At 42.7% G+C, this 56,862-nt stretch overlaps 1 long non-coding RNA gene across 1 annotated transcript; it reads right to left on the bottom strand.

Moving 5' to 3' along the window:
- Positions 1-15,583: 15,583 nt before the first annotated feature.
- LOC128641167 (uncharacterized) lies at positions 15,584-50,873 on the bottom strand. Its single transcript, XR_008399448.1, has 3 exons — positions 50,803-50,873; positions 45,587-45,780; positions 15,584-16,012 (listed from the first exon to the last, which is right to left on the bottom strand). It is a non-coding gene; the product is annotated as an uncharacterized LOC128641167 (long non-coding RNA).
- Positions 50,874-56,862: the final 5,989 nt, after the last annotated feature.

Raw genomic sequence — 56,862 nt, 5'->3', positions numbered from 1 at the left:
CCTTTACACAAACAGGAGCAAGCTGGAGTAGGTATCTGACGGTATTCTCATAAAACTTTGGGGCTTGGTTAGGGACTACAGGCCACACTGTTATACCCTGCCAGATTAAAGATAACGCAAAACACAGGGACCGTGTTTATTAGCTCTGTGGAAGAGGCCAAACAATTTTTAGATAATATTAAAAAGGGGTAATAGTTATCATTATCTTGGTTTTCTGGAGGCAATTTTTTTTCTTTATGTTATGATCAAATGGGCTGTTCTTTTCTTTTATTTAATTCCCCCCCCCCTTCTCTGCCAGGGACCCTCTCTCCCCTCCCGCTTTTCCAGATTTTCATGGTCTGTAATATATTATTTTTTTTGTATTAATTAGACTTTAATAAATTACACATTAAGAATTCACTTCTTGAAACGTAGGTGGGATAACCTCTCCATTTAAGAGAAAAATTATACTGAATCACTTAAAAACTCTAAACACCAATATTGCTTTGTTGCAGGAAACACGTATGTCATCTGTAATATTTATGGCCCAAATATAAAAGACGTGACATTTTGGGATAATATCCAACAACGACTATTAATTGTTACAAGTAATAATCTGAAATTAGGAGGAGATTTTAATTTAGCCCCCAAAGCCCTCTTGGATAGATTCTACGCTAGAGGTGGCTCTTCAAATAAGGACATTTATGCTTACCTGATAAATTTATTGCTGTTTTGACACAATGAGTCCACAGATCATCTAATTACAATTGGGAATATCACTCCTGCCCAGCAGGAGGCGGCAAAGAGCACCACAGCAAAGCTGTTAAATATCACCTCCCTTCCCTCCCACTCCAGTCATTCGACCGAAGTAAAGGAGAGAAAAGAAGCAACAAGGTGCAAAAATGTCTGAAGTTTATAATAAACCAACAACCTGTCTATCAAAATAGGGCGGGCCGTGGACTCATTGTGTCAAAAAAGAAAAACATTTATCAGGTAAGCATACATTTTCTTTTATTTTTAATGACACGATGAGTCCATGGATCATCTAATTACTATTGGGAATCAATACCCAAGCTAGAGTACACAGATGATACGGGAGGGACAAGACAGGGAACATAAACGGAAGGCACCACTGCTTGAAGAACCTTTCTTCCAAAAGCGGACTCAGCCGAGGCGAAAGTGTCAAATTTGTAGAACTTTGAAAAAGTGTGTAGAGAGGACCAAGTTGCAGCCTTGCAAATCTGTTCCACAGAAGCTTCATTCTTGAATGCCCATGAGGAAGCAACAGCCCTCGTGGAATGAGCCGTAACTCTCCCTGGAGGTTGCTGTCCAGCAGTTTCATATGCAAAACGTATGATACTCTTCAGTCAAAAAGAAAGAGAAGTCACTGTAGCTTTCTGTCCCTTACGTTTTCCTGAGAAAACCACAAACAAGGCAGAAGACTAACACAATTCCTTAGTCGCCTGCAGGTAAAAGGCATTAAGGCACGAACCATGTCCAAATTGTGCAGAAGCCGTTCCTTCTGAGAGATAGGATTAGGACACAAGGAAGATACAACAATCTCCTGATTAATGTTCCGGTCAGAAACTACTTTAGGAAGAAATCCTAATTTAGTACGTAAAACTACCTTATCCGAATGAAAAATAAGGTGAGGAGACTCATACTGCAATGCCGAGAGCTCTGACACTCTACGAGCAGAAGAAATAGCAACAAGAAACAAAACTTTCCAAGATCACAACTTAATATCTAAGGAATGCATAGCCTCAAACGAAGCCCCTTGAAGAACTTTAGTAACTAAATTAAGACTCCATGGAGAAGTAACTGGTTTGAACACAGGCCTGATCCTGACCAAGGCCTGACAAAATGATTGCACATCTGGAACATCTGGCAGACGTTTATGTAAAAAAATAGACAAGGCAGAAATTTGACCCTTTAGGGAATCTGTCGATAATTCTTTCTCCAAACCCTCTTGGAGAAATGACAAAATTCTAGGAATCCTAACTCTACTCCAAGAGTAGCCATTGGATTCACACCAATAGAGATATCTATGACATATCTTGTAGTAAATCCTTCTAGTTACAGGTTTACGAGCCTGAATTATGGTCTCTATGACCAATTCTGAAAAGCCCCACTTCAATCTCCAAGCAGTCAGCTTCAGATTAACTAAATTTGGGTGAAGGAAGGGCCCTTGAATTAAAAGGTCCGTCCTCAACGGAAGTCTCCAAGGTGGAAGACACCACATATGCATACCAAATCCTCCGAGGCCAAGTCGGTGCAATGAGGATCACAAGGCCCTCTCCTGCTTGATTCAAACAATGACCTGAGGAAGAAGAGCAAATGGAGGAAATAGGTATGCTAGACTGAAGGTCCAAGGTATCGCCAGGGCGTCTATCAGTACCGCCTGAGGGTCCCTGGACCTCGACCCGTACCTCAGAAGCTTGGCATTCTGCCGAGATGCCATGAGATCCAATTCCGGCTGACCCCATTCAAGAATCAGACTGGAAAACACTTCCGGATGGAGTTCCCACTCCCCCGGATGAAAGGTCAGCAAGAGTGGGTTTCCGCCCACTGAATTATTTTGGTTACCTCTGTCATCGCTATGGAACTCCTCGTTCCTCCCTGATGATTGATGTAAGCCACTGAAGTTATGTTGTCCAACTGGAACCTAATAAACTGGACCGAGGCTAACTGGGGCCAGGCCAGAAGAGCATTGAACATCGCTCTCAGCTCCAGAATGTTTATAGGTAGAACAGACTCTGACTGAGTCCAAACTCCCTGAGCCTTTAGGGAGCCCCAGACTGCTGCCCATTCTAGAAGGCTGGCGTCTGTTGTCACAATCACCCAAGATGGTCTGCGAAAGCAGGTTCCCTGGGAGAGATGATCCAGAGACAACCACCATTGAAGAGAATCCCTTGTCTCCTGCTCCAGTAGTATTCAAGGAGACAAATCCGCATAATCTCCGTTCTATTGCCTGAGCATGTTTAACTTCAGAGGTCTGAGGTGGAACTGAGCAAACGGGATGATGTCTATTGTCGCCACCATCAGCCCGATTACCTCCATGCACCGAGTCACTGATGGCCGAGGAGTGGACTGAAGAGCTAGACAAGTATCGAAAATCTTTGATTTCCTGACTTCTGTCAGAAAAATCTTCATTGATAGGGAATCTATTATGGTTCCCAAGAAATTTACCCTTGCGTTTGGAACTAAGAAGCTCTTTTCCAAATTTACCTTCCATCCGTGAGATCGCAGGAAGGATAACAACATTTCCATGTGGGATCTTGCTTGTTGTAAGGATGGCGCCTGGACTAGGATGTCGTCCAGATAGGGCGCCACTGCAATGCCCCGTAACCGAAGCACTGCCAACAGCGATCGCAGAACTTTTGAGAAAATTCTGGGAGCTGTGGCAAGACCGAAGGGAAGAGCCATGAATTGGAAGTGTTTGTCTAGAAAGGCAAACCTTAGAAATTTGTGATGATCCCTGTGAATGGGAACATGCAAGTACGCGTCCTTTAAATCCACTGTTGTCATAAATTGACCCTCTTGGACCAAAGGGAGAATGGAACGAATAGTTTCCATCTTGAAGGACGGTAGTCTGAGGAATTTGTTTAGACTCTTGAGATCTAAAATTGGCCTGAAGGTTCCCTCTTTTATGGGAACCACGAACAGATTGGAATAAAATCCCAGATCCTGTTCCTGGATCGTAACAGGAACTATCACTCCCAGGTCAGAGAGGTCTCTGACACAGTGTAAGAACGTCTCTCTTTTTGTCTGGTCAACAGATAATCTTGAAAGCAGAAACCTGCCTCTGGAAGGAAAACTTTTGAACTCTAGTTTGTATCCCTGGGACACTATGTCTACTGCCCAGGGATCCTGAACATCTCGAACCCAAACCTGAGTGAAGAAGGAAACTCTGCCCCAAACAAGATCCAGTCCCGGATCGGGGGCAGGCCCTTCATGCTGTCTTTGATTCAATAGAAGGCTTCTTGGATTGTTTACTCTAATTCCAAGACTGATTGGTTCTCCATGAAGGTTTAGACTGTTCCTGCTTGGAAGCGGAAGAATTTCCCTTGAAATTTGGAAAGGAACGAAAATTACTCTGATGTCCCTTTTGCTTGTTTCTCTTATCCTGAGGGATGAGAGATTATTTCCGTCAAGCTCGGTCCAAACAAAGTCTTCCCTTTGTAAGGAATCTCTAAAAGTTTAGACTTAGAGGATACATCCGCAGACCAAGGTTTTAACCATAAGGCTCTGCGAGCTACAACAGAGAAAACTGAAATTTTTGCTCCCAGTTTTATAACTTGAAGGGAAGCATTCGTAATAAAGGAATTAGTCAATTTAAGAGCTTTTATCCTATCCTGGATCTCATCCAGGGGAGTGTCTGTCCTAATAGCATCAGACAACGCATCAAACCAATATGCCGCCGCCCTAGTGACGGTAGCAATGCACACAGCTAGTTGCCATTGTAAACCCTGGTGTACATACATCTTTTTGAGTAACCCCTCTAATTTCCATAGGATCTTTAAAAGCACAACTATCCTCTATGTGTATAGTAGTTCTCTTAGCCAGAGTGGAAACCGCTCCTTCCACCCTGGGGACTGTCTGCCAAGCCTCCTTGACAGAGTCGGCTATGGGGAACATTTTTTTAAATATAGGAGATGGAGAAAAAAGGGATACCCAGTCTCTCCTACTCCTTAGTAATGATCTCAGAAGCTCCCTCTGGTACCGGAAAAACTTCTATCGAGGAAGGTACCTAAAAATATTTGTTTAGCTTACTGGATTTCTTAGGATTAATAACGACCGTGGAGTCGCTGTCGTCCAATGTAGCTAAAACCTCCTTAAGTAACAGACGAAGGTGTTATAGCTTAAACCTGAAAGATACTACTTCAGTATCAGTAAGAGGGATTACACTGTCAGAATCTGAAATTTCACCTTTAGATGCTACTACGGTATCCTCCTCCTCAGGCTTCTGGGAGGGGGCATCCGCAATAGCAATAACTGTGTCAGAAACCTCGCTTACTGAATGTCTGATTTTCCTCTTACGCTTTCCCTGCAACATTGGAAAAGCAGAAAACGCATCTCAAACTGCAGAAGACATGAGAGAAGCGATGTCTTGTAAAGTAACTCCAGCAGGAGCTAGAGAGGAAACGCAGGGCACTGCATGTGAGGGCGGTAAAATTTGGGATGCTTGAGGAGAAAGCTGCGGCATATATTGAGCATTGTCATTAGACTCCTGAACAGCATCCTCTTTTGGAAAAAGATGGCTCAGCAAAAAGTCTATCCCTATAGTTTAAAGTCCTCTCAATACATGAGGAACAGAAAGGAATTGGTGGTTCCACATTGGCATCAAAACATAAAAAATATAGAATTTTTAAGTAAAAATTAAAACTGAACAAAAAATGTTACTGTCTCTTTAAATTTGAAAACGGTAACTTTTTTATTTTATAATGTATGTGAATACAGCAATACAAATCAACCCTGCAGATCACCTCTACACCTCAGCAGTACTTTGCTGAGGTGCCTACCTGTCTGAAGTAACCGACCCTCTCTGCTAAATAGGAGCCGTTCCCACTAACAGATCCGGATGCAGTCGATACAAGGCGTCAGTTTCTGATCCTAAACACGCATCCAATTCACTAGAGATGCGAAGTAGGAAATATGCTGACTAGCTTCTTCTTCCGACTACCAGGAAGAAAGGGCGCGCAATGCGATTATCACCTCCTCGAGTACCGCCCATCATGGGCGTCGCCAATTCTTGTCATCTCCCGGTCGTGCATATTGTAAAGAAACGTTGGGAGATGTGAACTACCACAATGCCTTGCTTTCTATATCCAGCCCCAGTGCCTGCGCTAATACTGTCCACATATGCCTCCTGGTAGGAGCTTTGTGTAATAAAATAAAGTGCCCCATATCCGATGAGCCTCTTTATTGTCCCTTCTATGAATAGAGTCCTGATGTAAACCCCCAGATAATAAGTCAGCACTTACCTCATAGTTTGCCCGACAGTAAGGCAGCTCCCAGGTTTGAGAGGTCCTCTCCCTCACATGGACCTGTGAAACAAAATTAAAAGACTGAGTAAAATCCCTCAGACTTTACAGAAGTAGGGCAGCATCAGTATATGGGAGGCGCAGTGAGAATTATGTCCCACCAGTTCCCATTGCTCTAAAGCCACCACTGCTCTACTAAAGAGACTGACATGGACTACGGCTACACCCTAGGACAAAGCAGCACAATCTTATACTACTTTAAAAATTAATAAACTCTTGATTGAAGAATCTTTGCTAACACCTAACTTTACCACCTCCTTGCTTTTAACATAGGCAAAAAATGACTTGGTTGGGAGGGAAGGGAGGTGATATTTAACAGCTTTGCTGCCTCCTGCTGGGCAGGAGTGATATTCCTAATAGTAATTAGATGATCCGTGGACTCATCATGTCATTAAAAAGAAAACAAAAATTCAAGATGGGAAACTAAGATTATTAAATCTCTCAGTTATAATCTTAATGTGGTAGATATCTGGCGCTCGTTAAATCCTGATGTTCAAAATTATACATGTTTATCTAAATCCCATCAATCTCAATCTAGGATAGATTACTTTTTGATTTCAGATCATTTAACCTCTTTCATTGAAAGGACAGATATCACACAGATAACTATTTCTGATCATGCACCTATAGTTCTGCAATTTCTAGAGCCCAAAAAAACAATCAAATAATTCATTAAGATTTCCCACTTTTTTGTACTCGGATTTGCATTTTAAAAACTTTCTGAAAATAAAATGGTCTGAATATATGGAAAATAATAAAAATGACAATGACGATAAGAAAGAAGTCTCCTGGGAAACCTCTATGGCGGTAATGAGAGGGGAAATTCTTGCTTACAATATAAAAATCAATAAAACAAAAGAGAAGGGGAAAAACAATTGTCGAATGAGCTGGAATAAATATCTAGATTGTAAAATAGAAAAAAAACACTTTTTTGCTTCAGAAAACTGCAATGCAAAACTTAAAAATTAGATCCTCTTTCCTACAACTTGGCAATAAAAACTAGTCAATGTTTAGCCAGGCTAAATAAACATCACTTTAGCCATAAGAACATCAAAGCTATCCAATTAGACACGTCATTACTTACTCAGACTCCTCATATTAAAAAAGCGTTTCATAAATACTATCAGCAAATTTATACACAGCCTCAAACCGATGTCTTTCAGAAAGAAAGATTTTGGAAAGACATTTCGCTTCCTCAAAATAATTTTGATCATATAGAACTATTAAATAATAAAATTTCTCAAGAAGAAATATGTGAGGTTATTATCTTTAAATAAAGCGACAGGCCCGGATCAACTACCCAATGAATACTATAAATTGCTTGTAGAGTTCTTAACAACGCTTTATACTAATAACTCTCAAAAAATATCCAGATCTTTTTCAGAATCTTATATTACTCTTATTTTGAAACCTAATAAAACACCGGACAAAATGGAATCATATCGCCCGATTTCCCTCTTAAACTCCGACTACAAGATTTTAACTTCTATTTTAGCAAATCTGGTTAAAAAAAATATTCATAAGTTCATACATCAAGATCAAACAGGGTTTATTAAGGGTCAAACATCTTTTATTAATTTAAGAAAAGTATTTTTGACGGTCTCCCATGTAGCAAATCTAACAGACTCTGCAGATCCCATGTTGAAAAAAACGGATAATGCTATCCTCTCTCTAGATGCTGAAAAAGCTTTCCTGGGACCATATCTTAACTACACTATTAAAATTTGGTTGATAAGGTGATATTTTTAATTTACTTCAGAATTTATATGATTTCCCTAGGGCAGCACTCATTATTAATAGAGAGATTTCAGACTTTTTCTTACTAAGTAGAGGGACCAGACAGGGATGTCCTCTTTCCCCACTCATCTTTGATTTGGCTATTGAATCTCTTGCAATTCATATTCGTAACAATATAGATGGTATTCAAATTGGGTCCAAAGCAGTAAAATTATCCGTATACGCAGATGATTTGCTCTTATACACTAATAATACGCATTCTACCTTCCCTAGAATAGTGAATCTGATTCAAAATTTTAGTAAATTCTCCGGCTATAAATTAAATCTGAATAAATCTGAGGTAATATGGTTGAATAAAAATGAAATTTCCTGCTCAAATCACCCATTTAAAGAAGCAAATGATTAAAATGTCAAACTCACCCAAATTATGGTATGATTTAAATTATAAGGTAACAATCCAAAAAGTATTACATGATCTAATAAGGTGGGCAGCTTTACCTTTAAATCTCTTTGGTAAAATTAATCTATATAAAATGATCTCCTTTCCAAAACTACTTTATATTATGCAAAACTTACCAATGATGATGCATAAACAAGACCTCAAGCTATTAAATACTTTCATAACAAAGTATCTTTGGGGTAATAAAACTCCCCAAATTGCCTTAAGAAAGTTACATTTAGATAAGAATTCAGGTGGTTGGTCCTTACCCAACATAGAGGCTTATTTTATTGTCTTTCTAAAACAGCCTTAGATTGGCTAACAAAAAAGGCCACTTTGCCATATTAAACATAGAATCAGAAATGGTAAAAACCTTTTACTCTCCGATCTTTATTAAAGATAGAATCACACAAACCTCCAAACCCGATCCAAAACTTACATATCTTAAAGAGCAGGTTCTTGCTTGGCACAAGCTGTGTGGTCGCTGTTCGATTAACCCAAAGGTTTCAGCTTTTTTACTTATATTAGGCAATCCAGACTTTACTCCTGGATTACAAGATTATCCCTTTGCAATATTGAAAGATAAAGGGTTAGAGTTTATACATCAACCCATAGATCCTGGCAATTTGACAGTTAAAACTTTTCAGAAAATAAAGAATGGATTTCAAATTTCTAATCTAAATTATTTTGCTTTTCTTCAGGTCCGATATTATTGCGCAGAATTAATTCATTCTAATTCCATCCACACATTGGAGCTGGAAAGATATTGATAACCTTCTCAACATGTATTGAATGGGGAACCATAACATTTCTTATCTCTATGCTAGTTTACTTAAAGAAGATAATATGAAGAATCTCTTCCTACTATCATTAAAATGGGCTAAATCAGACCTACCTGAAACTTCCCCAATTTTAATCAAGAAAAGCTTAACCAGAGTGGAAAAAGCAACAACCTCAATGGATAGAAGAGAATCTCACTTAGAATTATTGAATCAAATTTATGTAACCCCTTATTTGTTAAATACGTGGAGCAAAGAAAAAAGTTATAGGGTGTGCAAAATGTTGTTTGCTTGATGCAAATTGAATTCACTATATTTTTGAGTGTCCCACAATAAACCAATTTTGGATTAAATTACAATTCTGGCTGAGTAAGATCTGTAAAGTAGAAATAAAGCTTTCTATTTATGATATTATTTTTTTATGTAATGGCAAACTATGGGGATCTAAAACCAGATTTCTCAACCTAACTATAATTTTGGGACGCAATCTGATTTTCAGGGTTTGGAAAAATTCAAAACCTCCTACATTAACTATGTTTATTGAATCACTGAAACATCGATTTATTTTGGAGCAGTATTCTCCGTGCAGTGCTGGAGAGAAGTACGTTGGGAAAATAATTTCAAAATGGGAGTGTTTTAGTAAAAATGTACCATTACCTGTTAGAAATCAAATCCTCTCCCCCTTTGTATCCTCTGTTCTTAGAACAAGGGGAGATTGCTAATCTGTAATGTAGGTATTATGAGGTCTATTCAGCGGATGCTGCTTCCGACCCACTCCGCTTCAGTTCCACCCGAAGCGAAAGTTAAGAAGCAACGGTCCTAAGACCGCTGCTCCTTAACTCGTCCGCCACCTCTGAGGTGGCGGACAGCAATCAGCCCGATCGAATACGATCGGGTTGATTGACACCCCCTGCTAGCGGCCGCAAATCTGCAGGGGGCGGTATTGCACCAGCGGTTCACCAGAACTTCTGGTGCAATGATGTCAGCATTTATCGATGTGCGGCGGACATGATTCGCTATAGCGGATCATGTCTGTCCGCACCTACATAAATAGACCCCTATAAATCATGAGGAAAGTTGTTGTTTTTTTTTTTTTCCTTCTCTCCTCTCCTGTTTTTTCCCTTTCTTCCATTCTCTGGCTCAATCTTGAGTCGGTTATGTGCTCATTTTTATTGTGTTAATTTTTTTATTCATTATAATCGGAAATTGCAATATATTGAATGTGGGCTTTGTAATTGATACAGCTTTTTTTCTTTTGTAGACAATATTGTAATTGATCATTTTGCCCTGCGTGGTGACATTTTGTTTTAGCTCTAAGCATATTTTGTCTTTGTGATGAATTTGAAAATAAAAAAAAAGAAAACAAAAAACATATAAGGGTTTTAAAGATAACACACACATTGTTTTTTATCATTTAACCCTTAGGGGCTATTGTCTTCAGCAGATACAGCCAACGAGTTTCATGTTAGAGTAATGTTTTATCCAAGTTTCCACCTCTTCTATTAGGCTTTAAATGCTCTATTCCCATAATCCTCAGTCCTGAGTGATCTCTAAAATGCCTTGCTACAGGACTGTCACAGTCTTTATTTTTAATGTCATTTCTGTGTTCACGTGCCCCCTTTTTCATTTCCTTGACAGTCTTACCGACGTAAAAGGTCGGACATGAGCATGATAGAAGGTAAATGACTCACAGGTAATCCATGGTTTTATTTTGAAGGTCTTACTTGGATAAGCACAGAAAGTTTTGGTTTTCACAATATTACAACAGTAAGTACATTTACCACAAGGGTGACAACCAACCCTCTCCTGCCTCTGTGTTAACCAATTTTGTCCTGGCTTTCGAATTCTGAGCGCACCAACTTATCCTTTAAGCTGGGTGCTCTCTTTGCTGTTATTAATGGAGTTTCAGACACAGTCATGCAGATTACGAGTTTTGCAATATGGCTTTTAACGCTGAAAAAAATGGCAATTTCAGCGTAATGGAAGTAACGCAGCTATTGCGAGTCGTGTCGGTATAGCTATACTGCAAGCATTTTAGTCTGTGACGCAACGTCCATTCCGCACTCGAAAAAAATTACGTTTTTGAGTGGAATTTTCATAGCGCCAGTATTACAGGTTGTGCGGTGAGGCTAAAAAGCTTACGTTACAGCCTATACCGACATGATCTATACCGCCATCTGAAAGCAGCAGTTATGAGTTTTGCGCCACAAAAATGTTTCACAAAACTCATAACTAAAGTGTTACAAAGTACACTAGCACCCATAAACTACCTATTAACCCCTAAACCTCCACTCTCCCGCATCACAAACACTATATTAAACTTATTAACCCCAATCTGCCTCCCACCCACATCGCGACTATTAAATAAACCTATTAACCCCTAATCTGCCGCTCCCGACATCGCCAACACTAATAAAAATTATTAACCCCTTTTCCGCCACTTCCCGACACTATAATAAAGTTATTAACCCCTGAACCTCTGGCCTCCCACATCTCCACCACTAAATAAACCTATTAACCCCTAAACCGCCTGCCCCCCTACTTTGCAAAACAATAAATTAAACTATTAACCCCTAAACCTAACACCCCCTAACTTTAAATTAAAATTACAATATAACTATCTTAAAATAAATAAAAACTTACCTGTGAAATAAAAATAAACCTAACATTGAACTATAAATTAACCTAACCTTACTATTCTAATAAAATAAAAAATACTACCAATTATATAATTTAAATTACAAATTAAACCTAATAAAATAAAAAATACTACCAATTATATAATTTAAATTACAAATTAAAAAAAACCTAATACCATGAGAAAAATAAAAATATCTAAAATTACAAAAAATAATAAACACTAAATTACGAGAAAAAAAAACCCACTAAATTTACAAAAAATAATAAACAAAATTATCAAAAATAAAAACAATTACACCTAATCTAATAGCCCTATAAAAATAAAAGGGGTTGGTTGGGTGGTGGGTTTCACTGTTGGGGGGTGTTTGTATTTTTTTTACAGGTAAAAGAGCTGTTTAACTTAGGGCAATGCCCTACAAAAGGCCCTTTTAAGGGCTATTGGTAGTTTATTGTAGGCTAGGGGGGGTTTATTTTGGGGGGCTTTTTATTTTTATAGGGCTATTAGATTAGGTGTAATTGTTTTTATTTTTTATAATTTTATTATTTTTTGTAAGTTTAGTGTTTTTTATTTTTCGGAATTAAGTGTTTATTATTTTTTGTAATTTTAGATATTTTTCTTTTTCTTGTTGTGTTAGTTTTTTTTTAATTTGTAAATTAAATTATATAATTGGTCGTATTTTTTATTTTATTAGAATAGTAAGGTTAGGTTAATTTATAGTTCAATGTTAGGTTTATTTTTATTTCACAGGTAAGTTTTTATTTATTTTAAGATAGTTATATTGTAATTTTATTTTAAAGTTAGGGGGGTATTAGCTTTAGGGGTTAATAGGTTTATTTAGTGGCAGAAATGTGGGTGGCCGGAGGTTTAGGGGTTAATAACTTTATTATAGTGTTGGCGATGTCGGGGAGCGGCGGAATAGGGGTTAATAACTTTTATTAGTGTTGGTGAAGTCGGGGAGCGGCGGAATAGGAGTTAAGTTTTATTAGTGTTGGTGATGTCGGGAGCGGCAAATTAGCAGTTAATAACTTTATTTAGGTGTCGGCAATGTCGGGGGCAGCAGATTAGGGGTGTTTAGACTTGGGATTTATGTTAGGTTTAAACTTAACTTTTTTCCCCCCATAGACATCAATGGGGTTGCATTACAGAGATTTTTCATTCTGCACTTCAGGTGTTAGGTTTTTTTCTAACACTCTCTCCACATTGATGTCTATGGGGGAAAGTGTGCACGAGCACGTCAAAGCAGCCCTTGGATTTTGTGCGGTATGAAGCTTAACGCCACCATATCGCACGCACAAGGAGACTTTTCAGTAACTTGTAATGGCAGCGCTACGGAGGGTGAAATAACGCAACTTTTTTGGCGTTAGTTTCGCACCCTGTTTAGCGCAAAATTCGCAATCTAGGTGAAAATATTTTAGTGATTTATCAGCTAACAAAATGTGCAAATGTTTATGCATAATTGACTTTACTTTGTTCCAGTGACTATTATACGGGGTAATTAGTCTGATCTTGATCAGTACCTAATTCCTTGTTTATAAAAAGCAAATTGTGTCTTTTTGTTACTCTAGCTCTCCTAATTTGTCGCTTGGAGTAGGCTCTGTCTCTAAACCTCTGCGCAATTTCTTCAGCTTGTCTTTCATAAGCTGCCTCAGTCGAGCAGTTCCTCTTGAGACGGAGAAACTGACCAACTGGGATCCCTGCTTTTAACCTATCAGGGTGAGGACTAGTCGCACGCAAGAGGCTATTAGTGGCCGTTTCCCTTCTATAAACTTCTGTTCGTGCCATACGATTACATTTATTCATTTTGAGATCTAGAAATGTGATCTCCTTTTTACTGGTCGTATGCGTCAGGAAGAGATTGTAATTATTCACATTCAATAGATTTACAAAAGTGTTAACCTCCTCCTCACTACCTCTCCATATTACCAGGATGTCGTCCACATAGCGCAGCCAGAGAACCACGTGTGCATCACCCCATGTTGAGAGGTTTTGAAAAATCTCTTTCATCGTCCAGAGACCTAGATGTAAACATGCATAGGTCGGTGCACACGTGGCTCCCATGGCTGAGTTGCTTCTATAATTTACCATCAAAACTAAAAATTTTATTTTTCAGTACAAATTCTCACAGTTCTAAGACAAACTCAGTTTTTTGTATTCTGCTTCTAAGTTCAAAAAATATCTGGCAGCAGCCAGCCCCACATTGTGGGTAATCGAAGAGTACATCCTGGCAACTGTTTGGCACATGTGGCGGAGCGGTAGTATGTGACAAACTACCTTGCTGTTGCTCAAGATCAGTGGCCGCATTATGTGAACAATACTCACCCTGGAGATATGAAGCATCTGTTGGTGAGCAAACGCCATGAGTATCCGCTGTTAAGCGGGCAGTAGTTGCTACGAGAGGGAAGGCAAACCTTACCTGCTTCTAACTCTAAGGCTTGTGAGAGCCTTGAAGAGGTTTGCGTTTTTTGTCCATTTTTATCCCTTTGCAAGCGCGCCTGAATATCCTGCATTTGATGCTTCAAATAACTGAAATGTATCCATTTGTCTGAATACTTCACTGCTAATATCTGCCCACAAGCTGAAAAGAGGAACAACGTTTGGGAGCTTTTGTTCTTATGTGCGCCTATTTCCCAGGCAGTTGTGGGTGCCACTGAAGAGTCTTTTACAAGGACATTTATTCACATACTTATGTATATGGTTTTTATGTATTTAAGTATGCTTAGCAGACAGATGCATTTAAGCCTATTTTTTTGTACTCCAGTGCGGTCTTGGTCACTCTTTAGTAGTTAAGGATTTGTTAACTGCTCTTTTATTTTTAATTTTTGATACATAATTATTAGTGACTATCAGCACATTGTTACATAATTACTAGCAGCCTGAGTAATAGTATGAGCTAACTCTTTTGTATAATTTACATATACATACATGATCCATACATACATCATACATACCTGATCCATACATACATCATACATACCTGATCCATACATACATCATACATACCTGATCCATACATAATACATACCTGATCCATACATACCTGATCCATACATACCTGATCCATACCTCATACATACCTGATCCATACATACATCATACATACCTGATCCATACATACCTCATACATACATGATCCATACATACATCATACAGACCTGATCCATACATCATACATACCTGATCCATACATCATACATACCTGATCCATACATCATACATACCTGATCCATACCTCATACATACCTGATCCATACATACATGATCCATACATCATACATACCTGATCCATACATACATGATCCATACATCATACATACCTGATCCATACCTCATACATACCTGATCCATACATACATGATCCATACATCATACATACCTGATCCATACATACATGATCCATACACCATACATACCTGATCCATACATCATACATACCTGATCCATACATCATACATACCTGATCCATACATCATACATACCTGATCCATACCTCATACATACCTGATCCATACATACCTGATCCATATATACTACATACCTGATCCATACATCATACATACCTGATCCATACATCATACCTACCTGATCCATACATCATACCTACCTCATACATACCTGATCCATACATCATACATACCTGATCCATACATCATACATACCTGATCCATACATCATACATACCTGATCCATACATCATACATACCTGATCCATACCTCATACATACCTGATCCATACATACCTGATCCATATATACTACATACCTGATCCATACATCATACATACCTGATCCATACATCATACCTACCTGATCCATACATCATACCTACCTCATACATACCTGATCCATACATACCTGATCCATATATACTACATACCTGATCCATACATCATACATACCTGAACCATACATCATACATACCTGATCCATACATCATACATACCTGATCTATACAAGACGGACCCATGTAGCTTCTATATATATTTATTTCCTGGTAACAGTATTGTTTAAAAATATTTATTGGATCTCAGTGAACAGGCTCCTGGTGAAATCCATATCAAATGAGGGTAGAAGGTACTCTGATTAACCCCTTATGTGCCAGGTTTTACACTGTAGCAGCATTTGATTTTAGCACAACTGTTGCTGGGGATATTCTTCGTCTGCATGTAGATTACTATACAGTTCATTATCCCTTTATCAGCAAAGCAAAACAAAGTACTCTCCTGGGAGTTTAGTGGTTAATAGAGGTTTTCAGCTGTGATTAATTAGCAGCTCTCCTTGGGATGAGTGAGATTTCAGCCTCTCCACAGAGGGTACGTCAGATGGATCAGCTTCTGGTTACAACGAAGGGACAACATAAAGTCCATGTCTTCTGGTGTCAAACAGAAATCAAACACCTGTAGAAAGAAAAGAGATGAGGGCCACAGAACCACATGTACCAGCAAGGCAGTGTCACACAGTATACGGTAGTGTCACACAGGGTAAGGTAGTGTCACACAGGGTAAGGCAGTGTCACACAGTATACGGTAGTGTCACACAGGGTAAGGCAGTGTCACACAGGGTAAGGTAGTGTCACAAAGTATACGGTAGTGTCACACAGGGTACGGTAGTGTCACACAGGGTAAGGTAGTGTCACACAGGGTAAGGCAGTGTCACACAGTATACGGTAGTGTCACACAGGGTAAGGCAGTGTCACACAGGGTAAGGTAGTGTCACAAAGTATACGGCAGTGTCACACAGGGTAAGGTAGTGTCACACAGTATACGGTAGTGTCACACAGGGTAAGGCAGTGTCACACAGTATACGGTAGTGTCACACAGGGTAAGGCAGTGTCACACAGGGTAAGGCAGTGTCACACAGGGTAAGGCAGTGTCACACAGTATACGGTAGTGTCACACAGGGTAAGGCAGTGTCACACAGGGTAAGGCAGTGTCACACAGTATAAGGCAGTGTCACACAGGGTAAGGTAGTGTCACACAGTATACGGTAGTGTCACACAGGGTAAGGCAGTGTCACACAGGGTAAGGTAGTGTCACACAGTATACGGTAGTGCCACACAGTATAAGGCAGTGTCACACAGGGTAAGGCAGTGTCACACAGTATACGGTAGTGTCACACAGTATAGGGTAGTGTCACACAGGGTAAGGCAGTGTCACACAGGGTAAGGCAGTGTCACACAGTGTAAGGTAGTGTCACACAGTATACGGCAGTGTCACACAGTATACGGTAGTGTCACACAGGGTAGTGTCACACAGTATACGGTAGTGTCACGCAGGGTAAGGTAGTGTCACACAGGGTAGTGTCACACAGTATACGGCAGTGTCACACAGTATACAGTAGTGTCACACAGGGTAAGGCAGTGTCACACAGTATACGGTAGTGTCACACAGGGTAGTGTCACACAGTATACAGTAGTGTCACACAGGGTAAGGCAGTGTCACACAGTATACGGTAGTGTCACGCAGGGTAAGGTAGTGTCACACAGGGTAGTGTCACACAGTATACGGCAGTGTCACACAGTATACAGTAGTGTCACACAGGGTAAGGCAGTGTCACACAGTATACGGTAGTGTCACACAGGGTAGTGTCACACAGTATACAGTAGTGTCACACAGGGTAAGGCAGTGTCACACAGGGTAAGGCAGTGTCACACAGTATAAGGTAGTGTCACAATGGGTAAGGCAGTGTCACACAGGGTAAGGTAGTGTCACACAGTATAAGGCAGTGTCACACAGGGTAAAGTAGTGTCACACAGGGTAAGGTAGTGTCACACAGTATAAGGCAGTGTCACACAGTGTAAGGTAGTGTCACACAGGGTAAAGTAGTGTCACACAGGGTAAGGTAGTGTCACACAGTATAAGGCAGTGTCACACAGTGTAAGGTAGTGTCACACAGGGTAAAGTAGTGTCACACAGGGTAAGGTAGTGTCACACAGTATAAGGCAGTGTCACACAGGGTAAAGTAGTGTCACACAGGGTAAGGTAGTGTCACACAGGGTAAGGCAGTGTCACACAGTGTAAGGTAGTGTCACACAGTATAAGGCAGTGTCACACAGGGTAAGGCAGTGTCACACAGTGTAAGGTAGTGTCACACAGTATAAGGTAGTGTCACACAGTATAAGGCAGGGTCACACAGGGTAAGGCAGTATCACACAGGGTAAGGCAGTGTCACACAGTGTAAGGTAGTGTCACACAGTATAAGGTAGTGTCACACAGTGTAAGGTAGTGTCACACAGTGTAAGGCAGTGTCACACAGTATAAGGCAGTGTCTCACAGTATAGGGTAGTGTTGCACAGTGTAAGGTAGTGTCACACAGTGTAAGGTAGTGTCACACAGTATAGGGTAGTGTCACACAGTATAGGGAAGTGTTGCACAGTGTAAGATAGTGTCACACAGTGTAAGATAGTGTCACACAGTGTAAGGTAGTGTCACACAGTGTAAGGTAGTGTGTCACACAGTGTAAGGCAGTATAAGGTAGTGTGTCGCACAGTGTAAGGCAGACTCTCTAGTGTTAAGTGATTACGCACAGCACAGTATCACACAATACTCTTGTCTTTTATAGAAGGATGGCTGCAGTGACCTCTGGGTTTGGCTCCTCTTTGTCATTGAGCCTAGTGATATCACTCTACCGTCTAGAGGGCTTCTTCCAGACACCAGCACAGAATGGGTTAATGGGAATATGTTCGGCACAGACAGGAAGACCTGGCCTCAGCTCTCTGTATTCATCTCCTCCCCATGGTCTTTGTTTACCTTTAAAGCTTTCCTGTTGCCGGGCCAAGTGTTTCTGAGATAACGTTTCTCCCCAGTCACTTTTTCCATAAAAACATTTGTGAATTCATAAGAACATTTACCAGGGTCTGTATCTTGTTTACATTGGCTTAAGCCCGAGTAGCACACCCCAGTGTCACTAAAGCATTTAAATTGTCATTTGTATGGTACTACAACCCTAAAACCCTATTGAGTGTGTTTTATCTTATCTCCTCTACTGTGGCCAATTAAAGACAGATATAAAAAATAAACAATCACTGTGTAGCACCTTATAGCTTCAGGGCTCTAAATTCAAAGGAATGCACTCCAGTCTCTACAATTTTTCAAGTAAATTACTGTTAAAGAAAGCACACTATCATATTGGTGTGGTAGTCATGTGACTAGTGAGCGTGCTGCTAGACATGTAGGGTCAGTGTGCAGACCTGATAGGAGAGAAGGTCAATAACAGGAAGAGTAATCGTTTCCCTGCCAGCGGGGGGCTGCTTTATGCTAACTCGCCTGCGCACAATATTAGTGTAGTTAGAGACTGTCACAGATGTAGCATTAGTAGAATCTATCACATACTGTGTATGTGCATCTGAAGCATACGTAAATATGTGTGTCTGCTCAGGGAACTGGGGGTTCCTTTTATTGCGTTGTCGAGGACTCCGTTTACATGATACATGCGCAGGCGCATCTGTCACCATACAGCATGGCTCTACGAGCAGACACACTGCTTAAAGGGACAGGAAACCGCAACATTTTCTTTCAGGATTTGGACAGAACATACAATTTTAAACAACTTTCCAATTTTCTTCCATTATCAAATTTGCATTGTTCCCTTGTTACCCATTGCTGAAGAACAGCATTTCACTACTGGCAGCAAGATGAACAAGTCTAGTCAGCCAATCACAAAAGACCAATGTGTGCAGGCACCAATTAGCAGCAACTCCCACTAGTGTAGGATATGTGCGTATTCTTTTTCAACAAGGGATACCAAGAGAACAAAGCACATTTGACAATAGAAGTGAATTTAAAAGTGTCTTAAAATGACTGATCTATCTGAATCATGCAAGATTCATTTTGACTTTCCTATTCCTTTAAAATGCTGGTACATGAAGTATATTGCAAAAATGATTCTACTGAAAAGTGAAATGTACTGATTTAGATTTCAGTTTTAGATGGAATTTCACTTTAAAAGGTTACAAAAGACAAATAAAGCCCAGTTGTACCCTCCGCTAAGTACCGGTAAAGCAGTGAGTGTGCACTCCGGCTCGTACTTAAGAAATCGCTGGGTGGATACAAACTGGGTAGCTCAGTATAGGACAGAATTAAATAAAGTGTAGGATGAAAGTATTTGTCACAGCAGGACAAGAGGTGATCAGAAGCACTTCCTTACAGGACTAGACGTCCAGTAGAGGCGGTACTGACACTGTAAGGGTGAGCATGAGTCTAACCTGAGAATTCCTTACTACAGCTCAGAAGCAAATACAGACGCTCAGTACGGCTATCACTGTATGTAGAACACATATGATGTAGTTAGTGTAAAACAACAGACTTGTGCTCTTCTTGTGTGCGCTGCAGGTATCCCAGAGTCGCTCTAAACGAGTGAAACCAACTCACACTGGTGCAGGATGGGGGACTTGGCTACCTACTTTCCACCTCACTTGCCCACAGGATATTGCCCGGGGGTAACACACACAACATGACCATAAAGTAGAATCGCTCAGCTCAAATCAGCTTCTTCACATTAGTTATCAGAAGCTGAGGGAATTCAGACTGGGAGAGAGCTGCTGTATAGGGGAAAATTCCATTAGAAACAGCAAAAATGTGTGACCCTTGTGTGCCCTAATGTATTAAAGCAAATACAGTCATCACAAAGCAGTTCCCATGTCACTTTACAGCTCTAGTAGGGTCAGCTGCACACTCAGTGACTCACAAATAACCCAAGGAACCCACAAAGTGACACACAGCAACGCAAGCGCATATGTCACCGTACAATATGTCTCTCTGAGCAGGCGCATCTGTCATTGTGCAGGTGCATCTGTTACTGGTCAGCAAACCTCTCTGCGCAAGCGCATCTTTCACTGTGCACCACGCCTCTCTGCGCAGGCGCATCTGTCGCTGTGCACCACAGCCTCTCTGCGCAGGCGCATCTATCATCGAGCAGCATGCCTCTCTGGGCAGGCGCATCTGTCGCTGTGCACCACAGCCTCTCTGCGCAGGCGCATCTGTCATCGAGCAGCATGCCTCTCGGTGCAGGCGCATCTGTCACTGTGCAGCACGCCTCTCTGCGCAGACGCATCTGTTACCATGTAGCATACTTATCTGCGCAGGCGCATCTGTCACAGTGCAGCATGCCTCTCTGCACAGGCCCATCTGTCACCGTGCAGCATGCCTCTCTGGGCAGGCCCATCTGTCACCGTGCAGCACGCCTCTCTGGGCAGGCCCATCTGTCACTGGGCAGCACGCCTCTCTGCGCAGGCGCATCTGTCACTGTGCAGCATGCCTCTCTGGGCAGGCCCATCTGTCACCGTGCAGCACGCCTCTCTGAGCAGGCCCATCTGTCACTGGGCAGCACGCCTCTCTGCGCAGGCGCATCTGTCACTGTGCAGCATGCCTCTCTGCGCAGGCGCATCTGTCACTGGGCAGCACGCCTCTCTGCGCAAGCGCATCTGTCACTGTGCAGCACGCCTCTCTGGGCAGGCACATCTGTCACTGTGTAGCACGCCTCTGTGGGCAGGCTCATCTGTAACTGTGCAGCACGCCTCTCTGGGCAGGCCCATCTGTCACTGGGCAGCACGCCTCTCTGCGCAGGCGCATCTGTCACTGTGCAGCATGCCTCTCTGCGCAAGCGCATCTGTCACTGTGCAGCATGCCTCTCTGCGCAAGCGCATCTGTCACCTTACAGCATGCCTCTCTGTGCAGGCGCATCGGTCACTGTACAGCATGCCTCTCTGCGCAGGAGCATCTTTCACCGTGCAGCATGACTCAGCGCAGCCGCATCAGTCTTCGTACAGCATGACTCTCTGCACAGACGCATTTGTCACTGTACAGCATGCCTCTCTGAGCAGGCGAATCTGTCTCCATACAGCATGCCTCTCTGCACAGGTGCATCTGTCACCGTACAACATGCCTCTCTGCGCAGGCGCATCTGTCACCGTACAGCATGCCTCTCTGCGCAGGCGCATCTGTCACCGTACAGCATGCCTCTCTGCACAGGCGCATCTGTCACCGTACAGCATGCCTCTCTGGGCAGGCACATCTGTCACTGTGCAGCACGCCTCTCTGGGCAGGCGCATCTGTCACTGTACAGCATGCCTCTCTGCGCAGGAGCATTTGTCACTGTACAGCATGCCTCTCTGTGCAGGAGCATTTGTCACTGTGCAGCATGCCTCTCTGCGCAAGCGCATTTGTCACATTACAGCATGCCTCTCTGTGCAGGTGCATCTGTCACTGTACAGCATGCCTCTCTGTGCAGGTACATCTGTCTTCGTACAGCATGACTCAGCGCAGCCGCATCAGTCTTCGTACAGCATGACTCAGCGCAGCCGCATCTGTCTCCATACAGCATGCCTCTCTGCACAGGTGCATCTGTCACCGTACAACATGCCTCTCTGCACAGGCGCATCTGTCACCGTACAGCATGCCTCTCTGCGCATCTGTCACTGTACAGCATGCCTCTCTGCGCAGGCTCATCTGTCACCTTACAGCATGACTCTCTGCCCAGGTGCATCTGTCACTGTACAGCATGCCTCTTTGCGCAGACGCATCTGTCACCGTACAGCATGACTCTCTGTGCAGCCGCATCTGTCTTCGTACAACATGACTCTCTGCGCAGGCGCATCTGTCACTGTACAGCATGCCTCTCTGCGCAGGCACATCCGTCACTGTACAGCATGCCTCTCTGCGCAGGCGCATTTGTCACCTTACAGCATGACTCTGCGCAGGCGCATCTGTCACTGTGCAGCATGTCTCTCTGCACAGGCACATCAGTCACAATACAGCATGACTGTAGTGGGTCTCGGTACCTCAGACTGGGTATACCCGTTAAAGTCAGCTTCCTCACACCAAACGCCAGCCAATGAACCTCCACTGGATACCGGCCGCTATTAGAATAACGGGTGCTGCAGGTTGTTATAGCTACCCCCAAGAACATTAGCCAAGACTGAATGCTTGAGGTTCAAGATAGGAACTGCTTTATTGCACAGAAAACACAGCTTTTATACATTTCCAGCAAAAGGGGGGGTAGTCACCACATGATCAATAGAAACAAATATTATACAATGAGACAAACATCAGACAATGGTTAGTTAAACAAGATTCTAATCACATCCTGACTTACAAAAGGACACAATCACAGACACTTCACACCTGGACTAGATATACAGATGCATAACAGCAGGAGGTCCCAACAATAGAGCAGGAGGTTGCAATCAGCTCAAACATTCTGAGTCTAGGGGGGGCAATGCTGGTTTGGGCTGTCACCTTATATTCAAACAAAACACAAGAAACCCAACTCTATATCAGGCACCTCCAGTTCTCAGAGTCTCTGGGAATTCATGAAAATGGGGTAAACCTAAATCCAGGGTAAAAGTACTCCAAATGTACCCTGGACACCTACCTCACAAATCATAGAATCCCCTCAAGTTCCAGGGTCCATAGTCGGTGGGGAGGAGGCTGGCCTGCAGTCCCCTCCAAGTACAAAAGTACCGGAAGCTTCCGTTACATTACCCCCCCTGGGTAGACTAACCATGTACCAGACCTCCTACTGGTTTGGACCTGAGTTAGCAGGATGGCCCAGCCCAAAACTCTCCTCCATTTTTGTGTTTAGCCACTGCTACTGGGGAGTGAGAATGCTGACCTCCTCTCCCTGGAACACGCTAAGCTGCTGGAGAGAGATGTCGGCTACCTCTTCTCCCTGGGACCTGCTTTGTTGCTGGGGAGAGAGGCTGGCTACCTCCTCTCCCTAGAACTGGCTTTGCCGCTGTGGAGAGAAGTCAGCTATATTGTCTCCTTGGAAACCACTCTGCCGCTGGGAAAGGAGGTCAGCTATCTCCTCTCCCTGGAACTGGCTCTGCTGCTGTGAAGAGAAGTCGGCTACCTCCTCTCCCTGGCTTCCCAGAGCTGCTGCAGATGCTGGGCAGAGGACAGGGGTGCTGTAGGCTCACTGGTCTGTCCCTTCTCAGAGGAAAAGTCTATTAAAATGATCAATCTCTGGAGCCTGTGGCTGTGTAGAGAAGTCGACTACCTCCTCTCCCTGGGACTCCAGAGAAATCACAGGTGCTGGGCAGAGGCCATTGGGGCTCTGCCCTGTTGCCAGCACTTCTGATGGTGTGGCTCCCTTGCCCAAGACCATAAGCTCAGGGCCAGGCTGCTGATCGTGGTCTAGCAGCTCATAGTAGCTCATTCCCGGTTGCCACTCCTCTGAGGAAAAGTCCAATAAATCCCTGATCGCTGCACCATAGCCCTCTGCAGGCTCTAAGGCATGCTGCTGAATGAGATCTAACAGTCTTCTATATGCCTTTTCTAGCTCCCATTCATGGGAAGCAAGGTAATCCAGATCATCCCTCAGCCCGGGTACTTCTGTAAGGTTCAGCCTCAGCTTTCGGTGTTCCAGTATGTCCTACTGACGCCACTATGCCATACTCCCGCAGTGGGGGTCCTGTGAGAGACTTTCAAATAGCAATCCAGGGCCGCAGTAGTCATAGTCCTCTGTAGGATCAACCGTCTCCCTTCCAGTACCCTTTGCCCACCTCCATCTTTGTCTAGACCAACCCGTCCAATTCAGCCATCCATTCCTCCCGGGGCTGCTTTCCCAGAAACGGCATTCGTAGATCCATCTGAAGTAGGAAGTGACTTCCCCAGATAGTTCTGTTCGAACTGGAGAGCCTTGCACCAGAGTTTTCTTCTAAAAATATCCTTCAAGGCTAGTTTGCCCTCTGCCAAGACAGGGCCATCGAACTGAGCCAGCATTGCCTGCAATCTCCACTGGAATTCAGCCTCCATTTCCATCGAGGTCCTACTGGTAGTTTGGAACTGCTCTGTAAGGAGGAAACAGATCCCACAGCTGCCAGCCAATTGTAGCGGGTCTCGGGAACCCCAGACTGGATATACTCGCTAAAGTCAGCTTCCTCCCACCAAACGCCAGCCAATGAACCTCCACTGGATACCGGCTGCTATTAGAATAACGGCTGCTGCAGGTTGTTATAGCTACCCCCCAAGAACATTAGCCAAGACTGAATGCTTGAGGTTCAAAATAGGAACTGCTTTATTGCACAGAAAACACAGCTTTTATACATTTTCAATAAAAGGGGGGTAGTCACCACATGATCAATAGAAACAAATATTATACAATGGGACAAACATCAGACAATAGTTAGTTAAACAACACTCTAATCACATCCTGACTTACAAAAGGACAATGGATGAATCACACAATAACAGAAAGACACTTTACACCTAGACTAGATATCTATCTATCTATTGGGTTCTTGTAAAGCGCGGCTATTCACCCACAAGGGTCTCAAGGCACCGAGGGTTGCAGTTCAGTCGAAGAGCCAGGTCTTGAGGTCCTTTCTGAACTTAGTTAGGGTGGTAGCTTGTCTGAGGTGCAGGGGGAGGGTGTTCCAAGTCTTGGCTGCCAGGTGAGAGAAGGATCTGCGTCCCGCTGTGGTTTTCCTGATGCGGGGGATGACTGCAAGGGCTTGGTTGGCGAGTCAAAGTTGTCTGACGGGGGTGTAGAAGGTAACGCAGTGGTTCAAGTATTCAGGACCGATGTTGTGGAGGGCCTTGAATGCGTGGGTGAGAAGCTTGAAGGTTATTCTTTTGTTGATGGGGAGCCAGTGCAGGTCCCGCAGGTGTTTGGTGATGTGGCATCGACGAGGGATGTCGAAGATTAGTCTGGCCAAGGCGTTCTGGATGTGCTGTAGTCTCTTTTGGAGCATGATGGTGGAGCCGGCGTCGAGTGCGTTGCCGTAGTCCAGTCGGCTGCTGACGAGGTCGTGGGTAACATTCTTCCTGGTCTCAGTTGGGATCCATTTGAAGATCTTTCGCAGCAGGTGAAGTGTGTGGAAGCATGCAGAGGAGACGGCGTTGATTTGTCGGTCCATGGAGAGCGATTAGTCCAGGATGACGCCTAGATTTCGTGCATGGTCGGTGGGGGTTGGAGTGTGTCCGAGGGCTGTGGGCCACCAGGAGTTATTCCAGGCGGATGTGGTGGGACCGAGGAGGACTTTGGTCTTGTCTGCGTTCAGCTTTATGCAGTTGTAGCTCATCCAGGTGGCAACTGCTGTCAGCCCTTCGTGGACGTTTCTCTTGGCGTTGGTGGGGTCCCTGGTGAGTGAGATGATTAGCTGGGTGTCGTCGGCGTAGGAGATGATGTTGAGGTTGTGTCGTCGGGCGATGGCGGCGAGAGGGGCCATGTAGATGTGAATAGGGTGGGGCTCAGCGAAGAGCCTTGGGGTACACCGCAGCTGATTTCTGTGGGCTTGGAGGAGAAGGGTGGGAGTCTAACTTTCTGGGTTCTGCCGGTGAGGAAGGAGGTGATCCATTCCAGGGCTTTGTCACGTATGCCGGCATCGTCTATGCGGGTGCGGAGGTGGGAGACAGTGTTGAATGCTGCTGAGAGGTCTAAGCGAATGAGGGCAGCATAACAGCAGGAGGTCCCAGCATTAGAGTAGGAGGTTGAAATCAGCTCAAACATTCTGAGTCGGGGGGGGGTGGGGGTGGAGCAGGCAATGCTGGATTGGGCTGTCACCTTATGCAAACAAAACACAGGAACCCCAACTCTGTATCAGGGCACTCCAATTCTCAGAGTCAGAGGGAAATGAGGTAAACCTGAATCCATGGTAAAAGTACTCCAAATATGCCCTGCGCCCCAGCCTCTCAAATCACAGAATCCCCTCAAGTTCCAGGGTTCATAGTCGGAGGGGAGGAGGCTGGCTTGCAGTCCTCTCCAAGTACAAAAGTAACGGAAGCTTCCATTACAATGACACTCTGCGCAGGTGCATCTGTCACCATACAGCATGACTCTCTGCGCAGGCGCATCTGTCACCATACAGCATGCCTCTCTGCGCAGGCGCATCTGTCACCATACAGCATGCCTTTCTGCGCAGGCGCATCTGTCACCTTACAGCATGCCTCTCTGCTCAAGCGCATCTGTCACCGTACAGCATGCCTTTCTACACAGGTGCATCTGTCACCGTGGAGCATGCCTCTCTGCGCAGGCGCATCTGTCACCATACAGCATTCCTCTCTGCGCAGGCGCATCTGTAACCATACAGCATGCCTCTCTGCGCAAGCGCATCTGTCACCATACAGCATGCCTCTCTGCGCAGGCGCATCTGTCACCATACAGCATGCTGTAGATTAAAACTAAGGCCCCACACAAATATGAAGTTAATGAGAAAAAGGATTAGGACAGAGAGAAGGAAATTTCCTGATTAAAATTTCTGTCCGAAACAACCTTTGGGTAAGATCAAACTCGGCACGAAAAAAAACGTTGTATCTGTCCGAAATAGGCAATAAGTAGAAACGTACTACAAGACTGAGAGCCCAGAACCCTCCGAACAGAAGACATAGTAAAAGAAACACAACTTTCCAAGATAACAACTCAATATCAATGGAATGCATAGGATCAAATGGAGCCTGATGGAAAACCTTTAAAAACCAGGGTTAAGGCTCCAAGGAGGAAAAACTGACTTAAACACAGGCCTGATTCTGACCAGGGCCTGATAAGGATTGTACATCCGGCATGTCTGTCAGACGCTTAAGCAGCAGAAAGAACAGATCAGAAACTGACCCTTGAGGGAACTAACAGATAAACCCTTTCTCAAGGCATTCCTGGAGAAAAGATAAGATCCTTGGGATCCTAAATATAGTGACATGCCCCCATTGGAACTGGAACTCAGGTCTCTCAGATTGAATCCCAGTGACTTTCCAAGGAGCCACCAGAGGACTTTTTGTCTTATAGAAGTCTTTCTAGTTATAGGCTTACGAGCCCGAATCATGGTCTCAGTGACAGATTCGAAAACCCACGCTTAGATATTCATCTCCAAACAGTCAGCTTCAGAGAGACAATTTTTGGATAAAGGAAGGACCCGTGAGGCAGATGATCCTTCCTCAGCGGAAAATTCCACAGAGGTATAGACGATATCTCTACTAGATCCACCTACCAGATCCTGCGAGACCACGCAGGAACTATTAGAGAAACCAATGCTCTCTCCTACCTGATCCGAACGATGACTCGCGGAAGGAGAACAAACAGAGGAGGATATGCCCACCTGCAGCTCCAAGGAACTGCCAGAGCATCTATTAGAAGGACCTGAGGGTCTTGAGACCTCAAACCGTACTAGAAAACTAACCCCATTTGGTTGTTACCTAGAAATACCTTCCCAGATGGAGATCCCACTCCCTGGGATGTGAAGTCTGTCTGCTAAGATATCCACTTTCCAACTGTCCAGACCAGATATGTGGATGGTAGGCAGACAGAAACTGTTACCCTCATGACAAGGGAACTCAGAATTCGCCAGAGGCTATGTTGACTGACTAGAACCAGATAAACTGGGCTAAGGACAGCTGAAGCCAAACCCTCAGAGAATTAAAAAACAGAATTTATGTTTACCTGATAAATTACTTTCTCCAACGGTGTGTCCGGTCCACGGCGTCATCCTTACTTGTGGGATATTCTCTTCCCCAACAGGAAATGGCAAAGAGCCCAGCAAAGCTGGTCACATGATCCCTCCTAGGCTCCGCCTACCCCAGTCATTCGACCGACGTTAAGGAGGAATATTTGCATAGGAGAAACCATATGATACCGTGGTGACTGTAGTTAAAGAAAATAAATTATCAGACCTGATTAAAAAACCAGGGCGGGCCGTGGACCGGACACACCGTTGGAGAAAGTAATTTATCAGGTAAACATAAATTCTGTTTTCTCCAACATAGGTGTGTCCGGTCCACGGCGTCATCCTTACTTGTGGGAACCAATACCAAAGCTTTAGGACACGGATGATGGGAGGGAGCAAATCAGGTCACCTAGATGGAAGGCACCACGGCTTGCAAAACCTTTCTCCCAAAAATAGCCTCAGAAGAAGCAAAAGTATCAAACTTGTAAAATTTGGTAAAAGTGTGCAGTGAAGACCAAGTCGCTGCCCTACATATCTGATCAACAGAAGCCTCGTTCTTGAAGGCCCATGTGGAAGCCACAGCCCTAGTGGAATGAGCTGTGATTCTTTCGGGAGGCTGCCGTCCGGCAGTCTCGTAAGCCAATCTGATGATGCTTTTAATCCAAAAAGAGAGAGAGGTAGAAGTTGCTTTTTGACCTCTCCTTTTACCGGAATAAACAACAAACAAGGAAGATGTTTGTCTAAAATCCTTTGTAGCATCTAAATAGAATTTTAGAGCGCGAACAACATCCAAATTGTGCAACAAACGTTCCTTCTTCGAAACTGGTTTCGGACACAGAGAAGGTACGATAATCTCCTGGTTAATGTTTTTGTTAGAAACAACTTTTGGAAGAAAACCAGGTTTAGTACGTAAAACCACCTTATCTGCATGGAACACCAGATAAGGAGGAGAACACTGCAGAGCAGATAATTCTGAAACTCTTCTAGCAGAAGAAATTGCAACCAAAAACAAAACTTTCCAAGATAATAACTTAATATCAACGGAATGTAAGGGTTCAAACGGAACCCCCTGAAGAACTGAAAGAACTAAGTTGAGACTCCAAGGAGGAGTCAAAGGTTTGTAAACAGGCTTGATTCTAACCAGAGCCTGAACAAAGGCTTGAACATCTGGCACAGCTGCCAGCTTTTTGTGAAGTAACACAGACAAGGCAGAAATCTGTCCCTTCAGGGAACTTGCAGATAATCCTTTTTCCAATCCTTCTTGAAGGAAGGATAGAATCTTAGGAATCTTAACCTTGTCCCAAGGGAATCCTTTAGATTCACACCAACAGATATATTTTTTCCAAATTTTGTGGTAAATCTTTCTAGTTACAGGCTTTCTGGCCTGAACAAGAGTATCGATAACAGAATCTGAGAACCCTCGCTTCGATAAGATCAAGCGTTCAATCTCCAAGCAGTCAGCTGGAGTGAGACCAGATTCGGATGTTCGAACGGACCTTGAACAAGAAGGTCTCGTCTCAAAGGTAGCTTCCATGGTGGAGCCGATGACATATTCACCAGATCTGCATACCAAGTCCTGCGTGGCCACTCAGGAGCTATCAAGATCACCGACGCCCTTTCCTGATTGATCCTGGCTACCAGCCTGGGGATGAGAGGAAACGGCGGGAATACATAAGCTAGTTTGAAGGTCCAAGGTGCTACTAGTGCATCCACTAGAGCCGCCTTGGGATCCCTGGATCTGGACCCGTAGCAAGGAACTTTGAAGTTCTGACGAGAGGCCATCAGATCCATGTCTGGAATGCCCCACAGTTGAGTGACTTGGGCAAAGATTTCCGGATGGAGTTCCCACTCCCCCGGATGCAATGTCTGACGACTCAGAAAATCCGCTTCCCAATTTTCCACTCCTGGGATGTGGATAGCAGACAGGTGGCAGGAGTGAGACTCCGCCCATAGAATGATTTTGGTCACTTCTTCCATCGCCAGGGAGCTCCTTGTTCCCCCCTGATGGTTGATGTACGCAACAGTTGTCATGTTGTCTGATTGAAACCGTATGAACTTGGCCCTCGCTAGCTGAGGCCAAGCCTTGAGAGCATTGAATATCGCTCTCAGTTCCAGAATATTTATCAGTAGAAGAGATTCTTCCCGAGACCAAAGACCCTGAGCTTTCAGGGATCCCCAGACCGCGCCCCAGCCCATCAGACTGGCGTCGGTCGTGACAATGACCCACTCTGGTCTGCGGAAGGTCATCCCTTGTGACAGGTTGTCCAGGGACAGCCACCAACGGAGTGAGTCTCTGGTCCTCTGATTTACTTGTATCCTCGGAGACAAGTTTGTATAGTCCCCATTCCACTGACTGAGCATGCACAGTTGTAATGGTCTTAGATGAATGCGCGCAAAAGGAACTATGTCCATTGCCGCTACCATCAAACCTATCACTTCCATGCACTGCGCTATGGAAGGAAGAGGAACGGAATGAAGTATCCGACAAGAGTCTAGAAGTTTTGTTTTTCTGGCCTCTGTCAGAAAAATCCTCATTTCTAAGGAGTCTATTATTGTCCCCAAGAAGGGAACCCTTGATGACGGAGATAGAGAACTCTTTTCCACGTTCACTTTCCATCCGTGAGATCTGAGAAAGGCCAGGACGATGTCCGTGTGAGCCTTTGCTTGAGGAAGGGACGACGCTTGAATCAGAATGTCGTCCAAGTAAGGTACTACAGCAATGCCCCTTGGTCTTAGCACAGCTAGAAGGGACCCTAGTACCTTTGTGAAAATCCTTGGAGCAGTGGCTAATCCGAAAGGAAGCGCCACGAACTGGTAATGCTTGTCCAGGAATGCGAACCTTAGGAACCGATGATGTTCCTTGTGGATAGGAATATGTAGATACGCATCCTTTAAATCCACCGTGGTCATGAATTGACCTTCCTGGATGGAAGGAAGAATTGTTCGAATGGTTTCCATTTTGAACGATGGAACCTTGAGAAACTTGTTTAAGATCTTGAGATCTAAGATTGGTCTGAACGTTCCCTCTTTTTTGGGAACTATGAACAGATTGGAGTAGAACCCCATCCCTTGTTCTCCTAATGGAACAGGATGAATCACTCCCATTTTTAACAGGTCTTCTACACAACGTAAGAATGCCTGTCTTTTTATGTGGTCTGAAGACAACTGAGACCTGTGGAACCTCCCCCTTGGGGGAAGCCCCTTGAATTCCAGAAGATAACCTTGGGAGACTATTTCTAGCGCCCAAGGATCCAGAACATCTCTTGCCCAAGCCCGAGCGAAGAGAGAGAGTCTGCCCCCCACCAGATCCGGTCCCGGATCGGGGGCCAACATTTCATGCTGTCTTGGTAGCAGTGGCAGGTTTCTTGGCCTGCTTTCCCTTGTTCCAGCCTTGCATTGGTCTCCAAGCTGGCTTGGCTTGAGAAGTATTACCCTCTTGCTTAGAGGACGTAGCACTTTGGGCTGGTCCGTTTCTACGAAAGGGACGAAAATTAGGTTTATTTTTGGCCTTGAAAGGCCGATCCTGAGGAAGGGCGTGGCCCTTACCCCCAGTGATATCAGAGATAATCTCTTTCAAGTCAGGGCCAAACAGCGTTTTCCCCTTGAAAGGAATGTTAAGTAGCTTGTTCTTGGAAGACGCATCAGCTGACCAAGATTTCAACCAAAGCGCTCTGCGCGCCACAATAGCAAACCCAGAATTCTTAGCCGCTAACCTAGCCAATTGCAAAGTGGCGTCTAGGGTGAAAGAATTAGCCAATTTGAGAGCATTGATTCTGTCCATAATCTCCTCATAAGGAGGAGAATCACTATCGACCGCCTTTACCAGCTCATCAAACCAGAAACACGCGGCTGTAGCGACAGGGACAATGCATGAAATTGGTTGTAGAAGGTAACCCTGCTGAACAAACATCTTTTTAAGTAAACCTTCTAATTTTTTATCCATAGGATCTTTGAAAGCACAACTATCTTCTATGGGTATAGTGGTGCGTTTGTTTAAAGTGGAAACCGCTCCCTCGACCTTGGGGACTGTCTGCCATAAGTCCTTTCTGGGGTCGACCATAGGAAACAATTTTTTAAATATGGGGGGAGGGACGAAAGGAATACCGGGCCTTTCCCATTCTTTATTTACAATGTCCGCCACCCGCTTGGGTATAGGAAAAGCTTCTGGGAGCCCCGGGACCTCTAGGAACTTGTCCATTTTACATAGTTTCTCTGGGATGACCAACTTGTCACAATCATCCAGAGTGGATAATACCTCCTTAAGCAGGATGCGGAGATGTTCCAACTTAAATTTAAACGTAATCACATCAGGTTCAGCTTGTTGAGAAATGTTCCCTGAATCAGTAATTTCTCCCTCAGACAAAACCTCCCTGGCCCCATCAGACTGGTTTAGGGGCCCTTCAGAACCATTATTATCAGCGTCGTCATGCTCTTCAGTATCTAAAACAGAGCAGTCGCGCTTACGCTGATAAGTGTGCATTTTGGCTAAAATGTTTTTGACAGAATTATCCATTACAGCCGTTAATTGTTGCATAGTAAGGAGTATTGGCGCGCTAGATGTACTAGGGGCCTCCTGAGTGGGCAAGACTCGTGTAGACGAAGGAGGGAATGATGCAGTACCATGCTTACTCCCCTCACTTGAGGAATCATCTTGGGCATCATTGTCATTGTCACATAAATCACATTTATTTAAATGAGAAGGAACTCTGGCTTCCCCACATTCAGAACACAGTCTATCTGGTAGTTCAGACATGTTAAACAGGCATAAACTTGATAACAAAGTACAAAAAACGTTTTAAAATAAAACCGTTACTGTCACTTTAAATTTTAAACTGAACACACTTTAATACTGCAATTGCGAAAAAATATGAAGGAATTGTTCAAAATTCACCAAAATTTCACCACAGTGTCTTAAAGCCTTAAAAGTATTGCACACCAAATTTGGAAGCTTTAACCCTTAAAATAACGGAACCGGAGCCGTTTTTAACTTTAACCCCTTTAAAGTCCCTGGTATCTGCTTTGCTGAGACCCAACCAAGCCCAAAGGGGAATACGATACCAAATGACGCCTTCAGAAAGTCTTTTCTATGTATCAGAGCTCCTCACACATGCGACTGCATGTCATGCCTCTCAAAAACAAGTGCGCAACACCGGCGCGAAAATGAGGCTCTGCCTATGATTTGGGAAAGCCCCTAAAGAGAAAGGTGTCTAAAAAAGTGCCTGCCGATATAATCTTATCAAAATACCCAGATTAAATGATTCCTCAAGGCTAAATATGTGTTAATAATGAATCGATTTAGCCCAGAAAAAGTCTACAGTCTTAATAAGCCCTTGTGAAGCCCTTATTTACAATCTTAATAAACATGGCTTACCGGATCCCATAGGGAAAATGACAGCTTCCAGCATTACATCGTCTTGTTAGAATGTGTCATACCTCAAGCAGCAAGAGACTGCTCACTGTTCCCCCAACTGAAGTTAATTCCTCTCAACAGTCCTGTGTGGAACAGCCATGGATTTTAGTAACGGTTGCTAAAATCATTTTCCTCATACAAACAGAAATCTTCATCTCTTTTCTGTTTCTGAGTAAATAGTACATACCAGCACTATTTTAAAATAACAAACTCTTGATTGAATAATAAAAACTACAGTTAAACACTAAAAAACTCTAAGCCATCTCCGTGGAGATGTTGCCTGTACAACGGCAAAGAGAATGACTGGGGTAGGCGGAGCCTAGGAGGGATCATGTGACCAGCTTTGCTGGGCTCTTTGCCATTTCCTGTTGGGGAAGAGAATATCCCACAAGTAAGGATGACGCCGTGGACCGGACACACCTATGTTGGAGAAAATGCTCTCAACTCCAAATGATGAAGAAGAAAAAAGGACTTCTCCCAGTCCTCCCCAGCCCAGGAGGCTGGAGCCCGTGGTCACAAACATCCAGGAAGGTCTCCGATTTCTGAGACCAAAGATCCTGATAAAACCCCACAGGGAAAGACTCTTGACGACTGAACCTCTCTGAGACAATCCGGATAATCTCCATTCCGCAGTCTGAGCAATAGACTGAAGAGAGAAGCAAAATAAAGGATTCTGCTTTTCTGACGTCTGTCAGGTAGATTTTCATTGAAAAGAAATAAATAGTAAACTACCCTTGCAATTGGAACAAGGTAGCTCTATTCCAGCTCCACTTCCATTTGTGGAATGAAGACAACAAGAACTCTGAATGAGATCTTTCTTGTAGAAAGATGTAGTCTTAATCAATAGGACATCCAGAAGGGACGCCACTGCGATTCCCGGAAAACGAATTGTGGTCCAGAAAACGAAAAAAAGGAATTAAACTGTCCGAATCTGAGATTTAACCCTCGGATACTACCGACTATCCCCCTTATCAAACTATAAGGAGGGCAATAAGAGTAGCAAGCAGATCAGAAACCTTCTGATTCATCAACTGTCCTCTTGCAATTTCCCTTTAAGATAGGAAAAAGCAGATAATGCCACAGATACCAGAAGACACCTGGGCAGACCAATCTGCAAGCAAATAACTCCTCCAGGAGATTGAGAGGAACCGCAGGGCACTGCATGAGACGCCATAAAAAGGCTTGGGACATTTGAGGAGAAAACTGTGGCGAAGCCCCAAACGGCATCATCCAGGGAGACATGAGGCTAAAAATAACTTATATATATATATATAGGAACAGATCTCTGTTCCATTCTTTAACAAAAGGAAAATTAATCATTGGACTTATGGAAATATTTCCTTTAGTGAAGGAAATCTAACCTAAACCAAGGTCTATGAATTGAAACTTATGAAAAAAAACATAAATTCTGCCCAATCTCACTGCAGGTATAAGTATTTCGACATTGGGATGTTTATATACACGGGTTGGCATAAAAGCATGAATATTCCCCAAGCTCTGATAAAAAAAGGGAACTACAATATTTGCTAGTCTCTGTGTCACAGAACTCTCTTTCTAAGTCCTCAGAGCCGTACAGGATAGTAACGCCACTCTGTACTCAGTCGGAGAACGAGGCGGGGTTATCGTAACTGCATTAACAATCCAAGATGGCGCTTCTCCGTACTTGAAAAGAAGGAGGCGGGGACACGAAAACGGCATGGAGATGAAGCAAACATCGCACTTCATCCTGCCGCACCATCTTAAACACTGACTACAGCCTAAAAGTCAATAAACAGTACATAGAGCCTTTCTGCTCCGAATAAGACCTTAAAAAACTCAGAGTAAGATGTGCCTCTCGTATCCTCAACGAGAAAAAAAGAAAATTTATGCTTACCTGATAAATTTATTTCTTTTTTGACACGATGAGTCCACGGATCATCTTAATTACTAATAGGACATGTCATCTCTGCCACCTTAGAGACTTCCGTTGAGGAAGGACTTTCTAATTCAAGGGCCCCTCCTTCACTTAAATCTTATTCACCTCCTGGTCAGCAGGTAGAGGCAAAGAGCACCACAGCAGAGCTGTTAAATAGCTCCTCCCTTCCCTCCCACTCCAGTCATTCGACCGAAGTTAGGAAGAGAAAGGAAAAGCCAAGGTGCAAAGGTGTCTGAAGTTTACAATAACCCACAACCTGTCTAAAAGAACAGGGCGGACCGTGGACTCATTGTGTGAAAAAATAAATACATTTATCAGGAAAGCATACATTTTCTTTTCTTTTGTAAGACACGATGAGTCCACGGATCTTCTTAATTACTAATGGGATTCAATACCCAAGCTAGAGTACACAGATGATACGGGAGGGACAAGACAGGGAACCCAAACGGAAGGCACCACTGCTTGAAGAACCTTTCTCCAAAAAGCGGCCTCAGCTGAGGCAAAAGTGTCAAATTTGTAGAACTTTGAAAAAATGTGAAGAGAGGACCAAGTTGCAGCCTTGCAAATCTGTTCCACAGAAGCTTCATTCTTGAACGCCCATGAGGAAGCAACAGCCCTCATGAAATGAGCCGTAACTCTCCTGGGAGGCTGCTGTCCAGCAGTCTCATATGCAAAACTTATGATACTCTTCAGCCAAAAAGAAAGAGAAGTAGCCGTAGCTTTCTGTCCCTTGCGTTTCCAGAGAAACCACAAACAAATAATAATACTGACGACAGTACTTAGTCGCCTGCAGGTCAAACTTTAAGCACGGACCACGTCCAAATTGTGAAAAAGTCTTTCATTCTGAGCAGAAGGATTAGGACACAAGAAAAGAACAACAATCTTCTGATTAATGTTCCGATCAGAAACAACCTGAGGAAGAAATCCTAATTTAGTACGTAAAAAAAGTATGAGGAGACTCATACTGTAATGCCGAGATCTCTGACACTCTCCGAGCAGAAGAAATAGCAACAAGAAATAAAACTTTCCAAGATAACTTAATATCTAAGGAATGCATAGGCTCAAACGGAGCCCCTTGAAGAATTCTGAGAACTAAACTCAGACTCCATGGAGGAGTAACTGGTTCGAACACAGGCCTGATCCTGACCAAGGCCTGACAAGATGATTGTACATCTGGGACATCTGTCAGACGTTTGTGTAACAAAATAGATAAAGACAGAGATTTGCCCCTTTAGGGAACTTGACGATAAACCCTTTCTCCAAACCCTCTTGGAGAAAAGACAAAATTCTAAGAACCCTAAAGAGAAAGAGAGAGAAAGAGCGAGAAAAAGAGAGAAAAAGAGAGACAGAGAAAAAGAGAGAAAAAGAGATAGAGAGAAAGAAAGAAATAGAGAAAGAGAGAAAGAAAGAGAAAGAGAGAGAGAGAGAGAGAGAGAGAAAGAAAGATAGTGAGAGAGAGAGAGAGAGATAGTGAGAGAAAGAGAGAGAGAGAGAGAGAGAGAGAGAGAGAGAGAGAGAAAGATAGTGAGAGAAAGAGAGAGAGAGAAAGATAGTGAGAGAAAGAGAGAGAGAGAGAGAGAGAAAGAAAGATAGAGAGAGAAAGAGAGAGCGAGAGAGAGAGAGAAAGAGAGAGAAAGAGAGAAAGAGAGAGAAAGAGAGAAAGAGAGAGAAAGAGAGAGAAAGAGAGAGAAAGAGTGAGAGAAAGAGAGTGAAAGAGAGAAAGAGAGAGAAAGAGCGAGAAAAAGAGAGACAGAGAAAGAGAGAGAAAAAGAGATAGAGAGAAAGAAAGAGAGAGAGAAAAAGAGAGAGAGAGAGAGAGAGAGAGAGAGAGAAAGAAAGAGAGAGAGAAAGAAAGAAAGAGCGAGAAAAAGAGAGACAGAGAAAGAGAGAGAAAGAAAGAGATAGAGAGAAAAAAAGAGAAAGAGAGAAAGAAAGAAAAAAGAAAAAGAGAGAGAAAGAGAGGGAGAAAGAGAGAGATAAATAAAGAGAAAGAAAGAGTGAGAGAGAAAGAGAGATAGAAATAAAGAGCGAAAGAAAGAAAGAGAGAGAAAGAGTGAGAGAAAGAGAGTGAGAGAAAGAGAGTGAGAGAGAGTCCAACGCTCCAAAGAGCAAGGCTAGAAGTCATGAGACGATACTTCTCAGGACGCCCAAGGTATACCTCGAGGTCAAAAAAATCCTACTAACAGGACTAGTCTCCCTAACACCTCTGCACAAGCAGAGGACACAAGGAAGAGAAGGCACTAAGCCTACCCAGTTCCAGAAAACCCAGAGCTAACCATCACCCGGAAACACAGATCCCTGAAAGGAGATCCACTCACCTGGAGACAATGGAAGAAGACCCAAAGGCCTCTTGTAACTCAGTCAAGAGCAAGAGCTGCATTTAGATACACTAAAAACAGCTTACGCGTACACTTGCAAGGTTTCAAGAGCTGCAACAGGTTTCAAACCGCAAACCCTCCGCATGCTAGACAGCTATCTGTACAAGCTGTTAGATCAAGCCCAAAAGGACAAATCCAGAGGCCTAAAAATGAAGGCCAAACCGCTCAATAGCGGTAAGGGGCATTAAACCCTCCCACCCTCCACCACATTGGGGAAGAAGTCTAAGTTCTGATTAAATCAGATGTGATGCAGCGGAAAAACTCCCCTGCCCAGTCCTCTATGACTGAAGGCTATAAGGACTGAAACAATCCTTCCCACCTCACGGACCCACAGGTCCTCTCGAATGCTTAGTTGAACATGAAGAAACAATGATAACCTGAGCACTCAGCGCTTCTACCGAACCAGCCGAGCAGAACAGTGCCACGTGTCTGAGCAGCCACAAGACCGAACAAACCCGACAGGACCAGCCTACACCTAGGGTCCCAACCGGCACGCTGTGTAAGTTCTCCCTCGTAGGGGAAAAAACAGACATTTTTAACAGAGGACTAACGTCCAAACAACTTCCGAAGAAGTAATAAAGAGTATGAATCCCAGAAGGTTCCCGAAGGAAACAAAAACAAATAAAAGACATCCCATCGGATATAAATAAAATATAAGGCAACCCAGAGGTTAACGCCCAAAAAGACACAGGCCTACCCGAGGACCAGTCAAACGGAGCCCTATCTCACAAAACTGGGAAAGATCTCAAACAAATAACAATCAGGAGATTACTTCATCCCCACATGTATAATGAGGTGCACCATTTGAATTATCAGACTGAAAGTCCCCGTATCTGGTAACGATAGGGTCATTCAATAACTGAAAAACATGTCTGAGCAATACGCAAAGGAGCACAAATCTGTAACGGAAGGCACAACACTCAGGGACAGTTACACCCGTGGGGAACTGTAGAGGCCCTCCCGAAGGTGGAAGGCCCGGAACAAAAGGGCATGAGCACATTCTCAAATAAACGTCTGGACTCTGCAAACAAACAATCGCCAACATTATGTGGAAGCGAAAACGTGCTGCAACCTCTGGGGGAAACACGCCACCCCACATGGAAGAACCATAAACTGGGTTACCCACATGTGCAGAAGAATGATTTGGTAGGGAACTCGCCTCTCAGAGGACAGGACCCCCAGAGGCAGATGGCTCAGCAGTCCCTTGATTCCCCGAGCCGGACGAACCAAGCGCTCTGAAATGGCATACAGAACAAAACTGGTTGACAGGTGTCAACAAGGCCACACTGGATTTATCACCGGACACAGAATCTAAATGTGAAATCAAAATAGTATCAGAATCCTCTGTAACTGAATCTGAAAATAACACAGTCTCAGCATTAGAATCCTCCATAACTGGATAGAGGATATTCAAATATGGACTAAAGTAGTAAAAACTAAAACGGCACCTGACACCCCCAATGGCTGGGGCACTCACCACCTCCCATGACCAGATCCCTGCGGACTAGAACATTTCCTTCACCACGCAGTCGGGAATGCGGAAATGGAAAAACGGAATGTAGCCATGCCCCAAACACAAGGTGAACCGTACAGTCCAAAACAAGTGCGCCCAACCAAAAGGCAGCGTCACTTCCAAAGGCCTCAATGTTCCAACCACGAGCCCAGTTAACATCCCACATAAGCAGGTTGAATCACATAACAAACATGATTATAACCCCCCCCCCGTTCAATAACCACCCCTCAGGAGATATTAACTCTCGATTCCAAGATACTAAAAGAGACTCACTGAGACCCTTATGTATAAGTTAGACCCGCAATGTGGTAGCCTCTCGGGAAACATTCACATTACAGTACATTGCTATAAAATAAAATTAAACGATCTTACCGGAATCTACACCGTGGAACAGGAGCACAGCCCATCAAGTGTGACGGATAGTAGCATCATCTCCGCCATGGACTTGAGAGAAGAAAGCAGGCAGCGAAGCGAAGTTAGACAACGCTGATTGCTTGAGGAGCTGTTAATATGAGTTGGGATGGTGTCGCAGAAAGAAACTCCCTGCATCTCCGGACTCTAACTTTCATCCAAGCCCTCACTGAGAGACTGACAGGACTACTTAAAACTGTCCTGTCCCATGCCGAAGAGTACTACCCTCCATAAGAGACAAAAACAAACATTTAAAATTTGGACACTTCTCTGCCATCCTCCTGGGTCAAAAGGCAAAGAATGACTGGGGGATGAGGGGAGTGGGAGGAGTATTTAAGCCTTTGGCTGGGTTGTCTTTGCCTCCTCCTGGTGGCCAGATTCTTATTTCCCAAAAGTAATGAATGCAACTGTGGAAGGGGTAATAAAGGGATTATCTATCTTTTGTAAACAAAGAAAAATCAGTAGTAGACTGTCCCTTTAATCCACTCTGTACTGTATTCTGCTAACCTCTGACATATTTAGCAGAGTTTATTCATCAACATGAAAGAGCTCAGAATCCATTCAGTAACACAAGAGGCAGCTTGCCCGTGCGTTACACAGAGCAGCGGTAATGTGCTTATGGGAGCGGATAGTGCGCCTGCCCCACATGCTACTAAAAGTCAGACAAATACATTTATACAGGGGATGCAAGTGGAGGGTCTTTATCACTGGGGAGACGCTATCTGCTGCACAAGTTTCCAAACCAGAGAATACTTTATGGAGCTGCTGTGTGCTGGGTTCTGTGCGTGTGTGATTAGTCTGTGTGTGATTAGTGTGCGCGTGTGATTAGTCTGTGTGTGATTAGTGTGCGCGTGTGATTAGTCTGTGTGTGATTAGTGTGCGCGTGTGATTAGTCTGTGTGTGATTAGTGTGCGCGTGTGATTAGTCTGTGTGTGATTAGTCTGTGTGTGACTAGTGTGTACGCGTGTGATTAGTGTGTGACTAGTGTGTGCATGTGATTAGTGTGTGTGTGTGATTAGTGTGTGACTAGTGTGTGCGTGTGATTAGTGTGTGCGTGTGATTAGTGTGTGACTAGTGTGTGCGTGTGATTAGTGTGTGCGTGTGATTAGTGTGTGACTAGTGTGTGCATGTGATTAGTGTGTGTGTGTGATTAGTGTGTGACTAGTGTGTGCGTGTGACTAGTGTGTGCATGTGATTAGTGTGTGTGTGTGATTAGTGTGTGACTAGTGTGTGCGTGTGATTAGTGTGTGCGTGTGATTAGTGTGTGACTAGTGTGTGCGTGTGATTAGTGTGTGACTAGTGTGTGCATGTGATTAGTGTGTGTGTGTGATTAGTGTGTGACTAGTGTGTGCATGTGACTAGTGTGTGTGTGATTAGTCTGTGTGTGTGATTAGTCTGTGTGTGTGATTAGTGTGTGTGTGTGTGTGATTAGTCTGTGTGTGTGATTAGTGTGTGACTAGTGTGTGCATGTGATTAGTGTGTGTGTGTGTGATTAGTCTGTGTGTGATTAGTGTGTGACTAGTGTGTGCATGTGATTAGTGTGTGTGTGTGTGATTAGTCTGTGTGTGATTAGTGTGTGACTAGTGTGTGCATGTGATTAGTGTGTGTGTGATTAGTGTGTGTGTGTGATTAGTATGTGCGTGTGATTAGTGTGTGTGTGTGATTAGTGTGTGTGTGATTAGTGTGTGACTAGTGTGTGCATGTGATTAGTGTGTGTGTGTGTGATTAGTCTGTGTGTGATTAGTGTGTGCGTGTGATTAGTGTGTGTGTGTGTGTGATTAGTCTGTGTGTGATTAGTGTGTGATTAGTATGTGCGTGTGATTAGTATGTGCGTGTGATTAGTGTGTGACTAGTGTGTGCATGTGATTAGTCTGTGTGTGATTAGTGTGTGACTAGTGTGTGCATGTGATTAGTGTGTGTGTGTGTGTGATTAGTCTGTGTGTGATTAGTGTGTGACTAGTGTGTGCATGTGATTAGTCTGTGTGTGATTAGTGTACGCGTGTGATTAGTCTGTGTGTGATTAGTGTACGCGTGTGATTAGTCTGTGTGTGATTAGTGTACGCGTGTGATTAGTCTGTGTGTGATTAGTGTGCGCGTGTGATTAGTCTGTGTGTGATTAGTGTGCGCGTGTGATTAGTCTGTGTGTGATTAGTGTGTACGCATGTGATTAGTCTGTGTGTGATTAGTGTGCGCGTGTGATTAGTCTGTGTGTGATTAGTGTACGCGTGTGATTAGTCTGTGTGTGATTAGTGTGTACGCGTGTGATTAGTCTGTGTGTGATTAGTGTGCGCGTGTGATTAGTCTGTGTGTGATTAGTGTGTACGCGTGTGATTAGTCTGTGTGTGATTAGTGTGTACGCGTGTGATTAGTCTGTGTGTGATTAGTGTGCGCGTGTGATTAGTCTGTGTGTGATTAGTGTGTACGCGTGTGATTAGTCTGTGTGTGATTAGTGTGCGCGTGTGATTAGTCTGTGTGTGATTAGTGTGTACGCGTGTGATTAGTCTGTGTGTGATTAGTGTGCGCGTGTGATTAGTCTGTGTGTGATTAGTGTGCACGCGTGTGATTAGTCTGTGTGTGATTAGTGTGCACGCGTGTGATTAGTCTGTGTGTGATTAGTGTGCGCGTGTGATTAGTCTGTGTGTGATTAGTGTGCACGCGTGTGATTAGTCTGTGTGTGATTAGTGTGCACGCGTGTGATTAGTCTGTGTGTGATTAGTGTGCGCGTGTGATTAGTCTGTGTGTGATTAGTGTGCACGCGTGTGATTAGTCTGTGTGTGATTAGTGTGCACGCGTGTGATTAGTGTGCACGCGTGTGATTAGTCTGTGTGTGATTAGTGTGCACGCGTGTGATTAGTCTGTGTGTGATTAGTGTGCACGCGTGTGATTAGTCTGTGTGTGATTAGTGTGCGCGTGTGATTAGTCTGTGTGTGATTAGTGTGCACGCGTGTGATTAGTCTGTGTGTGATTAGTGTGCACGCGTGTGATTAGTCTGTGTGTGATTAGTGTGCACGCGTGTGATTAGTCTGTGTGTGATTAGTGTGCACGTGTGTGATTAGTCTGTGTGTGATTAGTGTGCACGCGTGTGATTAGTCTGTGTGTGATTAGTGTGCACGTGTGTGATTAGTCTGTGTGTGATTAGTGTGCACGCGTGTGATTAGTCTGTGTGTGATTAGCGTGCACGCGTGTGATTAGTCTGTGTGTGATTAGTGTGCGCGTGTGATTAGTGTGTGCATGTGATTAGTGTGTGATTAGTGTGCGCGTGTGATTAGTCTGTGTGTGATTAGTGTGCGCCTGTGACTAGTGTGTGCATGTGATTAGTGTGTGTGTGTGATTAGTGTGTGTGTGTGATTAGTCTGTGTGTGATTAGTGTGTGACTAGTGTGTGCATGTGATTAGTCTGTGTGTGATTAGTGTGCGCGTGTGATTAGTGTGTGACAAGTGTGCGCGTGTGATTAGTGTGTGTGTGTGATTAGTATGTGCGTGTGATTAGTGTGTGTGTGTGTGTGATTAGTATGTGCGTGTGATTAGTGTGTGTGTGTGATTAGTATGTGCGTGTGATTAGTGTGTGTGTGATTAGTGTGTGTGTGTGATTAGTATGTGCGTGTGATTAGTGTGTGTGTGTGATTAGTATGTGCGTGTGATTAGTGTGTGTGTGTGATTAGTATGTGCGTGTGATTAGTGTGTGTGTGTGATTAGTATGTGCGTGTGATTAGTGTGTGTGTGATTAGTGTGTGTGTGTGATTAGTATGTGCGTGTGATTAGTGTGTGACTAGAGTGTGCATGTGATTAGTGTGTGTGTGTGATTAGTATGTGCGTGTGATTAGTGTGTGTGTGTGTGATTAGTATGTGCGTGTGATTAGTGCGTGTGTGTGATTAGTATGTGCGTGTGATTAGTGTGTGACTAGTGTGTGCATGTGATTAGTGTGTGTGTGTGATTAGTGTGTGTGTGTGATTAGTATGTGCGTGTGATTAGTGTGTGACTAGAGTGTGCATGTGATTAGTGTGTGTGTGATTAGTGTGTGTGTGTGATTAGTATGTGCGTGTGATTAGTGTGTGACTAGTGTGTGCATGTGATTAGTGTGTGTGTGTGATTAGTGTGTGTGTGTGATTAGTATGTGCGTGTGATTAGTGTGTGTGATTAGTATGTGCGTGTGATTAGTGTGGGACTAGTGTGTGCATGTGATTAATGTGTGTGTGTGATTAGTCTGTGTGTGATTAGTGTGTGACTAGTGTGTGCATGTGATTAGTGTGTGTGTGATTAGTGTGTGTGTGTGATTAGTGTGTGACTAGTGTGTGCATGTGATTAGTGTGTGTGTGATTAGTGTGTGTGTGTGATTAGTGTGTGACTAGTGTGTGCATGTGATTAGTGTGTGTGTGTGTGTGATTAGTGTGTGTGTGTGTGTGTGTGATTAGTGTGTGCATGTGATTAGTGTGTGTGTGTGTGTGTGTGTGATTAGTGTGTGTGTGTGTGATTAGTGTGTGTGTGTGTGATTAGTGTGTGTGTGTGTGATCAGTGTGTGTGTGTGTGTATGTGTGATTAGTGTGTGTGTGTGTGATTTGTGTGTGTGTGTGTGACTAGTGTGCGTGTGATTAGTGTGTGCATGTGATTAGTGTGTGCATGTGATTAGTGTGTGTGTGTGATTAGTGTGTGCATGTGATTAGTGTGTGTGTGTGTGATCAGTGTGTGTGTGTGTGTGTGTGATTAGTGTGTGTGTGTGTGTGATTAGTGTGTGCATGTGATTAGTGTGTGTGTGTGTGTGTGTGATTAGTGTGTGCGTGTGTGTGATTAGTGTGTGTGTGTGTGACTAGTGTGCGTGTGATTAGTGTGTGCATGTGATTAGTGTGTGTGTGAGTGTGATTAGTGTGTGTGTTAGTGTGATTAGTGTGTGTGTGATTAGTGTGTGTGTGAGTGTGATTAGTGTGTGTGTTAGTGTGATTAGTGTGTGTGTGATTAGTGTGTGTGACTAGTGTGCATGTGACTAGTGTGCGTGTGATTAGTGGATGTGCACGTGTGATTAGTGTGTGCGTGATTAGTGTGTGTGACTAGTCTGTGTGTGACTGGTGTGCACATGTGATTAGTGTGTGACTAGTGTGTGCATGTGATTAGTGTGTGTGTGTGATTAGTGTGTGAGTGTGATTAGTGTGTGTGTGTGTGATTAGTGTGTGTGTGTGACTAGTGTGTGCATGTGATTAGTGTGTGTGTGTGATTAGTATGTGCGTGTGATTAGTGTGTGTGTGTGATTAGTGTGTGACTAGTGTGTGCATGTGATTAGTGTGTGTGATTAGTGTGTGTGTGTGATTAGTGTGTGACTAGTGTGTGCATGTGATTAGTGTGTGTGTGATTAGTGTGTGTGTGTGACTAGTGTGTGCATGTGATTAGTGTGTGTGTGATTAGTGTGTGTGTGTGATTAGTATGTGCGTGTGATTAGTGTGTGTGTGTGATTAGTGTGTGACTAGTGTGTGCATGTGATTAGTGTGTGTGATTAGTGTGTGTGTGTGATTAGTGTGTGACTAGTGTGTGTGTGTGATTAGTGTGTGTGTGTGATTAGTGTGTGACTAGTGTGTGAGTGTGATTAGTGTGTGTGTGTGACTAGTGTGCGTGTGATTAGTGTGTGCATGTGATTAGTGTGTGTGTTAGTGTGATTAGTGTGTGTGTTAGTGTGATTAGTGTGTGTGTTAGTGTGATTAGTGTGCGTGTGACTAGTGTGCGTGTGACTAGTGTGCGTGTGACTAGTGTGCGTGTGACTAGTGTGCGTGTGACTAGTGTGCGTGTGACTAGTGTGCGTGTGACTAGTGTGCGTGTGACTAGTGTGCATGTGACTAGTGTGCGTGTGACTAGTGTGCGTGTGACTAGTGTGCGTGTGATTAGTGGATGTGCACGTGTGATTAGTGTGTGACTAGTGTGTGCATGTGATTAGTGTTATGTTCTGTGTGTAGTCAGGGTTAGAACATTCAGTTGTGTGCTGTTACCTTGTGTCTGATGTCTCTTGCACATATCACTGAGACTCTGCAGCAGGAACTTTAGATAACTTTTATTCAGCTACAACCACATGGCTATTTACTAGCAGGTTCCATCAGTAAAACTAACATGGCTTCTGATGATGTCACAGAGACCCAGACACACCCAGAGGGTGTGGTGAGCTGAGCTTAAAGCTGCAGCACTTCTAACATATAATGATAAAACAAGGTTAGTGCAAAGATACAGTAAAAGCTGCAGTAATCTTAACATATATATATACTGTGCTTGTGTATATATACTGTACTTGTGTATATATACTGTACTTGTGTATATATACTGTGCTTGTGTATATACTGTGCTTGTGTATATATACTGTACTTGTGTATATATACTGTGCTTGTGTATATATACTGTACTTGTGTATATATATATATACTGTGCTTGTGTATATATACTGTGCTTGTGTATATATACTGTACTTGTGTATATATACTGTACTTGTGTATATATACTGTGCTTGTGTATATATACTGTACTTGTGTATATATACTGTGCTTGTGTATATATACTGTGCTTGTGTATATATACTGTACTTGTGTATATATACTGTGCTTGTGTATATATACTGTACTTGTGTATATATACTGTGCTTGTGTATATATACTGTACTTGTGTATATATACTGTGCTTGTGTATGTATATACTGTACTTGTGTATATATACTGTACTTGTGTATATATACTGTACTTGTGTATATATACTGTGCTTGTGTATATATACTGTGCTTGTGTATATATACTGTACTTGTGTATATATACTGTGCTTGTGTATATATACTGTACTTGTGTATATATACTGTGCTTGTGTATATATACTGTACTTGTGTATATATACTGTGCTTGTGTATATATACTGTGCTTGTGTATATATATACTGTGCTTGTGTATATATACTGTACTTGTGTATATATACTGTGCTTGTGTATATATACTGTGCTTGTGTATATATACTGTGCTTGTGTATATATATACTGTGCTTGTGTATATATACTGTGCTTGTGTATATATATACTGTGCTTGTGTATATATACTGTGCTTGTGTATATATACTGTACTTGTGTATATATACTGTGCTTGTGTATATATACTGTACTTGTGTATATATACTGTACTTGTGTATATATACTGTGCTTGTGTATATATACTGTACTTGTGTATATATACTGTGCTTGTGTATATATACTGTGCTTGTGTATATATACTGTGCTTGTGTATATATACTGTGCTTGTGTATATATACTGTGCTTGTGTATATATACTGTGCTTGTGTATATATACTGTGCTTGTGTATATATACTGTACTTGTGTATATATACTGTGCTTGTGTATATATACTGTGCTTGTGTATATATACTGTGCTTGTGTATATATACTGTACTTGTGTATATATACTGTACTTGTGTATATATACTGTGCTTGTGTATATATACTGTGCTTGTGTATATATACTGTACTTGTGTATATATACTGTGCTTGTGTATATATACTGTACTTGTGTATATATACTGTGCTTGTGTATATATACTGTACTTGTGTATATATACTGTGCTTGTGTATATATACTGTACTTGTGTATATATACTGTACTTGTGTATATATACTGTACTTGTGTATATATACTGTGCTTGTGTATATATACTGTACTTGTGTATATATACTGTACTTGTGTATATATACTGTGCTTGTGTATATATACTGTGCTTGTGTATATATACTGTACTTGTGTATATATACTGTACTTGTGTATATATACTGTACTTGTGTATATATACTGTGCTTGTGTATATATACTGTACTTGTGTATATATACTGTACTTGTGTATATATATATACTGTGCTTGTGTATATATACTGTGCTTGTGTATATATATATACTGTGCTTGTGTATATATACTGTACTTGTGTATATATACTGTACTTGTGTATATATACTGTGCTTGTGTATATATACTGTACTTGTGTATATATACTGTACTTGTGTATATATACTGTGCTTGTGTATATATACTGTACTTGTGTATATATACTGTACTTGTGTATATATACTGTGCTTGTGTATATATACTGTACTTGTGTATATATACTGTACTTGTGTATATATATATACTGTGCTTGTGTATATATACTGTGCTTGTGTATATATATATACTGTGCTTGTGTATATATACTGTACTTGTGTATATATACTGTGCTTGTGTATATATACTGTACTTGTGTATATATACTGTGCTTGTGTATATATACTGTACTTGTGTATATATACTGTGCTTGTGTATATATACTGTACTTGTGTATATATATATACTGTGCTTGTGTATATATAATGTGCTTGTGTATATATACTGTACTTGTGTATATATACTGTGCTTGTGTATATATACTGTGCTTGTGTATATATACTGTACTTGTGTATATATACTGTGCTTGTGTATATATACTGTACTTGTGTATATATACTGTGCTTGTGTATATATACTGTACTTGTGTATATATACTGTACTTGTGTATATATACTGTACTTGTGTATATATACTGTGCTTGTGTATATATACTGTACTTGTGTATATATACTGTACTTGTGTATATATACTGTACTTGTGTATATATATACTGTGCTTGTGTATATATACTGTACTTGTGTATATATACTGTGCTTGTGTATATATACTGTACTTGTGTATATATACTGTGCTTGTGTATATATACTGTACTTGTGTATATATACTGTGCTTGTGTATATATACTGTACTTGTGTATATATACTGTGCTTGTGTATATATACTGTACTTGTGTATATATACTGTACTTGTGTATATATACTGTGCTTGTGTATATATACTGTACTTGTGTATATATACTGTACTTGTGTATATATACTGTGCTTGTGTATATATACTGTACTTGTGTATATATACTGTACTTGTGTATATATACTGTACTTGTGTATATATACTGTACTTGTGTATATATACTGTACTTGTGTATATATACTGTTCTTGTGTATATATACTGTGCTTGTGTATATATACTGTGCTTGTGTATATATACTGTACTTGTGTATATATACTGTACTTGTGTATATATACTGTACTTGTGTATATATACTGTGCTTGTGTATATATACTGTACTTGTGTATATATACTGTACTTGTGTATATATATACTGTGCTTGTGTATATATACTGTGCTTGTGTATATATATTACTGTGCTTGTGTATATATACTGTACTTGTGTATATATACTGTACTTGTGTATATATACTGTGCTTGTGTATATATACTGTGCTTGTGTATATATACTGTACTTGTGTATATATACTGTGCTTGTGTATATATACTGTACTTGTGTATATATACTGTACTTGTGTATATATACTGTGCTTGTGTATATATACTGTACTTGTGTATATATACTGTACTTGTGATATAGAATACTGTGCTTTGTGTAATATATACTGTACTTGTGTATATATACTGTGCTTGTGTATATATACTGTGCTTTGTGTATATATACTGTACTTGTGTATATATACTGTACTTGTGTATATATACTGTGCTTGTGTAGATATACTGTACTTGTGTATATATACTGTTGCTTGTGTATATATACTGTTCTTAGTGTATATATATACTGTGCTTGTGTATATATACTGTAGCTTGTGTATATATACTGTGCTTGTGTATATATACTGTTCTTGTGTATATATACTGTAGCTTGTGGATATATACTGTAGCTTGTGTATATATACTGTGCTTGTGTATATATACTGTGCTTGTGTATATATACTGTACTTGTGTATATATACTGTACTTGTGTATATATACTGTGCTTGTGTATATATACTGTACTTGTGTATATATACTGTTCTTGTGTATATATACTGTGCTTGTGTATATATACTGTGCTTGTGTATATATACTGTGCTTGTGTATATATACTGTACTTGTGTATATATACTGTACTTGTGTATATATACTGTGCTTGTGTATATATACTGTACTTGTGTATATATACTGTGCTTGTGTATATATACTGTGCTTCTGTATATATATATATATACTGTGCTTGTGTATATATACTGTACTTGTGTATATATACTGTGCTTGTGTATATATACTGTACTTGTGTATATATACTGTGCTTGTGTATATATACTGTACTTGTGTATATATACTGTACTTGTGTATATATACTCTACTTGTGTATATATACTGTGCTTGTGTATATATACTGTGCTTGTGTATATATACTGTGCTTGTGTATATATACTGTACTTGTGTATATATACTGTACTTGTGTATATATACTGTACTTGTGTATATATACTGTGCTTGTGTATATATACTGTACTTGTGTATATATACTGTGCTTGTGTATATATACTGTGCTTGTGTATATATACTGTACTTGTGTATATATACTGTGCTTGTGTATATATACTGTACTTGTGTATATATACTGTACTTGTGTATATATACTGTACTTGGTGTATATATACTGTGCTTGTGTATATATACTGTACTTGTGTATATATACTGTACTTGTGTATATATACTGTACTTGTGTATATATACTGTACTTGTGTATATATACTGTGCTTGTGTATATATACTGTACTTGTGTATATATACTGTACTTGTGTATATATACTGTGCTTGTGTATATATACTGTACTTGTGTATATATACTGTACTTGTGTATATATACTGTGCTTGTGTATATATACTGTACTTGTGTATATATACTGTACTTGTGTATATATACTGTGCTTGTGTATATATACTGTACTTGTGTATATATACTGTGCTTGTGTATATATACTGTGCTTGTGTATATATACTGTGCTTGTGTATATATACTGTGCTTGTGTATATATACTGTGCTTGTGTATATATACTGTGCTTGTGTATATATACTGTACTTGTGTATATATACTGTACTTGTGTATATATACTGTGCTTGTGTATATATACTGTACTTGTGTATATGTACTGTACTTGTGTATATATACTGTACTTGTGTATATATACTGTGCTTGTGTATATATACTGTACTTGTGTATATATACTGTGCTTGTGTATATATACTGTGCTTGTGTATATATACTGTACTTGTGTATATGTTCTCTGTGTAGTCAGGATTAGAACATTCAGTTGTGTGCTGTTACCTTGTCTCTGATGTCTCTTGCACATATCACTGAGACTCTGCAGCAGGAACTTTAGATAACTTTTATTCAGCTACAACCACATGGCTATTTACTAGCAGGTTCCATCAGTAAAACTAACATGGCTTCTGATGATGTCACAGAGACCCAGACACACCCAGGGGGTGTGGTGAGCTGAGCTTAAAGCTGCAGCACTTCTAACATATAATGATAAAACAAGGTACATTAAAAGCTGCAGTAATCTTAACAATTAGTGTGTGTGTGTGACTAGTGTGCGTGATTAGTGTGCGTGTGACTGGTGTGCGCATCTGATTAGTGTGTGTGCCTAGTGTGCGTGTGACTGGTGTGCGCATCTGATTAGTGTGTGTGTGTGACTGGTGTGCGTGATTAGTGTACGTGTGACTGGTGTGCGCATCTGATTAGTGTGTGTGCCTAGTGTGCGTGTGACTGGTGTGCGCATCTGATTAGTGTGTGTGTGTGACTGGTGTGCGTGATTAGTGTGCGTGTGACTGGTGTGCGCATCTGATTAGTGTGTGTGACTAGTGTGCGTGTGACTGGTGTGCGCATCTGATTAGTGTGTGTGTGTGACTAGTGTGCGTGATTAGTGTGCGTGTGACTGGTGTGCGCATCTGATTAGTGTGTGTGTGTGACTAGTGTGCGTGATTAGTGTGCGTGTGACTGGTGTGCGCATCTGATTAGTGTGTGTGCCTAGTGTGCGTGTGACTGGTGTGCGCATCTGATTAGTGTGTGTGTGTGACTAGTGTGCGTGATTAGTGTGCGTGTGACTGGTGTGCGCATCTGATTAGTGTGTGTGACTAGTGTGCGTGTGACTGGTGTGCGCATCTGATTAGTGTGTGTGACTAGTGTGCGTGTGACTGGTGTGCGCATCTGATTAGTGTGTGTGTGTGACTAGTGTGCGTGATTAGTGTGCGTGTGACTGGTGTGCGTGATTAGTGTGCGTGTGACTGGTGTGCGCATCTGATTAGTGTGTGTGACTAGTGTGCGCATCTGATTAGTGTGTGTGTGTGTGACTAGTGTGCGTGATTAGTGTGCGTGTGACTGGTGTGCGCATCTGATTAGTGTGTGTGCCTAGTGTGCGTGTGACTGGTGTGCGCATCTGATTAGTGTGTGTGTGTGACTAGTGTGCGTGATTAGTGTGCGTGTGACTGGTGTGCGCATCTGATTAGTGTGTGTGACTAGTGTGCGTGTGACTGGTGTGCGCATCTGATTAGTGTGTGTGTGTGTGTGCGTGATTAGTGTGTGTGTGACTGGTGTGCGCATCTGATTAGTGTGTGTGTGTGTGTGCGTGATTAGTGTGCGTGTGACTGGTGTGCGCATCTGATTAGTGTGTGTGTGTGACTAGTGTGCGTGTGACTGGTGTGCGCATCTGATTAGTGTGTGTGTGTGACTAGTGTGCGTGATTAGTGTGCGTGTGACTGGTGTGCGTGATTAGTGTGCGTGTGACTGGTGTGCGCATCTGATTAGTGTGTGTGACTAGTGTGCGCATCTGATTAGTGTGTGTGTGTGACTAGTGTGCGTGATTAGTGTGCGTGTGACTGTGTGCGCATCTGATTAGTGTGTGTGCCTAGTGTGCGTGTGACTGGTGTGCGCATCTGATTAGTGTGTGTGTGTGACTAGTGTGCGTGATTAGTGTGCGTGTGACTGGTGTGCGCATCTGATTAGTGTGTGTACCTAGTGTGCGTGTGACTGGTGTGCGCATCTGATTAGTGTGTGTGTGTGACTAGTGTGCGTGATTAGTGTGCGTGTGACTGGTGTGCGCATCTGATTAGTGTGTGTGACTAGTGTGCGTGATTAGTGTGTGTGTGTGACTAGTGTGCGTGATTAGTGTGTGTGTGTGACTAGTGTGCGTGTGACTGGTGTGCGCATCTGATTAGTGTGTGTGTGTGACTAGTGTGCGTGATTAGTGTGCGTGTGACTGGTGTGCGCATCTGATTAGTGTGTGTGACTAGTGTGCGTGATTAGTGTGTGTGTGTGACTAGTGTGCGTGTGACTGGTGTGCGCATCTGATTAGTGTGTGTACCTAGTGTGCGTGTGACTGGTGTGCGCATCTGATTAGTGTGTGTGTGTGACTAGTGTGCGTGATTAGTGTGCGTGTGACTGGTGTGCGCATCTGATTAGTGTGTGTGACTAGTGTGCGTGATTAGTGTGTGTGTGTGACTAGTGTGCGTGTGACTGGTGTGCGCATCTGATTAGTGTGTGTGCCTAGTGTGCGTGTGACTGGTGTGCGCATCTGATTAGTGTGTGTGTGTGACTAGTGTGCGTGATTAGTGTGCGTGTGACTGGTGTGCGCATATGATTAGTGTGTGTGACTAGTGTGCGTGATTAGTGTGTGTGTGTGACTAGTGTGCGTGTGACTGGTGTGCGCATCTGATTAGTGTGTGTGTGTGCGTGATTAGTGTGTGTGTGACTGGTGTGCGCATCTGATTAGTGTGTGTGTGTGTGCGTGATTAGTGTGTGTGTGACTGGTGTGCGCATCTGATTAGTGTGTGTGTGTGTGTGCGTGATTAGTGTGCGTGTGACTGGTGTGCGCATCTGATTAGTGTGTGTGTGTGACTAGTGTGCGTGTGACTGGTGTGCGCATCTGATTAGTGTGTGTGTGTGACTAGTGTGCGTGATTAGTGTGCGTGTGACTGGTGTGCGCATCTGATTAGTGTGTGTGACTAGTGTGCGTGTGACTGGTGTGCTCATCTGATTAGTGTGTGTGTGTGACTAGTGTGCGTGATTAGTGTGCGTGTGACTGGTGTGCGCATCTGATTAGTGTGTGTGACTAGTGTGCGTGATTAGTGTGCGTGTGACTGGTGTGCGCATCTGATTAGTGTGTGTGACTAGTGTGCGTGTGACTGGTGTGCGCATCTGATTAGTGTGTGTGTGTGCGTGATTAGTGTGTGTGTGACTGGTGTGCGCATCTGATTAGTGTGTGTGTGTGTGTGCGTGATTAGTGTGCGTGTGACTGGTGTGCGTGATTAGTGTGCGTGTGACTGGTGTGCGTGATTAGTGTGCGTGTGACTGGTGTGCGCATCTGATTAGTGTGTGTGTGTGCGTGATTAGTGTGCGTGTGACTGGTGTGCGTGATTAGTGTGCGTGTGACTGGTGTGCGTGATTAGTGTGCGTGTGACTGGTGTGCGTGATTAGTGTGCGTGTGACTGGTGTGCGCATCTGATTAGTGTGTGTGTGTGACTAGTGTGCGTGTGACTGGTGTGCGCATCTGATTAGTGTGTGTGTGTGACTAGTGTGCGTGATTAGTGTGCGTGTGACTGGTGTGCGCATCTGATTAGTGTGTGTGACTAGTGTGCGCATCTGATTAGTGTGTGTGTGTGACTAGTGTGCGTGATTAGTGTGCGTGTGACTGGTGTGCGCATCTGATTAGTGTGTGTGCCTAGTGTGCGTGTGACTGGTGTGCGCATCTGATTAGTGTGTGTGTGTGACTAGTGTGCGTGATTAGTGTGCGTGTGACTGGTGTGCGCATCTGATTAGTGTGTGTGACTAGTGTGCGTGATTAGTGTGTGTGTGTGACTAGTGTGCGTGTGACTGGTGTGCGCATCTGATTAGTGTGTGTGTGTGCGTGATTAGTGTGTGTGTGACTGGTGTGCGCATCTGATTAGTGTGTGTGTGTGTGTGCGTGATTAGTGTGCGTGTGACTGGTGTGCGCATCTGATTAGTGTGTGTGTGTGACTAGTGTGCGTGATTAGTGTGCGTGTGACTGGTGTGCGCATCTGATTAGTGTGTGTGACTAGTGTGCGTGTGACTGGTGTGCTCATCTGATTAGTGTGTGTGTGTGACTAGTGTGCGTGATTAGTGTGCGTGCGACTGGTGTGCGCATCTGATTAGTGTGTGTGACTAGTGTGCGTGATTAGTGTGTGTGTGTGACTAGTGTGCGTGATTAGTGTGCGTGTGACTGGTGTGCGCATCTGATTAGTGTGTGTGTGTGCGTGATTAGTGTGTGTGTGACTGGTGTGCGCATCTGATTAGTGTGTGTGTGTGTGTGCGTGATTAGTGTGCGTGTGACTGGTGTGCGCATCTGATTAGTGTGTGTGTGTGTGACTAGTGTGCGTGATTAGTGTGCGTGTGACTGGTGTGCGCATCTGATTAGTGTGTGTGACTAGTGTGCGTGTGACTGGTGTGCTCATCTGATTAGTGTGTGTGTGTGACTAGTGTGCGTGATTAGTGTGCGTGCGACTGGTGTGCGCATCTGATTAGTGTGTGTGACTAGTGTGCGTGATTAGTGTGTGTGTGTGACTAGTGTGCGTGTGACTAGTGTGCGTGTGACTAGTGTGCGTGTGACTAGTGTGCGTCTAGTGTGTGTGTGTGATTAGTGTGTGTGTGACTAGTGTGTGCGTGTGACTAGTGTGTGCGTGACTAGTGTGTGCGTGACTAGTGTGTGCGTGTGACTAGTGTGTGCGTGACTAGTGTGTGCGTGACTAGTGTGTGCGTGTGACTAGTGTGCGCGTGTGACTAGTGTGTGCGATTAGTGTGTTTGTGATTAGTGTGTGTGTGCGCGATTAGTGTGTGAGTGTGTGTGTGATTAGTGTGTGTGTATGTATGACTAGTATGTGTGTGTGTGACTAGTGTGTGTGTGTGTGTGTGTGACTGGTGTGTGTGACTAGTGTGTGTGTGTAACTAGTGTCTGTGTGTATGTATGACTAGTGTGTGTGACTAGTGTCTGTGTGTAAGTGTGACTAGTGTGTGTGTGACTGTCTGTGTGTGACTAGTGTGTGTGACTAGTGTCTGTGTGTGACTAGTGTGTGTGAGTGACATATAGCCCATACAGTACACACATATACATAATATACACACACACTTATGTACTGTATAGGCACACACATACCATTACATACACACACACTTATGTACTGTATAGGCACACACATACCATTACATACACACACACTTATGTACTGTATAGGCACACACATACCATTACATACACACACACTTATGTACTGTATAGGCACACACATACCATTACATACACACACACTTATGTACTGTATAGGCACACACATACCATTACATACACACACACTTATGTACTGTATAGGCACACACATACCATTACATACACACACACTTATGTACTGTATAGGCACACACATACCATTACATACACACACACTTATGTACTGTATAGGCACACACATACCATTACATACACACACACACTTATGTACTGTATAGGCACACACATACCATTACATACACACACACTTATGTACTGTATAGGCACACACATACCATTACATACACACACACTTATGTACTGTATAGGCACACACATACCATTAAATACACACACACTTATGTACTGTATAGGCACACACATACCATTACATACACACACTTATGTACTGTATAGGCACACACATACCATTACATACACACACTTATGTACTGTATAGGCACACACACATACCATTACACACACACTTATGTACTGTATAGGCACACACATACCATTACATACACACAACTTATGTACTGTATAGGCACACACATACCATTACATACACACACGTATGTACTGTATAGGCACATACATACCATTACATACACACACGTATGTACTGTATAGGCACACACATACCATTACATACACACACACTTATGTACTGTATAGGCACACACACATACCATTACATACACAACACTTATGTACTGTATAGGCACACACATACCATTACATACACACACTTATGTACTGTATAGGCACACACATACCATTACATACACACACACTTATGTACTGTATAGGCACACACATACCATTACATACACACACACTTATGTACTGTATAGGCACACACATACCATTACATACACACACACTTATGTACTGTATAGGCACACACATACCATTACATACACACACACTTATGTACTGTATAGGCACACACATACCATTACATACACACACACTTATGTACTGTATAGGCACACACATACCATTACATACACACACACTTATGTACTGTATAGGCACACACATACACTTATGTACTGTATAGGCACACACATACCATTACATACACACACACTTATGTACTG

The sequence above is a fragment of the Bombina bombina genome, chromosome 10, assembly GCF_027579735.1.
Source record: "Bombina bombina isolate aBomBom1 chromosome 10, aBomBom1.pri, whole genome shotgun sequence".
Lineage (NCBI taxonomy): Eukaryota > Metazoa > Chordata > Amphibia > Anura > Bombinatoridae > Bombina > Bombina bombina.
The sequence above is the reverse complement of the archived record's forward strand: the minus strand, read 5'-3'. Positions and strand labels throughout refer to the sequence as shown.